Source organism: Pongo pygmaeus, chromosome 1, assembly GCF_028885625.2.
Source record: "Pongo pygmaeus isolate AG05252 chromosome 1, NHGRI_mPonPyg2-v2.0_pri, whole genome shotgun sequence".
Classification (NCBI taxonomy): domain Eukaryota; kingdom Metazoa; phylum Chordata; class Mammalia; order Primates; family Hominidae; genus Pongo; species Pongo pygmaeus.
Genome location: NC_072373.2, coordinates 45,935,528 through 46,006,258, shown reverse-complemented (window position 1 = coordinate 46,006,258; position 70,731 = coordinate 45,935,528). Strand labels below are relative to the sequence as shown.

At 49.1% G+C, this 70,731-nt stretch overlaps 2 protein-coding genes across 3 annotated transcripts; both read left to right on the top strand.

The window, feature by feature from the left end:
* The first annotated feature begins 31,769 nt into the window (after positions 1-31,769).
* PRELP (proline and arginine rich end leucine rich repeat protein) lies at positions 31,770-44,167 on the top strand. 2 transcript variants are annotated; one of them, XM_054449553.2, is made up of 3 exons: positions 31,770-31,925; positions 40,160-41,148; positions 43,708-44,167. In XM_054449553.2, exons 2-3 carry the CDS (start codon positions 40,176-40,178, stop codon positions 43,881-43,883), a joined length of 1,149 nt encoding a protein of 382 aa, XP_054305528.1. In that variant the 5' UTR covers positions 31,770-31,925; positions 40,160-40,175; the 3' UTR covers positions 43,884-44,167. The 2 variants fall into 2 exon arrangements, with proteins under 2 accessions (XP_054305528.1, XP_054305532.1); XM_054449557.2 differs by having other exon boundaries at positions 31,780-31,915.
* Positions 44,168-51,159: 6,992 nt separating this feature from the next.
* Positions 51,160-66,256, top strand: OPTC (opticin). Its single transcript, XM_054455407.2, has 8 exons — positions 51,160-51,233; positions 52,980-53,251; positions 54,006-54,144; positions 55,703-55,861; positions 56,660-56,862; positions 60,207-60,302; positions 60,844-61,039; positions 65,952-66,256. Exons 2-7 carry the CDS (start codon positions 53,021-53,023, stop codon positions 61,012-61,014), a joined length of 999 nt encoding a protein of 332 aa, XP_054311382.1. The 5' UTR covers positions 51,160-51,233; positions 52,980-53,020; the 3' UTR covers positions 61,015-61,039; positions 65,952-66,256.
* The last annotated feature ends 4,475 nt before the right edge of the window (positions 66,257-70,731 follow it).

The following is a 70,731-nucleotide window of genomic DNA, read 5'->3' as shown; positions in this document are numbered from 1 at the left end:
TCTGGCTTGGGCATTCTCACGAAGATGTAGTCAAAATGTCAGCCAAAACTGCAGTGTCTAAAAGTTTGACTGGGGCTGGAGGATCCACTTCCAAGGCTGCCTACTCACATGGCTGGCAAGTTGGCACTGGCTGTTGGGAGAAGGCTTTGGTTCCTCTTCAAGTGTATCTCTCCATGTGGCATGGGCCTCCTTGCAACATAGTGGCTGGGTTCCAAAGGTGAGCATCTGGAGACAGAGAGAGCCAGCCAGAAGCTGAGCCCTTTTTTTATGACCTAAGAGAATGTAAACCCTGCCTCTCAGTGGGAAGAGTATCAGTTACAAGAAGAGCAGATGGCTTGGGATAAATGTGTAGGTGTGACCATCTTTGGAAAATACAGAGTGCCACAAGGTCTCTGATGCTTTTGAGCCCATAACAAATGCTCTTTGGTCAACTTAGTGTTTACTGACACCTGGAGATGAAACTGCTGTATCACAGAGGGCCTGAGATAGGAAAATAATTCAGGGTTCCAATTCTTTGCTCTGTATTTATACCCTTTGCCATGAAATTTTATAATGCCTTCCTACCTGACACTGGCCAACAACTTGACTTGCCTTGACCGGTGGAACATCAACAGATGTGAGTCAGGCAGAGGCCTTAAAAAGTGCTTGCACATTCCTCCCTGGGCTCCTGCATATCTACCTGGCCATGCAAAATAAGTCCGGGATAGCTGATTTACCTATTATCCCAGCTGATCCACAAACATGTGAGCAAGGCCCGGGGAGATGAAAAGAACCACCCAGCAACCTGTAGGTTTGTGTCCAAATAAACACTTATGGTTTCGAGCCCCTGAGTTTGGGGGTTGGTCAGTTATGCTGTGCTTTGAGGTGATCACTACCTGATATAGCCCTTTCTTCATGCTAACAGGAGAAGCACCTTATGAGCTGGGAACCAGGGACCTGTGTTTTAGTTCTGGCTCAGTATCTGTGGTGGATGGAATAATGCACCCCCATCCCCACCCTGCCCCACAAAGATGCCTACATTCTAATCCCCCAACCCTGTAGACATGTTATCTAACACAGCAAAGGAGACATTATAGATGTGATGAAGGATCCTGAGATGGAGAGATTATCCTGGATTATCCAGGTGAGCCCAGTGTAATTGCAGTGGCGTTTACAAGAGGAAGGCAAGAGGGTCAAAGTCAGAGAGGAGGTGTGATGATGGAAGCAGAGGTTGGAGTGATGCACTGAAGATGGAGGATGGGGCCACAAGCCAAGGAATGCAGGTAGCCTCTAAAAGCTGGAAAAGACCTGGAAACAGCTTCTACCCTAGAGCCTCCAGAAGAAACTCAGCTCTTTATTTCCTCCTGTAAGGCACATTTTGGACTTCTGACCTCCAGAAGTATAAGAGAATACATATGTGTTGTTTTAAGCCACTAAGTTTGTGGTAATATGTTACAGGAGCCATCAGAAATGAATGTAGTATCTAAGGACTCTGACTGAGAAGCTGTCAGTGAGCACTATGGGCCCCACTTATTCCTTCTAGAAAATGGGGATATGTGGTAAATTCAAGAGGGCCCAAAATCTTTGCTATTCCTTCTTTTGAGATCTGCGTTGGCTTTAGTGGCTTGCTTAACCAATGGAATATGGCAGTTGTGATATTCTGGAACTTTCAAGGTGTGTAATAAGAAAGCTTGCAGCTTCCTTCCAGGTGGCTCTAAACACCCTCTGAGAGCCCTGGGCCTCTCTGTAAGAAGCCTGACTACCCTGAGACTGCCATGCTGGAGTGTGCACTCTGGTCAGCAGTCTCTGCTGAGCCCAGCCTCCCAGCCAGCCTGCCAAAGTGCCAGACATGTGGGCGAGGCTGTCTTGAACCCTCCTGATCAGCCCATCACCAGCTGAACACTGAAGTGACCTCAGGAAAAAACACATGGAACAGAAGAACCATCAAGCCAAGCCCTGCCAGAATTTCTGACCCACAAAATCTCAAGATGTAATAAAATGGTTTGTTGTTTTAAGCTACTAACTTTTGAGGTGGTTTCTTATGCAGCAACACTTAGCTGGCACAGTATGTTAACACATTCTTTTCCCCTCTTATAGGATAATTAGGAGTCTCTAGTGAACAGCTTGGGTAAAAGAACTCTGAAAGTGAAAAGTTAAATTATCTTCACACAAGAGTAAAACAACTGGTATGAAAGAGGACAGGCAATGCCCCTTAAGTAGGTGGTGTTGAGAACAAGACACTATGAAAATGAGAAAACTTAGGCTCAGAAGGAGCGTGCTATAGACTGAATTGTGCCCCTCCTCCCCCCAAATTCATATGTTGAATCCCTAACTCCCAATGTGACTGTATTTGGAAATGGGGCTTTTAGGAGGCAATGAAGGTTAAATGAGGTTGTAAGGGTAAGGTCCTAATCTGATGGTATCAGTGATCTTATAAGAAGAGGAAAAGAGAGAGAGAAGTGAGAAGGCAACTGTCTGCAAGCCAGGAAGAGAGTCCTCACCAGAACTCCACTATGCTGGATCCTGATCTTGGACTTCCAGTCTCCAGAACTGTGAGAAAATAAATGACTGTTGTTTAAGCCACCAGGGCTATGATATTCTGTTTCAATAACCCTAGCTAAGTTAGATTACCTAAGGTCCCACTGGCAGTAAGCAGGCCTGGGGCCTGGGGGCAGTTTGCTTTCCTGACTCCTACCATTGTTTTTTCTGCTGTCTCCACTGTCTCTGAGAAGATCCTCATTACCCCGTGTCCTCTGGGTATCCTGTTGGCAGGTTTCTTTAACTAAACTGCTGCACAAAGGACAGGACAATTGGAGAAGTCAGCCCTGTTTTAAGCCAGGTCTGTCTCCTAAGCAGCTAGTTATCCTTGCTCAATCTTTCACCAAAATTTCTACCCCATGGAGAGTCACTGAAACCCTCAGTCCCTTCAGACTCCTCAGGGAGATCTGAAGAGCAAAACTTTGAACAGGTGTCCACAGATGGACTGGACAGAAAGCCAGGCTATCACCCAGGTGGAATAGCTGGGTAATAGGTTGGCTCTCTTCCTTTCTGTATCATTCCTTCCACTGGCTTCTGGAAACAGAGTAGCCTTGGCATCTTCCCTTGGAACTGTGATTCAGGGCTCTGTCCACCCTGCTGTTTTCCTGAAAGCTGGTGGATTCAGTCTGAAGTTTGGTAGGGTTAGACAGGGTGGAGAGTATGGTTCATCAGAAGGTCTGTGAATTAGTCTAGAATTGGATTTGGGCTGGGACACGGAGAAGGAAGCAAGCTCCCTCTTTTAATTTAGAGGAAGTTGTTGGTGCAGTCCCAGCCTTCCAACTCACTTACTCCAACTTCCCTTTTCCACCAGCTTTTTGCAGCCATGACCTCCATGTACCTACTCCAACTTCCCTTTTCCACCAGCTTTTTGCAGCCATGACCTCCATGTCTGTATCTGCCAAACATAGGAACAGCATCTCCATTTTCAACAATGGAATTTTCTACCTTTTCCTAAAGATACCATCTACAATTTTAAAATATATTTTCTTCCTCCTCTCATTTCACACACTACTCCCGTTATCTCCCTAACTTTCTCTATGTTATGCATCTCTTTGCATTCTCTCTAGGAAATAGTGGAGTGAGTGTAGGAGTTAACATGTGGGCTCTGGAGTCAGATGCTCCTGGGTCTAAATCCCAGCCTACTTTTTAACAGCTATACAACCTTAGTTGAGTTACTTAGCCTCTGTGTGCCTTGGCTTTCTTTTCTGAAAAATGAAACTAATAATAGTCCCTACCTCATAAGGCTGTTAAGGGAATTATAGAAGACAGACTACACCACATCAAGGGCCTGGCATATAGTAATTGCTGGAAAATGTTACACATTGTTATTTAAACTCTCATTGCCTGGCTGGGTGCGGTGGCTCACAGCTATAATCCCAGCACTTTGGGAGGCTAAGGCAGGAGGATTGCTTAAGCCCAGGAGTTTGAGACCAGCCTGGGCAACATGGTAAGACCCTGTCTCTACAAAAAAAAAATAAAAGAAAAATTAGCCAGGTATGGTAGTGTGCACCTGTAGTCCCAGCTACTCAGGAGACTGAAGAGGGAGAATCACTTGAGCCCAGGGGGTTAAGGCTGCAATGAGCTGTGATCACACCACTGTACTCCAGCCTAGGTGACAGAGGGAGCCCCTCTCTTAAAAAAGAAAAATAAAATAAAATAAAATAAAAGGGCCTGTGTCATTGCTTGATTAGGTCTGATCATTACACAACTGGCTCTTTCTCTGTTTCTTTATCTAGAAGACAAAAATCTGGGGAGAAAGGGAGACAGGAATGAATGCCCGGACCCAAGGTGTTTCTATTCTCCACTCCCCCAAGGTCAGAGGTGATAGGCTAATGAGTTCAGAAATACTCCTGAATTTGACAAGAAACCCTGAGACTGGGGATGTGTGGTCATCCTCTCTGTTCTGTCCATTCTTTTGCACTAGCCTGTCTTCTGCTGGAAGAGGAGACCCTCTCCACTTGAGGATTAGGGAAGTCCCCAATTTCCCCTGGGGACGTGAGCCAGTGTTTTATGGTCCAGATGATCTGGTAATGTTCCCTCCTGCAGCCAAAGCCCTCTTCTCCTTTCTGAGTGTCGAGACAGTGAACAAACAGCCAGCGCCCCACTCTTCCCCAGCAAGCATATTTTCTAAATCTGTGCACAGCCTGTCCCAGTGGGAGGCCCCTGATGGCAGAAGGTTCCATGGCTCCACCTCACAAATTAGGGAGGGTGCAGGGGGTGGAGGGACAGGACTCGCTGGGGTGAGGCGGCTGTTCCAGACATCAAGGCGGCAGGGCACTAAATACACAAAGGTCAAGGGAGCCTGTGTCTGGAGTCTCTGCTGGGCTCCGCTTACCAGGAGGCACCAGAATGCGCTGCATTCATGACCCATTACACCAACAGAAGTAGCAACAACTACAGAATTGCAAAATATTTTCCATCCCCAGCCCCTGTTCTGGTAACTTCTTTCTTCATTGCTCATTCTGACAATTTTTCCATATTTGCCTGAGATGAATGAATGGCTAGATTCAAGGGATTTTTTTTTTCAGTGAAATGTTTAGAAAATGACTACTGGCACTACAATGACTTTCTTTCTCCTGGTTTGTTTGTTGGTTTGTTTGTCTTTTAAGGGAGTGGACTTGGATTTTTTTTCCCCTTCTTTTTAAAGACACCTAAAGACTCAGGTTTGTCGTACAATGACCACTTGTCTTATATATATTCCTGAAGTCCTAGTTTTTTTTAAGGCCAGTTCATCTATACATATATATTATATTAAATGTACGGATTTTTGTTCACAATTTATGTGTGCAAGAAATGTGGCTTTCCTTTATTTTCTTTAAGAAATTAAATTTTTATGAACATATTCAGATTGGAAAACTAACATAACACACAAAAAAGAAAAAAATCAAAGAAAAAGTAAAACACATAGAAATTAAATTTTTATTTTGACTTTTCAGTCTTTTAGGCTGGCAGAATCTTTGTCTTGGTCAATTCCGGAATCAACCCCCTTTTCCCCAGGGTTGTGTCTAATTTATAGGGTGGGATAGGTCCAGGTCCTGGAACTCAATGTCACCTATTACGGAGGCATCCTCTGAGACCTCCATCACTCTGCCTTGTCCTGGCTGATGGGCTTGTCAGATGGGAAAAGATGCCCCTTGTCCCTGCCCCATGGTCCCTTCAGGTTGGTGTCTCTCCCTGTTACTTCTCTGCTACTCAGCAAAGACTCTGGAGCTTCACCGCATGCCGGAACAAACAGATTATATATGGGGAAATAATCTATTTCCTCCCAATAGTGTATTACCTGCCTAGGAACTTCACGCAGCACTTCTCAGAGCTTGTTGCCCCATGGGTCTGTCCAGATATAGAAGGCACAGACCCCGCTGTTCTCGGATCCCTCTTATCTACTGGTATTTAGTCCCTCTCTGGGGCTCAGATTGGTCCATGAATGAAGAAATGAGTGCAGGGCCCACTTCTCTAAAACTCACCAATGTCTGTATTCTCTTGTTCTCCTTCATCCTGTACACCTGAGTTTTAGGAGATGTCAATCATGCATGGGGTAGGGGCCTTACGATATTCCTCTCCCAAATCTTTTACCTAATCTATGTCATCTAGTCAAGGGAATGAAAGCTGAGTGCAGTGATTTTTTTTCTGCTAATACAACCCTGTCGGGAGGCTTTGGGAAGCATGGGCAAAAGAGGAGGAGGGAATTCTGGGGAGGAATGTAAGTTAGCACGTCAGAAAAATTTCCTGCAGCTCCTAAAGACTCACAGCCTTTTAATATGGTGAACACATGTCCAGTATTTTCTATAACAGTCCCCAAAAGGAATAATTTTCTTCTTTAAAAGGAGGTCCTCTATTAAATCTCTAGCAAAACATGTTTTAGCTTGCATCCTCTGGCGAGGCTTTTCATAAAGAAACATGAAAAAGTGCGAGTGGGGAGAGGTGGGAGGGCTCTGAGCCCTGCCACTGTCACGCCCATGTGGGATGCATTATGGCAAATGGTATGTCACCGGGTCCCGTCATGCTGACCGGAACAGGGATTTCTCAGAAACCCCCTCCAGAGGAAGGAGGAGCGTGCCTGAACTTCCTTGAGGGACAATGGAAGTGTTCCTGGGCTCCCCCGTCCTGCCAGGGCAGCTGGCCCCTCAGCCAAAGAGCTGTGGAATCCTATCTGCTTCAAGGACTCTCAAATGATCGCACAAGCCGATTATACCTGAACTTGCAGCAGTGACAATGACGCCTTTCACTCCTCCCTCATTTTGTCCTTGCTCATGTCATCCCCTGCCCCCACGGGCAGCATCCCTGACTTTCCTACTCTGAAATAGTTTATTAATCAGGGTTTGCTTTACCTGGTGAGGTGTTCTTAAAGCAGTCAAGGTAAGTCCCATGTGTTTGAGTCCCAATCAAGCCTGACTCTCTTCTGCTCTTCTCACCCCACACACCGCCGCCACCTCTAGGTCGTCCCAGCAACTCCCATGACTTCAGCTACCACCAGCCTGCAGATGAGCCAGATCTCTGTCTCCAGCCTACCCTTTTCACCTAAACTCCACACCGGTACACCCACCTGCCTGCTAGACGTTTCCACTTGGATGTCAAATTTGAAACACCTCGGGCAGCCACGGTAGCTCACACCTGTAATCCCAGCACTTTGGGAGGCCAAGGCGGGCGGATCACCTGAGGTCAGGAGTTCAAAACCAGCCTGGCCAACATGGCAAAACCCTGTCTCTACTAATAATACAAAAAAATTAGCCAGGCATGGTGGTGCATGCCTGTAATCCCAGCTATTGGGAGACTGAGGCAGGAGAATCACTTGAACCTAGGAGGCAGAGGTTGCAGTGAGATGAGATAACACCATTGCACTCTAGCCTGGGTGACAAGGGCAAAACTCTGTCTCAAAAAAAAAAATTTTTTTTTGAAACACCTCAAATCCAACTTGTCCAAAAGTGAACTCTCTAATATCCCCCTTAACCAGGTTCTCCTTGTAGTCCATATCCCACTGTGTCACACTTGACAGTGGTTTCACTGTCAGTGGATGGGCTTGGAGTAGGGGCAGTGTCTATGAACCTCCTGAAATTGCATGTGAGATTTTGTGTGTATATTCATTTTCTTCCTGCAGACAGGAATGGTAGCTTTGTCAGATCCTATCTGAGAAAGAAAATGACCACTGAGCTAGAGTTAAGCCCCTGTATATTTCTCTGTTTTCTAACTTCTGGCAGTCTTTTCCCTGTCCTTCCACCCTTGCCCCTCATGAACCTATGCTCCATGGGCACTGACTGCCTCTTGCAGTTTCCAGAAAATGACACTGATTTAATGCACGCTGATCCTTCTACCTAAAAGGTGAGGCCCACCCGCTTTGCATGAAACCTTCAGGCATCACCTCCTCTGGGAAGCCTACCCTGGCCCCGGCTGACCCAGGTGGAGTAGATTAGCCTCTCCCTAGGGCTCTCACATTAATATGCCACCCATCATACTATAGGGCAGCCTCTTGTAGATTTTAATAAAATGCAGATGTTCCAGCTGCCTCCACCCTAGTTAATCAAAACTGTGAGGGAGTGAAGCCCCAGGGGACACTGAGGCACACCCTGCACAGAGAACTACAGTTGTAGAGATGTTCTTTGTGTTCATTTTTCTTTGATGCAATAGATGATGAACTCCTTGAGAGCAGGGATCTTGTCTCAGTCAACCCTCTAATCCTTACGGCACTCAGGACAATGCCAAGGAATAATACTATGAGTGAACCCTGATGCAGCATTTTCTATGTGCCAGGCTCTGTCCTGGGAGATTTACATGTATTTGTGCGTTCAGTATCCTCACAATTTCCCCAGGAGGTGTACTATCAGTCCCATTTATAGATGAGGAAATGTTTGGTGAATGGATGAATAAGGGAACCATACTTGCTAGAGAGCTGATTGTTTTAGGAAAATCTGAATTGGATTCATTTCATAACATGACTTTATCTTTTGAATATATTCAGATTTTTCAGTTAGTGAGTGTAACATAGGTTACTAGCTGTGTCCTAAAATATGCCTTCTCCTGCCTTCTCAGAATAAAAACTATATTTCCCAGCCTATCTTGGGGCTAGGTGTGGACATTGGAGTAAGTGGCCAACAGGATATATACAGTGGTGGTCTTTGCTACTTCTAACAACCCTTCCCTTCCTGCCAGCTGGAAAGTTGGTATGAGGATGTGCCCTCTTGGGCCATGCAAACGAAGAGTCAGCTAGAAAAGAGGGGAGGAAGAGGGAGAAAGCACCTTAGCACCTACTGACTGTATGGAGCCAACTGTCGTGCTCTCCCATGCTTTTTATACCAGCAACAAATAAACTTCTGCTTTGCTTAAAGTATTTGTATTTGTGGTTTCTGTCACAGCCCATGAACTTATATCCTAACTAATCCAGTAGGTTTGAGTGACAGTGTTTTATATGCCCAGGACCTTGCTGGCTCTTTGGGACATAAGAGAGAGACATGCATAGGACTCCCTCCCTACCTTAGGACCTTGCATGGTGAGTGTGAAGACAAACGAATGGAGGACAGACCAAGGCAGCAGCAGAGGCATTCAGCTCAGACTCTACGCCCCCAGAGCACAGGGCTGAGAAGTGTCTCATTCTGCTCTGTATCCAGGGAGACCTTCTCAAGCAGTGCCAGAACCAGATGGGCACTACGAGAAACCCACCCAGGAAGACCTGGGACAGTCTAGCCTGAGCTGGCTCCTTGCCCAAATTGGGGAAAGAATGGTATAGGACAGAAGTGGAGAGGGCCAGCAGGGAGGGAAGATGGCATTCTTGTTTCCTGCCTCCTCCTCCTCCTGGCCACCAGTCCCCAGGATGCAGCCTCCAGCTATTATCTGCTCTCTTGGGAGGAAAGGGATCAGGAGAGCACTTTAAATAACCAGGTTGTTGTTATGAAGCATAGAAGGCAGGTGATCATTCCCATTCACAATTACCCCTAAGCTGAAAGAGACCACTGCCCTTTACCTCTGTCCATTTAATGGAATTAATAGATTTAATGGAATTAATGGCGGGACCACTCCCAGCCAGATGTTCGCTGGAAGGACAAGTGGGGTTCAGGAAACAGTGATAAAGATCAGCAGGAAGGATTCCAAACCATACCACAACCACGGCCCCTGGGGGACTCCCACCCTCACTCTCTTTTTCAGGGACCACTTCCTCCAGAAGTCTTTCCAGAAATTGCCTGCTATGTCTTCTCTCTGAGCTTCCCGAGGCTCTCAGACATCCACACACAGCAGGCTTTCCCTTCCAGCCTCCTTCTCTCTTCCTAGTCTGTGAGTCCCAGCTTCCCCAAGGAGCTGTGAGCCTCATCTATCCCAGACTCCCCATAGGAGCAGGCATCCCACCGGGCTCAAGAGATTTAGGACATCCTGACTGTTCCACTTGATGGTGAGTTAACAAATCCTCCTTTCCCCAGTGAAATAATCTCCCACCATCTGTGTGAATACTTTGCCCTTACTGTTTTTTTTTTGGTTTGTTTTTTTGTTTTTTTTCTGAGATGGAGTCTCACTCTGTCGCCCAGGCTGGAGTGTAGTGACATGATCTTGGCACACTGCAACCTCCACCTCCCAGGTTCAAGCAATTCTCCTGCCTCAGCTTCCTAAGTAGCTGGGATTACAGGCGCCTGCCACCATGCCCGACTAATTTTCGTATTTTTAGTAGAGACAGGGTTTCCCCATTTTGGCTTGGCTGATCTCAAGCTCCTGACCTCAGGTGATCCACCCACCTCAGCCTCCCAAAGTGCTGGGATTACAGTTCTGAGCCACTGCGCGGCCTCTACCCTTACATTTTTATGTAGATGTTAGGGTTATCTCAGCAATGTTTTCCAGAGAAAACACATTGAAAGAGCTCGGCAGGGGCCCTGACCTCTGCACCTACACTTACTGGATTCAAACCCCAGCTCTGCCACTTACAAACTATAACTTCCTAGGCAAATTCCTTGACCTTTCTGTGCTTCAGTGTCCTCGTCTGTAAAATGGGGATAATAACAGCCTATACCTCAGAGGGCCTGTGTGAGGAGTGAATGAGTTCATGCCTATGTAGTGCTTGGAACAGTGCCTGCCACATAGCAGGCACTCTTATTAATTAAATTCATTTGAGTCTCACAGAATCTCATTGGATTCTCACGACACTGGGGAGTAGGTAAAAATAACTCAGGCCGGGTGCGGTGGCTCACGCCTGTAATCCCAGCACTTTGGGAGGCCCAGGCAGGTGGATCACAAGGTCAGGAATTCGAGACCAGCCTGGCCAACATGGTGAAACCCTGTCTCTACTAAAAATACAAAATTAGCTGGGTGTGGTGGCATGCGCCTGTAATCCCAGCTACTCAGGAGGCTGAGGCGGGAGAATAGCTGAACCCGGGAGATGGAGGTTGCAGTGAGCCGAGATCACACCATTGCACTCCAGCCTGGGTGACAGAGCGAGACTCTCAAATAAATAAATAAATGAGTCTTCACAGAAGAGAAAACCAGGCTCAGAGAAATGAAGTGACTTGCCTTAGGCAACACAGCTAATAAGTGACCACGTGGTTGCTCGAAGCTGAGATTCTGAGCCCCACAGACGTGGCATGTGGAAGCCCTGAACGCTGGCCTCCCTGCCATCCCTCCTTCTCCCCCTCCCCTGGCGTTCCTGGGGCCTCCCCATACATTCTTGAAGCCTCCTAATAACGGTCGGCGTTCCTGCCCCAAACCCACCGAGGGCGGGGAAGTGGTACCCACCTCACCACACCCCTGCTTGCCTGGTCTCAGGCAGCGAGCCCAGTGCCAGCCACACAGCTCCAGCGGCGGTGTGGGTGGGCACCATGAGCGGAGGGGCCACAGCCCTCCTCTGCCTCTCAGGGCCTGCCTGCACAGGATCCTGTAGATTATCTTCAGCCCTCGACCTGCAGGGCTTTGCTGGCATGCCTCCTGGCCCAGGACAGTGGAGCCTTGTTGGAGAGAACGCACAGACCCCATGGCTCTGCCACTAAGACAGCGTGGCAGAGCAGACGTGCCAGGAAGAGGGCTGGGTAGGGGTCCTTGGACAGGGGTCTTTGGACAGAGAGGGGTGAGCAGGTCACTGTCTGCATGGGAGCCAGATGTTATCTGAGAGGCAGAATGAGGCTGCATGGGATATTTCGGTGGGGTCCTCAGGCAGGGCTGGCCTGTATAGAGACACATCAGCAGCCCCTGATGTGTTGATGTGAATGGACGTGACGTGGAGCTTGATCCCTTCAGGGTGTTCTGGCCTTTGCAGCTCACACAGTCCCTTCACAGATGCCTCATCAGATCTCATAACCACCCTCTGGGTAGGTATTATCTCTATTTACAGATGAGGAACCAAACTCAGAGGTCCTGACTTCAATTCAGAGGTCTTGCTACTTGACCTCACCATTTAGGCAGACACAGGCCTAAGCCAGGGAGAGCAGGCAGGCCCCAGCCGCATGCAGGAAGGGAGCTGGTGGGGTGCAGGGTGGGGCCAGAGGGCAGGCGCTGCTCCGGGCTGCTGATTGTTGCCAGGTGGGAACAAAGCCTCTTGATTGTGAGAACTTTGGGTTTTTCCAGAGAAGCTGGAAATCTGGATTTTTGAAATAAGAAATCTCCCATCCTTGAATGTTGACAACTAGTTTAATTTATTTTAAAATGTCTAGTGGGCTAAACAAAACACATTTTTGGGCTGGTCTGGGCTCCAGGCTGCCAGTTTGCAGATTTGGGCCTTACGTTGCCTCCACGATGCCAATAAAGCCCAGATAAAACCTTCCCCACCCCAACTGAATTTAAAAATTCAAATGCCCCTGGGGTGGGTCAACACAATAAGATTATTTACTGAGCACCTATATGTCAGACTTGGTTTTGGTAATATGAGATATAACTCAACAGAAACAGACAAAGCCCCAGCCTCATGGAGCTGTCATTCTAATTAGAGGATATAACACAAAATTAATTTATAAAATTTATAATGTGTTAATAATCACTGCTAGGGAGAAAATAAAGCCGAAAGGGGGTTAAGAAGTTTTGCGTGAGTATTGCAATTTCAGGTAGGGTGGCCAGAGACAGCCTTGCTAAGAAGGTGAGATATGATAAAGCCCTGAAGGATCTTAGGAAGAACACCCAGAAAGAGGGAGTAGGGGGTACTAGGTTGGTGCGAAAGTAACTGTGGGGTTTTGCCATTACTTTCAAGGGCAAAAAACTGCAATTACTTTTGCAACCAACCTAATACAAAGACCCTGAGGCCCAAAGGGGAGTGCTGGATTGGTTGAGAAATAGGAAGGGAGCGAGAGGGTCTGGATGAATGAAGGGTGAGTAATAGGATTAACAGTCAGAGAAGTAAGGGGAGTGGGGACGGGGAAGCCAAAGGACCCAGAGCCTTGGGTTTTCCTCTGAGACTGGAAGCCACTGGAGTAACAGGATTGTTCTTGCTGCTGTGTTGAGACTGAAATGAAGAGAAGCAAGAGAGGAAGCGGGGAAACCCTTTGAGAGACTATTGCAACAATAGTGCTGGGACTAGGGTGGTGGTTGTGAAGGTAGTGAGAAGTGATCAGAATCCGGACATAGTTTGTAGGTAAACCCAGTGGTGTGCTGGCAAAGGTTTGACAACTGGCTCTTGGGAATGGGGATTGGCTGATTTCTGTGATGTGAATATTCCTATCATGGCTGATTTCAAGCTACCAACAGGATGTCAATCAGCTTATGAGATTTCTAAAACTTGTAACTGTTGGCTCTTGGGAGTCAATATAGGCCAGTTTCAGCACACCACTGAGTAGGTCTAACAGGATTTGCTGATGTGAGAGATGAGAGAAAGAGACCAAAGATGACTCCAAGATTTGGGCAATTGATAAAATGAAGTTGCCATTTATTTAGATGGGGAAGAATATAATGGGACTAGGTCTGGAGGAAAATATCAGAGATCTCAGTTTGGACATTACAAGTTTGAGAAATCCATTATATCTTTTAACTTTAGACTTCACAAGACATTGCTGTTACTGTTTTATACAGTGGATGGTCATTTGGATTACCCACACATTTGCCACTTTATTGTTTTTCATTCTTTCTTGCCTCTCAGACTTTCCATCCCACATCATTTCCCTTCTGCTCGAAGAATAGAATCTCCTTTAGAGGAAATCAGCTGGTAGCAAACACATCTTTTTTTGTTGTTTTTCTACTTTATTTTTATCATCTGAAAGCATCTGTATTTCACTCTCACTGTTGAAATGTATTTTCATTGAGAAAAGAATTTTAGGTGGGCAGTTATTTTCCTTCAACATATTAAAAATTTGTTTAGGGCGGGTGCAGTGGCTCACGCCTGTAAGCCCAGCACTTTGAGAGGCCGAGGCGGGCAGATCAGCTGAGGTTGGGAGTTCAAGACCAGCCTGGCCAACATGGTGAAACTCCGTCTCTACTAAAAATACAAAATTAACCAGGTGTGGTGGCACATGCCTGTAATCCCAGCTACTCGGGAGGCTGAGGCAGGAGACTCACTTGAACCTGGGAGGCGGAGGTTGCGGTGAGCTGAGATCGCACCATTGCACTCCAGGCTGGGCAATAAGAGAGAAACTCCATCTCAAACAAACAAACAAACAAAAAACAAACAAAAAAATTATGTTTAAGATAATCTATCTTTAATATTGTTTTTTGTGTTTGGATTTACGCAAGTTTCATAATAATGTGTCTGGATGGGGATATGTTTATTCTTTTGGAGATGAATTTGTCTCCTTAAATTTGAGATTTGTTTCATCAGTTCTGGAACATTTTCAGTTGTTATCTGTCTACACATTGTCTCTGACAATTACTCTCTCTTGTGTTTCTGGGACCCTAATTAAACATATGTTGGTTCTTCTCACTCTGTCCTCTGTGGCTCTTTACGTTTCTTTGATCATTTCCATTCTATTATCCCTCTGTGCTAAATTTTGGATAATTTCTTCTGTCTTCTAGTTTCGAATTCCCTCCAGCTGTATCTTTCGAGCTTTTATTTGTATTAATCAAATTTGTTATTTCTAGAAGTTTGATTTGGTCTTTTTCTAAATCTAAATCAAATGTTATAATTTCTTATTTACCATAAAATTTTCAAGCATGATTTTTATTTCTCTAAGCACAGTAATCATAATTGTTTTATATTGTGTCTGATAATTATAAAACCTGATGTTTTTACAGTTTAGTTTCTCTTGTCTGTTGTATCTGTGGGTTCTTATGCACGGTGTCTATTTCTGGTATGTTTGCTTATTTTTGTTTGTTTCCTGCTCATCATACTTGAAAAATAATTTGATGGAATAATTTTAAATCCAAGGAATGAGAGTGACTTTCTTCTAGAGAAGGTTTTTTTTTTTTTTTTTTTTTTGGCTTTGTTTTTTTTTGCTTTGCCAAACACTTGTGGCCAGTGCTGATCTAAAACCACCTTAAATCAAGTGTGAGGAACTGAGGTTCCTTGGACCACAGTGATGAGAATTCTGCCTTCCTGTTGCCAGCCTGGTATAATCTGGGTTCACCTTTACTCCAAGGGTGTTGTCCTTTGTGGTCCTTGCTTATGGAAGAGATGGATATCTCTCCACTTTCTTCAAACCCTGAGTTTTGATTTCTTTCTTTCTTTCTTTTTTGAGACAGAGTCTCCCTCTGTTGCCCAGCGGGAGTGCAATGGTGCGGTCTCAGCTCACTGCAGCCTCCACCCCCTGGATTCAAGCGATCCTCCCACCTCAGCCTCCTGAATAGCTGGGATTATAGGCACCTGCCACCACACCTGATTAATTTTATTTTTAGTAGAGATGGGGTTTCACCACATTGGCTGGGCTGGTCTTGAACTCCTGAACTCAAGTGATCTGCCCACTTCGGTCTTCCAAAGTGCCAGGATTACAGGTGAGAGCCACCACACCAGCTCAGCCTGAGCGTTGATTTCTATCTTCTTTCCCTTGTAGGCATCAAAACAATAGTTGAGATTTACTGGGATCAGCAAATACCCTCAGGGCAAACCTTTAGTTTCCATCTCTGAGGTTTCCATTTTTTCCCTTTAATTTTGTCTGGTTGGTTGTTTCTCTCTTGCTAAGTCTTGTTAGCTCTCGTTTTTAAACAAAAAATTTTTTAAAAAATTTATCTGTCAGTTTTACTTGTTTTCAGTGGCAGGCTTGGTCCAAATAACCTTGTCCACTATAACTAGAGATAGGGGAATCCCACTGAGAGGTTTTGGGTTGGTGCAAGTGACATGACATGAAATTTTTCATGGTGATGAAAATATTTTACATTTGACTGGCATATTTAAAAAGTGCTTAGCATCACTAATCATCGGGGAAATGCAAAGTAAAACCACAAGGAGATATCACCTCATACCTTTTACAATGGCTGTTATCAAACACAGACACACACACACACACACACACGCACACAAAGACAGGAGATAACCAAAGTTGCTGAGGATGCGGAAAAAAGGAACCCTTAGGAATGTAAATTAGTACAACCGTTACAGAAAGCAGCATGGAGATTCCTCAAAAAACTTAAAAATGGAACAAACACGTGACCCAGCAATCCACTACTGATATATATCCATAGGAAAGGAAATCAGTGTAGTGGCCCCTGCTTATCCATGGGGATACAAGTACTTAATTAAGTACTTGTCATGCACTGTGGCTGTCACTTCTGCAATTTGAGGTGTGACAACAAAACTAGCATGAATTTCTTTTTCCTTCTTCACAATTTCATAATAGAAACTTCCTTATCATAGCTCTTAGCAATTTCAGCCTACAATATTTTTTCTTTTCTTACTAAGTTGAAAACGTTCACCTTTTCACTTCAAGGAAGCACTCCGTGGTGTCTCTTTGGCATACTTGAATTGCCACCATCACTACTCTTGTGCTCTGGGGCCATCATTAAGTAAAATGAGGGTGACTTGGACACAGGCACTGCTGTACCGAGACAGTTGATCTCATTACTGAGATGGCTACTAAGTAACGTCTACAGTGTGGGTATGCTGGACAAAGGGAGGATTCATATCCCCAGCAGGATGAAGCGGGAGAGTGCAGGATTTCATCACATTACTCAGAACAGCACACAATTTAAAACTTATGAATTGTCAGCTGGGCACGGTGGCTCACACCTGTAATCCTAGCACTTTGGAATCCGAGACGGGCGGATCACAAGGTCAGGAGTTCGAGGCCAGCCTGGCCAATATGGTGAAACCCTGTCTCTACTAAAAATACAAAAATTAGCCAGGCGTGGTGGTGGGCACCTGTAGTCCCAGCTACACAGGAGGCTGAGGCAGGAGAATCGCTTAAACCCAGGAGGCAGAGGTTGCGGTGAGCCGAGATCACGCCACTGCACTCCAGCCTGGGGGATAGAGGGAGACTCTATCTCAACAACAACAACAAAAAAAAGAATTGTCTATTTCTGTAATTTTCCATTTAATATTTTCAGGCCATTGTTGGTGGTGTGTAACTGAAACCACAGAAAGCAGAACTTTGGATAAGAAGGGACTATTGTATATCGAAGAGATATCTGCATTCCCATGTACATTGCAGCACTTTTCACAATAGCCACTGTGGAATCAACCTAAGTATCTATCGATTGACGAACAGATAAAGCAAATGTGCTGTACATACACAGTGGAATATTATTTAGCATTAAAGAAGGAAACCTTGTCATTTGCATGAACATGGATGAACCTGGAAGACATTATGTTAAGTGAAACAAGACAGGCACATAAAAACAAACACCATATGGTCTCACTTATATGTGGAATCTAAAAAAGTTGAAATCATAGAGGCAGAGAGCAGAATGGCGGTGACTAGGGGCTGGATGGGGGTGGAAGTGTTGGGGAGATGTTGGTCGAAGGATACAAAATTTCAGTTAGAGAGGAAGAGTAAGTTCAAGAGATCTACTGTACATGACGGTGACTAGTTAACAGGAATATATTGTGTACTGAAAATTGCTAAGAGAATAGACTTTTTATTCTCACCACAAAAAATGAGAAGTACATGAGATAATTTATATGTTAATTAGCTCAATTTAGCCATTCTACAATGTGTATGTGTGTAATTGTATATATTTAGGTTATACAACATAATGTATGCTATGTATACACACACATTATGTTGTATAACCTAAATATATATAATTTTTCTCAATTTAAAACATTTTTCAATACATCTGATTGGGGTGGTGGTTGCATGGGTATATATATATATACATATGTGTCAAAGTTTGTCAAGCTGTATACTTCAAATGGGTACCTATTTGTAACCTATTACTCTATGCAAATTATAATTTTTAAAAATTGATTTAAAAAGTAAGAACTCTGGTTTCTGGTACAGAATGAATTATACTGTGGCAAGAGGCCCTGCAGTGGACCCCTGACGGGGAGTGTAAAGGCTAGGTGGTGTTCACCATCCCAGCCACTTGTGGAGCCCACAGTCTAATTATAGATGGTGGGAAAGCCCCTTTTTATAAATGCAGTGTTCATGAGCATGTATAGTTATTAAGATGGGTCAGTAGGTAGCACGTGGGGTAGAGTTGTTTATCAGAATAGATCCAGGGCTACATGGAAATGGGTCTGGAGGAACTGAGGAGCTCGAGTTGAAGATGGATAGGATAAACCCAAGGAAGCCTCTTAGAAAAGAAAGCCTTGTCTTACAAGAAGAGAAGGAGCCAGAATGCTTTGCTCCTGCTGCTTTTGTGGGCAGACCTTGATGCAAGGGAGGGAAGGCAGGGAAACATATAAGTGAAGGTGGTGGGGGCACAGGGAGGTGGGCGGCATGGCCCGGAGATCAGAGTTTTTTTTTTCCAGGTGCCAGAGTGTATATGAGGGCACCAGGGCAGAATCCTTGATGGAGCAGGGAGGGTGCCAACCTCACTCTTGCTGGACTAGCAGTGGCTGTGTCTCCAGGTCCCCCACTCCCCACCAGCCTGGTTCTCCAGCTTCTCTTGTGGGATCTTGGGGGCCCCTGGCCCCATGGAGCAGTGAAGAAGTATAAGACATGGATCTTCTCCTGGTGCTAGCTGTGTGGCTTTTGACAGGTTATTTAATCTGAGTTTCAGTTTCCTTTAAAGTAGAAATAAAAATCAAAATGAGGCCATACATTAAGATTCTTAACATATTGCCTGGCACATAATAGCCATTTAATGCATGAAAATGTATTAGTATTATCAATTGTGAGACAAAACTAATAATACAAGAGGAACAAATGAGAGAATAATTTAGGACAGGATATAATTAGAGATATTTTTAGGTGGCACAGACCAGACCAGCCTTCAGGCTTGGAAGCAAAGTAGGAAAGGAAATAGAAAAAAAAGAGTTGGCCGGGTATGGTGGTTCACGCTTGTAATCCCAGCATATTGGGAGGCCGAGGCAGGTGGATCACAAGATTCCAGGAGTTTGAGACCAGCCTGGCCAACATGGTGAAATCCCGTCTCTACTAAAATAAAAAAATTAGCCGGGTGTGGTGGTGTGTGCCTATAGTCCCAGACACTTGGGAGGCTGAAGCAGGAGAATCACTTGAAGTCAGTAGGCAGAGGTGGCAGTGAGCCGAGATTGCGCCACTTCACTCCAGCCTGGGTGACAGAGTGAGACTGTCTCAAAAAAAAAAAAAAAAAAAAAAAGTGGAGTTAATTCATGATTCATGCATTCCTTTAAGGACTTACTATGGGTCCTTTCCCTGCTTCATAGCACCACCAGTTGTGATATGCTGATGTTAATTTATGTGTTTGTTTATTCCTGTATTTTCCACTGGACTGAACACCTCAGAAGGACAGGGATGATGTCTGTTTTGTTCCTAGCTGTATCCTCGGAGCTTACTATAGGGCTACCCACATAACAGGTGCTCCATGAACGTTTGTCAAATGAATGCCAGGCCTGCAGGGTGCTGGGATATACTGTAAGCCCTCATGGAGCTTTTAGTCTAAAGGGGGAGCCAGAGTAATTTAGATCACTCCTCTGAGGGTGGCTTGGGGACTCTGAGAACGGAAGCTGTCAGGCAAAAGGCCTGAGTGACCAGGGAGGAAACAGACGGGCAGTGGAGGGACCTGGTAGGGCTGGCACAGAAGCCCCCACAGGAGGGCAGCAGGGCACCCGAAGATAGGCTCAGGGGCTAAGGGAGAAAAGAAGAAAAAGGGTGCTTTCCCTTGGTCAAATCAGCGCCCAATTCAGGGCTTAGAGCCTGGGAGGGAAACCCGTAGAGGAGAAGCTGGAGTGAGCAGGCTTTGAGCCACCTCCACGCCCACCCACCATGAGCTCCGGATGAGGGATGGGCCTGGCTCTGGGCAACAGGAACCAGGGTAGAGTCAAGGCAAGACCAGGGAGCAGGACTGAAGGGCTCCAGGAGGTGCCTGTAGCTCTGTGAGGGCCCTAATGGAGAGAAGTGTGATGTCGGAGAAGCTGCCAGAATGATTTAATCCCACTGCAATGTGGCAGCTAATGAATTTCATATCCCCTCCCTAAGCTCAGCCGCTAGAGTAGCCCAAAGACAGAGATGAGAAGAAGAAGGAGCAGAGAGCAAGGAGTGAGCTTAGAGTGCATGGCCGGAGGGGAGGAAAGGATTAGCAGACGGAGGAATGGGAGAAAAGCGGGAAGTGTGAAGACAGGAGGGAGAAAGAAAAGGCAGGGAGAGGAAAAGAAGAGAAAGAGCCAGAGAGAGAGGAAGGAGGAGGAGGAGAGAGGAAGGAGGAGAGAGGGAAAGGGTCTTGGGTCCACAGCAATCAGAGTGTAACAGCCTCAGGAACCAAAATCCCCTTGGCCACCCCTCCCCGGGAGCAGAGACAGCAACGGGAGCCCACCAGAAACGTGGATTTAGAGGTCTCTGGCTCCCCTTATCTCTCTGTGTCTTTCCCTTCCTCCTTCTGCCCACGCTTCCCCACACTTCCCCACCTCCCCTTTTTTTCTCTCTCTCCAGAAAAAACAGGAGGGAGGGTGGCTGCCCGCCCAGAGAGCTACTGCATACAGCAGGAGCCCGGCAGATGAGTAATGCTAATGGCATAATAGTGCTAAGGACAATACCTGCCCTTCACCCAGCACCTGTCTCCAAGGAACCCAAAGCTCTCCTCAAATCCAAGTTCCACTCAAGATGGAACTTCTTGTTCCACTCAAGATGGAGCTTCTCTGTCTTCCAATAAGGATCTAAATAGAAGGAAGCCTGAATTCCAGTATGAGAGAGGCAAGGTAGATGGAAGGAGGAACTTCCCAACAAGGTCATTTTAGCTTGAAGTGCTAAGCTGACCATGACTAGGGGAATGAGGCACAGTGGGGTAGACAGCCTTCATTTCTGAGGGTCTCTAAGAAAGCAGAGCCATCACTGTCCTGGGCTGCCTTTCCCCAGGCCCCGCACCACTTCAGTAACTCCACAGCCTTTCATGGAGCCCTGGCCCATGGAGCAGACAGTTGGGGCTGCCAGCCACCTTCCAAAACATGTTTTGCCTTTTTGCCTTCATTCTGTGGCTTGGCTCAACTGGGCCTGAAAATTCCCCACACCTGGGGTGGGCCAAGATGGGATGCTCCATTGCTCATATAACTGTTTCCATCCCCAGAGCCCTGCTCTGTCTTAGGAATGGCCTCCTGGAATGGGACAGCTGGCCCTGAGGCCCTGAGATTAGCAAGGGGCAGCTCCCAGGGACCGTGTGGGGAGGAGGCCATTGGCATGGAGGGTCTGGTCTTGCTGCTGCATGGACCCTAGTCCCACTCCAGAGTGCCTCCCAAGAAAGGGCACCTAGGATGGTCTCCGCAGGCATGGCTGGGGTGACTGCAATGCACTGCAGATAGGTGACTGGATGGAAGGGGCAGCATTTATACCCAATAAATTACTTCCCGAGCTTGCAGCCTCGGCCCGGAGCTCTCTTGGCTAAATCCACTGTTGATGACGCCAAAGCCAGCATAAACACTAGAAGGAAACACAATGTCTGTTGGCATGGACACCTCATGACAATACTCTGGATCCTCCATCGTGCTATTTCACGAGCCACAGCCACAAAAAGTCTTTATCCTTTACTATGTACCTTTGGGGTCAGACAGTCGTTATGGGTCCTGGTGCCCTCAGATCATCCTGTCTGCTTCTGTATTGCTCATTTGAGGCTGTGAGTAAGCTTTTAGAGCAGAAGCAAGCATGCCTTGCTCCATGGAGCACTTTGACTAGCCCCCAGGCCCCTGCTACCCTCTCTAGGCACCGGCCTGGGAGGGAGAACAAGGATAAAGCCAAGCGTGGCCCCACTTTCCCACACCATCAGCTGGGAGACTCCCTTCTCTTGGCACTCTTGGGAAATGCCAGGCTGACCAGGGATACACAACCCCTCTGCCTGGGGCGTATTCCACGGGTCTAAAGGCAGAGCCAGGCTTTGTGAAGCGTGGGCATAGGGGTTCAGGGAAAATCCATAAGTGAGTGTGTGCGAGTGGAAGGCAGAGTAAGCATAGGAACAGAGGGGTCTGCTCAGGTGGGCTGCCTGCCAGGGAGGAATGCCAGCCTAGGAGGGCTCAGGCAGTAGACAGGCAGGGAACATGGCTGGTGACATCCTGCAGTAGCAGTTCCAAGCCTGGGAGGCTGGGGAGGGAGTACATGGACTGAGCATGTTCTTGGTATTGGTCTTTGCCTCTGGCTGGGTCATTTGCTTGTGGTGGGACAGGAGTCGGGAGGCTCACAGGCTCAGAAGGCAGCGGGGTGGGCAGACACGTGGCTCAGCCCCTGAACCCTGTGATTTGGCTCTGAACAAGACCAGGGCTGTGCACGGGCGGTTAGAAGGAGGGGCCTGGAGAGGCCAAGAGGAAGACCAGGCACCACTCCCCGAGCGAGCTGCAGGCCAACCAGTCATTTTTCCAGACTGGCCAAGCAGAACAAAATAAAGGAGAAATAACAAAGAAAGGAGGCCGAGGCTTGTGGGAGAAATGAGGGGAGTGGGCGAGGGTGGGTAGCACCTGCTGGAAGAGATGACAATTCTGTTATTTCACTGAAAGCCACAGTCTGTACCAGGCCTCAGGAGAACACCCTTCCAACCCAGTCTGACACCAGAGCTAATGTGGGCAGGGACAGAGTCATAGCATGTCTTGTTAACACACACATACACACACACTCACTAGCTCAGAGCCTGCAGATTACCATTCACTCTAAGAGCATTTATCAAGACAGCATAGACAGCGTGAATCCCGGAGTCAGGCTGCCTGGGTTCAAATCCCAGCTTCAACACTTACTGTAAGACGTTAACACTTACTGACTGTATGATAACACTCTGCTTTAGCTTCCTCATCTGTAAAGTGGGGATGGTAATAATAGCTCCTACTCCTGAGGTTGTTATGAGGATGAAATGAGCTAATGCCCTGTAAAGCACATGCATGGCACATAGTAAGTACTCTGTAAGGGCTAGCTATCCTGACCATTGTTATTTAATTATTTGCCAGGAGCTGGATTTCTGTCTTGGAGATCCTTCAATCACACAGGAGGCAGACGTGGAAACACGAAGTAACAGTGCTGTGCAGAGCTGTGGCCCAGGGAGGCACAGTCAAGAATGAGCTCACTCTGCCTGTGGGAACCTAGGACAGCCTCACACAGGAGGTAACATTTGATTTGGGCCTTGCAGGATGAATAGGAATTCCCCCAAATGGAGAATAGGAGAAAGAAGGACAGCTGAACTCAGATTGGGCAAAGGCACAGAGGCATAAAAACCCAGGGAACCAGCCGGGTGCAGTGGCTCATGCCTGTAATCCCAGAATTTAGGAAGGCCGAGGAGGGTGGATCATCTGAGTTCAGGAGTTGGAGACCAGCCTGGCCAACATGGCGTAACCCCGTCTCTACTAAAAATACAAAAAATAGCCAGGCATGGTGGTGCGCACCTATAATCCCAGCTACTTGGGAGGCTGAGGCACGAGAATCGCTTGAACCTGGGAGGTGGAGGTTGCAGTGAGCCAAGATCATGCCACTGCAATCCAGCCTTGGCGACAGAACGAGACTCTGTCTCACAAACAAAACAAAATTAAAAACCCAGGGAACCAGGATCCCATGAGTCTGGTTCTCTGGTTCCACAGGAACTATGAAAGGAAATGAGAATGGCAAGAAAGTCAGGTCAGGCTGCAGGGTCTCAAATGTCATGCCAAGGCATTTGAATTTTATTCTATAAATACCTGAGAGACATTGCAAAATTTTAAGCAAGGGAATTACATGATCAGGTTTGTGTTTGGGGAAATAACACACTTGTTCGGTCATGGAAAACAGATTAGAAGATGAGAAGGCTTCAGGAAAAAAATCAAAACAGGAGGATTTTGCAATTACTCAGACAAACACACTAAGAGGAGAAAGTATTCTAGCGCTTCTCGGCTCACTGCCCGATTCCCGCTGGGGCCAGAGTGCAGGATCCTGAGCGCCTACTCTGTGTTAGAACGATGTAGGTCCTGGGACTCCAAGTAGGAATCCAGTTTGGCACAGGCCCACGGGAGCTTGTGGATAAGGCAGACAAGAGAGCAGAGAAGGGTGAGGAAGTGGCACGGTTCCTGGGAGGGCCATCCACTGGGGGACTGCTGCAGCAAACAGAGAGACCAGGGGTCAAAGAGGAGAGTGCTGTCGGGAGAGCATCCTAGAAGATGTAACACCTGGGGAGTGAAGGGCTTTCTTTTTTTCTTTTTTCTTTCTTTTTTTTTTTTTTTTTTTTTTTTTGAGATGGAGTCTTACTGTGTCACCCAGGCTGGAGTGCAATGGTGTGGTCTCAGCTCACTGCAATCTCCACCTCCCGGGTTCAAGCCATTCTCCTGTCTCAGCCTCCTGAGTAGCTGGGACTACAGGCACATGCCACCACACCCGGCTAATTTTTGTGTTTTTAGTAGAGACAGGGTTTCACTATGTTGATCAGGCTGGTCTTGAACTCCTGACCTCGTGATCCACCCGCCTCGGCCTCCCAAAGTTCTGGGATTACAGGCATAAGTGAAGAAGGGCTTTCTACACGGAAGGTGCAGTGGGCAAAGGCATGCAGAGGTGAAATAGCTTGGAGTACTCTGGCTGCTGTGAGACAGTTACATGCTTGAAGTCTAGACTTTGAGAAACAGGGCTGGAAAGGTAAGCAGGAGACAGACCATGGAGCTGGGACTGCATTCTACAGGTCTAATTATCAGCCAAGGGCACAGATCAGAATCACTCATGACGACAGCCTGGAAAATGCACATATATTTGAACCAGCATCTCTAGGGCTGGGGCCTCAGGCACTTTCAGGAACACTTAGGTGAATCTAACGTGTGCTGTGGGCCAAGAACAATGGTCACGGGGACAGGGAACCATGCAAGGTGACCTGAGGAAGAGCCAGGTGGAGAGTGGAGGGCAGGGAGACCCATGAGGACACTGTAGCAGTGGGCCAGGGTCTAGAGGAAAACAGTACCGTGACAGGAGAGAGGGGGCCAGCTGTCAGGCCATCGAGGAAATAGAACTGACTGGACTTGGAGAGTCCGGGGCGTGGGGAGCAGGGTGAAGGGAACAGTTGAAAGCAACTCCGTCTTTTAAGAAGGAGTAACTGAAACCTAGATCAGTGGTTCTTAACAGTTTTAAGTGCAAAGATTTCTTTTCAACTTAAAAAAGAAGTATGTGATGATAGTTGGACTTGTATGAATATGTAATGACACAAAGCTACATGAATTTAAAGATGATTTTAAATAATCTGCATTTTATTCATCACAACAGTATACATATACACAAACAAGAACGTCATAGGAAGACAATCTGGGTTCAAATCTTATCTCTGCAATTACTGGATTTGTGACCTTTGGAATGTAAACTGTCTGTGCCTCAGTCTCTCAGCCGTTAAATGAGTATTATAGCAGTCCCTGCCTCACTGAGCTATGTGAGGACCAAGGAGCTGGTACACGCAGTGGGCTAAGAAGGGTGTTTTGCCTATAATAATTCTCAAGAGGCTTTATTATTGTTACTGTTATTCAATTTAGAGACGTTGCTTGGTGCACAAATGGATGTGGGGACCCCCAAGGTCATGTGTGGGGGTCCCTGGCAGGGCTGCCTTGCTCCTGCCCTCCTAGACCTTGTGACATGCAGCATAACTGACCACACATGTCCACAGACTGGCCATCGTCACAGGATGCAATGGGACTGTGCCTGTATGAGGCAGTGTCATTACCCAATAATCTATTACATGGAGCAGGATGGCATTTGGAAGCTTGCTCAGGATGATACCTGGAACCTGGATATTTGATCCAGGTGCTTGTGACTTGCTGTGACTTGTGACTTTTACAACATAAAATTAAATTAGGCTGGGGTTTCAGGATGATGTGATTGGGAGATCCCAGAACCTAGGAGGACCTCACCTTGGAAGACAAAATGCCGTCACCACTCACGCGAGCCTGGCTTCTGGGAGACCTAGGGAAGCCCAGGGCAGTGCTTACTGAGCAGCCCCAGGCTAGTGCCATCTGCTAACACCAGCTGACGGTGTAGCCTTTTCACTTAGGCCTAAAAGCCATGTCTATAGCACTCGTGTATCAGCACCCTCATTCCCACCAGGTGTCAACAGCCCTCTCTCTGCAGGACTGCTCAGATGGTCCACAAGCTGACAACCCCTCAACAGGATCACGGACAATTCACACAGAGGGATTTAGGGGTTCTCCAGTCCAGCTGTGCTCACTGTGTGGTCGACAGATAAATTTTATTTCTTTCGCCGCTGCCTTTGCCCTGTCCCTTACTCTCATCGAAACAAGTAGATCAGATCTGTGGGGAGGCAGGAAGCAGAAGCCGCCCGCATGTGCCTTTGGCTTCATTTTCCATAAGCCTAGGTTCTTGGGGGCTTCTGGGAATAGACACAGTGTCTTGGCCAGAAGAAAGGGGAACATGGAAACTTCTTTCCCCAGAAAAGAAAAGGGCCCCTGGCTTTAATGTGCATGTAAAAGGAGTTGATCTGGAGGAGAATGAGAGCCCTGAGAGAGGGAATCAGAGAGCCTGCCCCTGGCAGAGTGCCAGGCAGCCAGCACGTTTCCAGAGAGGCAAGTTCCTGCAGAAAGTTCTTGTCCCCTACATGTAGCCTAGGAAGTGTCAGAGGGCTGCTCGGCCAGAAGGGGCCCGGTGGGATGGGGGGTGTGTCCCACAGCAGCATCAGCCAAGAGCCATGTACGTCCCCTCCCCACAGACACCCTCCATCCCCATTGGAGCTGCCACTGCATAAACCTGCCTCAAGCTGCTGGGTGGCCCCCCACGGGTACCAAGGACTGAGATGGAGTATTTCACCATCCCGGTGAAATGAGCACTTGGATCCAGAAATTAGAGAAGTGAAATGATAGGATAAAGGTGTATTTCTGTCACTACTGAGCCTTGAATACCTGACACATAAGAGGAGAAAACTGAGGCTCAGGAAGGGCTGCATAGCCCAAGGCCACCCCATTAGCATGGAGAGGAGGCAGAGCCAGGCCTGCAACCAAGTTTGTGAGACTCCAACTCCAGCACTGCCTACCTTAAAAATGAGGAGGTCTCCATCCTGGCTAACACAGTGAAACCCCGTCTCTACTAAAAAATACAAAAAATTAGCCGGGAGTGGTGGTGGGCATCTGTAGTCCCAGCTACTCGGGAGGCTGAGGCAGGAGAATGGTGTGAACCCAGGAGGCGGAGCTCACAGTGAGCCGAGATTGCGCCACTGCACTCCAGCCTGGGCGACAGAGCGAGACTCCATCTCAAAAAAAAAAAAAAAAAATGAGGATCCCAGGCCGGGTGAGGTGGCTCACTCCTGTAATCCCAGCACTTTGGGAGGCCAAGGCGGGAGGATTACCTGAGGTCAGGAGTTCGAGACCAAGACCAGCCTGACCAACATGGTGAAACCCCTTCTCTACTAAAAATACAAAAATTAGCCGGGTTTGGTGGCGGGTGCCTGTAATCCCAGCTACTCGGGAGGCTGAGACAGGAGAATCACTTGAACCCGGGAGGTGGAGATTGCAGTGAGCTGAGATTGCACCACTGCACACCAGCCTAGCGACAAGAGGGAGACTCTGTCACAAACAAAAAAAAAAAAAAAAAGAGGAGCCCAAATATTCACCAAGAGAGACTGCTCAAATAAATAAATATTGGGGGGTGGGGGCAGAGAAGGAATCACCAAAAGTACCAATATGATCATCTTCAAAATATACCTGTACCACTAAGTGAAAATAAAAGTGCATAGCTGCTTATTTGTTACTAGTATGTGCATTAAATAAATCTGTGAGGACACAAGAAACTGGCGCATGGTCTTCTGGGGGAAAGTGAGTGATGAGGGGACAGGCAAGGGAAAAGACTTTTTCCCTGTGTAAGCTCTTATATCTCTTAGATTTTCAATCAAGAGAATGTATTACCTATTCAAAAAATAATAACCTTTTTTTAAAAAAAGAGGGTGACAGAGAATCTCCTTGTTCAACCCTCTTAAATTCAATGAAACAGACCCCTACTGAGCACCCAGGGTGTGCCAAGCCGTTGGTGGGTGCTGTGGGTTATACCATGATGAACAGGATGCTGTCTCTGCCCAGCAGGGGCCCACTCACCCCAGGCAACCCAGGCTCCCCAGGCTGGAGGGTGGGACAGGCTGCCACAGGACTCACACAGCTTCTCCCCTGTTACGCATTTGCCCAGACCCCACCCACCCTGGACTGGGAGCCTCAATTAGTATAGGGTGAGGGTCCATCCAGGGCCAGCCTCTGTGGGTCCTGATGACCACTGAGCAGTTTGAGCCAAACTCTTCAGGCCCACACTGCTCCTTCCCGGCAAAGTCTCAGGACCACCACGGGGGAGGTGGCAAGCTTGAGTAGCTATCTCCTGTACTTCTATGGAAAGAGTATTACACAATTGTGTCCTTTCTTTTCTTGCTTCAAGCACTCACTGCTTGTAACCAAGGCAGCAATTACTGTGAGGGTCAAAGAAATGGTAAGACCCCCAGATGGATTTCAGTCTGGATGGGAAGTGTGGGCAGGTCCCGACTCTGCAAATACAGCTGAAACCCACCAACTTGGAGAGCCCCCTCCCTCTGCTGCCTGGCCCTCCCTGCATTCTGTCTCCTAACCATGCTGCCTCTAGCCCTCTCCTAGGAGCAGGCAGCAGTAGCAGCAGCAATGTGCACATCTGGACTTCTCACCATATGCCTCAGCATTCACATCATGTGCATTTGACTGTCCTCTGGCTACACCAGCAAGAGATAAATACCTCCCCTGGGTTGAAGACACACCACTGGTGTCCCCGAGACTCTAGGAGAGTAGAGGAGGCTCTTCCTGGAGGATCCATGTAGTCCCAGGGTGCATGAGGCCAGTGAATCACAAAATACTCCCCTGCCATTCCTGCCAATGATCCTCATCTGATCTTGGGTATACCCTGGGAGGGAGATGGGGCAGATGAGAAAACCAAGGCTCGTGTGCTGAGACCTGCTCACCAGGTAGCTAGAGAACAGCAGAGTTGACATCTTAATCCAGGTTTCCTAACCCCAAACCTTATACTCTCTCTTCACAGTATTGTTGGAAGAGCACTGAGAGGTCATTTGGTACAACCTCATGTTTTATAAATGGCAAACTGAGGTGAGAGAGGGAGAGGGACATCTTCAAGGTCACACAGCATGCAACGGGGCAAAGCCAGGTCCCAAGAACCTGAACCCCTGTCTCCCAGGATGGCGACTGTGTTGAACTGGGAAGTGCTTGTCCTGCCTAAAGGTGTTCAAATCCCTTTTTTTTTTTTAGCCAATGCTTCAAAATATACCCGTAGGGTTTGTGGGAGTGGGGAACACAGAAGAAACAAGATTGGCCATGAGTCGGTAATTGTTGAAGCTAGGTATTAGATAATGGGGATATTAATACCATCCTGTGTAAATATGTATATGTTTTAAAATTTCCACAAAACTTTTAAAAAATTAATGTGCTGTCAAAAAAAATTAGGTACTCAAGCCATATTAGGTCCACAAGCCACTGATTAGCAAACTCTATTCTGGACACTCCTGAATATCCTGCTGGCCATGTCTATACTTCTTTCCAATTCTCTCTGCATAGCATGGGATGCGAGAGATAGGAGAGGGAGGAAGGGAGATAACTGGCTTAGGCAGGGCTTGGAAGTTGGCCATCCATTCCCAAGAGCATAGACTCTTGGGATTTGGATGGCTGTCATACAAATGGATATAGGTGACACCCCTACCCCTGCCCATACTCTACACTCCTTCCAGTCTGTCTATCTCCACAGACACTCTACCCATCCTCCCTGCACCTCACTGTACTTTGCTCACCTTATTATCTTTTGAGACAGGGTCTTGCTCTGTGACCCAGGCTGGAGGGCATTGGCATAATCATAGCTCATTGCAGCCTTGGTCTCCTGGCCTCAAGTAATCCTCTCACCTCAGTCTCCTAAGTACTGGGACCTCAGGTGCACACCACCACACCCAGCTAATTTTTAAATTATTTGTACAAACGGGGTCCCCCCATATGGCCCAGGCTGGTCTCGAACTCCTGGGCTCAATTGATCTTCTGCCTTCATCTCCCATAGTGCTGGGATTACAGACATAAGTCTCCGTGCCCAGCCAGTATTTTTTGCCCTCTATCATATACCACCCACCATACCAAGGGAACAAGCAAATCTGGGGTCTGATGTTCCTGCCCTGCAGAAGACGCCATATCCCATCTGGATGAGAAATGAAGCACATGAGCAGCCTGGCAGAGCCACGGTTAATGTGAACCTGGAGAGGAGCCGTGCTGTCTTCCAGCAAGACCTCACCAGCAGGGTGTGAAGCCGTGAGATCTGGGGTGGAAGGGGGTTGGAGAAAGGTCTGGGTTTTATTTTTCCTTCTCCTTTTCTTAGGCTGATTACCATTCACCACAATCCCTTTCCTAAACCCTAATATCTTCCCAGTTTATAAAGTGCTCTCACATTTACAATATTTAATCTTCCCAACACTGTGAGGTCAATATTATCCACATTTTGTAAATGAGGAAACTGAGGGTCCTCACGATCAAGTGATTCACCTAAGACCACATAGCTTGTGAGTGGCTGAGCCCGGGGCTGCAGACCCTAATTTTAATGTTCTGTCCTCTATCCCATATTGAGGAGGGCAGGCAGGCAGTCCCCTGTCATGGGGCTCTGCAGCTCTCCATGGAACCAATGATAGAGAAGAAAATTCCATTGCATTTTCTAAGTAGTCAGCTGGGATGGCAGGATTTTTTTTTTTTTTTTTTTTTTTTTTTTGAGACAGAGTCACGCTCTTGTTGCCGAGGCTGGAGTGCAGTGGCATGATTTTGGCTCACTGCAAGCTTTGCCTCCCGGGTTCAAGCAATTATCCTGCCTCAGCCTCCCTAGTAGCTGGGACTACAGGTGCCCGCCACCACGCCCCGCTAATTTTTTTGTATTTTTAGTAGAGACAGGGTTTCACCATGTTGGCCAGGTTGGTCTCAAAAACTCCTGACCTCAGGTGATCCACCTGCCTCTGCCTCCCACAGTGCTGGGATTACAGGCGTGAGCCACCATGCCTGGCCATGGCAGGAAATTTTGATGGGCATCTACTTACCTGCAAGTATGTTGTGCTTTCTTAACTGAGGGGCATTGTTAGAGGATTGTTAGAGGTAATGGTGTTACTTGACTGGGTCTTCTGGGGTGTTGATGTGCACAGGGGAAATTTGGATTTCCCATCACTTTGTGTGATGACCACACAGCCCCTAAATCTCACCTAAGAGTGATATGGAGAAGCTGAAAGAAGCCACTACATTGTCCACATGAGCTAGGAACAGTAACTTTAGGTCTTACATTAAATGTTAATTCTGCCTTAACTTTGCTGTGCAACTCAAGCCAGGCTTCTCCCTCTCTGGTTCTCAGAACAGCTCTGGCAGCCAAACTGAAGTTATCTCCTATGCCAGCCTGAGACTCCACTCCCTTTGCAACCTCCTGGAGAAGATAACTTAGGGAAAGACTGTCCCTAAGTTTGGGATGCTCAGAGGAAGCATCCCAAACCCCTCACTGGTTTAGGAATTTAACACTACAGAGCAACGGCCCCAGAAGGCAAGGCGATTGTTAGGAGGAATTAAACAGGCTAGTGCTGGACCCAGCCATCCAGTCCTGGCTTACACAGAAGTTGCTTTTCATGCCTTTTCCCTCTGTTAATTTGGCTTGTTTTCCAAACATGGGTCAAACAACCCCTCTCCAGAAGCGGCAGCAGCAGAAGGAAATGTTATTAAAAATGAGTCTGTTAGTGGGAATGGTGTGTGGATGAAGTCTTTGGGAGTTTTGGCTGCCAAATAAAGACTTTATTGTCATTCCTCCTTTCCCAAGCTCCCTCCCTCTCTCCTCCCCTCCCCTCCCTCCCTCCTCCCTCCTCTCCTCCCCTCCCTCCCTATGATCTGCCCCTCCCTCCCCCTAAGCTAACCTCCCCACCCCAATAGGATCTGGTGGAAGAAAAGTCAGGCAAACACAAGCACGCACACACCACTGGGAGATCAGATCTTCTAGCTGGCTCTCTGCTGCCACAGCTCCGCCGAAGGGAGGGGGTGGAAGAGGAGGACTAAACTCAGAGCTGAGAGGAGAGGCAGGTGTGTTCAGGTAAGCCCAGTCGGGAGATGGGCAGGAGACTGGGAAGAATCTTTCATCCAGTAAGTTTCCTCCTGATCTGTCCATTTATTGATCTAGTCTCTATCTTCTCACTCCTTCCTTCCTCCCACCTCTTTCTCCTCTCAAATGAGTTCAAATTTAGTCTTCCTAATTTCTTTCCTATAGCCTCTTCCTCTTCTTTTTATCACTCTGTACCCTTATATTTGCTTGCTGCAAAAGTTAAGCTTTCCTGCTACAGATGTTTATTGTAGCACAGAGAGCCACGCTGCACAAAGTGTTTCTACAGATCAGGTGTTTCCATAGAAACTGGACTCCAGAACCCATTTCTTTGCACCTTTTGTGTATTGTCACACATTGTGGAAGTCAAACACATCACACGGAGGCTGCACTTTCACTACCACCACCCCACACGACCATACAAAATGAAGATATCCTGTCCATTCACCTCTGCCCTCTGCATCTGACATGCAGAGCTAGACCACATTGTCACCAGATACCAGCAGACACACACATACACATGCACACATGTTCCCTGCATCTTGTCTCTCGCCCTCTCACACACACCTCCCTAGCTGTAAGAGCAAAGACAAAGTACGTTTTCCCACTGAGATGGCAGAGCCAGAAGAAAATCTTGCATCCCAAGTCCAGGCCGAATAGGGAGGAGATAAGCAAGAGCAGGAGCTGGAAGGGTTTCTTCATTATTTAGGGCTTCACTGGGTAGGAGGGAGAGAAAAATGGCTTTTTCCAACCTGCACAGTGTCTTCTTAGCAGCTTTGAATTTCTGTCTCACTGGTCCAAACCACTTGGCTTTTGGAAAGAAAGAAAGAAAGCGACCCAGTTCCCAATCCTTGAAGGTCCTAATTCCCAGCTCTGGGAACAGTTCATTTTTTATTTTTTTTTTCCTGCAGGCAGCCAGAAAAATATTTTTCTTTAAAGCCGTTCTGAAATTATTCCAACCATTCAGGTTGGCAAAAGGTCCTGTGGCAGAGGAGAAAAAAAAAGGCAGCAGTTCCTTAAGCAGTTGGGGAGGGGAAAACTGAAGGGCAGCCCCTCTCCTGCTCCCCTGCTCATTCCTCTCTATTAATAGAGAGGGTCTGTCCCAAGGCAGGCGGGGTGTAGGGAGATCAAGGGTTCCACACAGCTGATCTTCACAGTCACCTAAGGGCAGGAGAGGGAGGAGTGTGGAGGGCTTACTGAAAATACAGATGTCGGCTCTCACTGCAGATCTACTGAATCAAGACCCAGGAATCTTGTTTTAATACTTCAGGAGATTCTGATGGTCCACCAGGACTTGAGAATCAGGGGCCCGAGAGAGAGCTTTGCTGTAATTTTTAAGCCCAAGACTCTGGCAGTGTTAGTTGGGCAGAAGGACTGTGTCCTGGAAAAGGAGCACCAGAGTGTCCCAAATAGGCCATCTCTTTTTTGGGGAGTGGGAGTAAACAGGGAAGAGCTGTCTCCCTCTCTCCTTGCAAGCACAAGCAGCCATGTATACCACAGAGGAACATTCCAGTAAGAAAGTTCCCCCAAGATGGCTCCATAGAGCTTCTGTTTCCCCTCACCTGCTAATCTGCCTGCCCCAGGACCCCAGGAGCATGTGCTGGGCCCTTCCCCTGACCCTTCTAGGTCCCTGCTCCTCCTTCCCAGCAGCCACCTGTCTGGGCTCTCACAGAGGGTGGGCTGAACACTTTCTTCATGCCCCCTCCACCTCCCTAGTGGGCAATCCCATTTATTGGGCATGTGAGTGAAGCATTTCAAGGCTGGAAGGGGCAAAAAGCTGGGTGCAAAAGGCTGGGAGAAGTCACAAATCGCAGTGGAACTCCATGGCCCGCTGAGGAGGGCGGACTTGCACCTTCTCTGGCCAGTGTCCCCTCACCTGTTGCAGAAAGCATCGGTGAGAAGTTGGTGAATTAGAAAGACAGAACAAGCTTTCCCTAGGTGCTGGGGACTTCCAGAGTCTCCTCAGTTAGTTGTTTCTGAGACCCAAGTGTGATCTCACAAGCCACAAAGGGGAGGAAGTTGCTCTGTGTGGAAGATCCCTGCCTTCGAGCAGAGCATGGGGGCTGCCCTCTAGCCAGGCTGGAGGGAAGGAGACCCCATTACTTTGAAATAATATCAACAAGAACTTAACATTTACAAAACACTCACTTCGCATGTATTAACTCATTTAACCCACAAAACAGAAAAGAAGGTGTTAGTATCCCCATTTTATAGAGCAGAAAAGCAATTGCTTTGCCTAAGCCTACCCAGCTAAGCATCTGAATGAAGAACTGCAGGGTTGGGTCTCGGATCTATAACCACTCAAGGCATCAGACACACTCTTCCAGACTTTCTTCAAGGCTTGGAGATGCTGGGGGAATGGGGCAGAGGATATGGTAGGTGGCAGGCTGTCAGAGAAGAGTCGTCTCACCCTGGTTTTTTCCCCACCTCTCAGAATGGAAAACTTTCTCTTCTAAACTAGTGGCCTGAGGCCAGAAAATCTTCATTCTGTTTACACTTTGCCTTGTGGTAGACACTGGGGAGACAGATGGTCTCTCCATAATAGTGTTATTTTTATTTTTAGCACTTTTTGATCTGTAGTGCATTTTAAAGCTGCTAACCACACTTGCTTCTGACAACTGGGTAAGGAATTCAGGTATAGGGAAGTTTTTTTATTCCCATTTTACAGATAAGAAAACTGAGGCCCAGAACAGGGTTCGCATCACTAGGTAGTGGTGGAGGGGCGAGAATCTTCTCTCCTAACTAGTGTGCACCACAGGCTCTCCTCCCACTGCCCCAGGCAAGCTCATCCTTGTATTGTTTCACCTTCCTAGAAAGGGGCATCTTGAAGTCATCATGCCCCCATAAGGCTCCTTTGTTATCTCAGGACCACATCAGCCCTAATGGGGGCCTTGAAAGGGCCTCAGGCTCACTCCTTTACTAACTCTGCTCATAAATTGGCCAAGACTGCTTGATTCTCCCTGCTTCCAACACCGTTCTGGACTACAGGAAGAGATAAAGAGAGCAGGATGGCTTTCGGACACCTAGGTTGAGAACAGAAAAAAGGGAAAAAAGAGAGAGGGGAGTTCCGATGTTCACAGGCACAGCGCTGGGTCAGAAGCAGCCCCATTCTCCACTGCAGGGTAGCTCTGGGTCAATGCATGGAGGCTTAGGGGTGACCAATTAGACAGGAGATCTGACAAGTAAGAAGAATGCCAGCTCAGAGTGTGGCGTAACCCTGCTGCTAACCCTGCCTAGCCCTGGGAGACAAACCCAACCTCAACCTCTCCATACAAAGCCAATTAGCCTTAAATAGCTGCTCCTAATGACTTGACCAACCCATCAGGACTTCCACCCATCCCTGTCCTGAGCAGAAACATTCCACCACTCCTGGGTTTTAACATTAAATTAATGAGAGAGATAGGGAAGGGGGCTATCTCACTTTAAAAATCAAGGAGTCCGTGGGGCGCTGTGGCTCATGCCTGTAATCCCAGCACTTTGGGAGACTGAGGTGGGCAGATCACTTGAGCTCAGGGGTTCGAGACCAGCCTGGGCAACATGGTAAAACCCCATCTCTACAAAAAAGACAAAAATTACCTGGGTGTGGTAGCGCATACCTGTAGTACCAGCTACTCAGGACGCTGAGATGGGAGGATCACCTGAGCCCAGGGAGGTTAAAGCTGCAGTGAGCTGTGATTGCACTACTGCACTGTAGCCTGATCAACAAAGGGAGACCCTGTATCACCAAAAAAAAAAAAAAAAAAAAAAAAAAAAAATCAAGGCGTCTCTCTAGAGAATCTGCTCTTTATAAACAAATAAATGAGTAAGTAAGCCTCTGCCCCTTGCAGAGATTTTGCACTTTATAACATGGCTTCAAATGCATGATCTCGTTTGATCCTCACACAGATGAGGAGCCCGGGTTGGAGAGTCAGAGCCAGGAGTCAAGCCCAGATCCACAATAGCTGGAATTGAAATTAGAATTTAAAACTCTCTTAGAGGCTGGGTGCAGTGGCTCACAACTGTAATCTCAGCAATTTGAAAGGCCGAGGTGGGAGGATCGCTTGAGCTTAGGAGTTCAAGACCAGCCTGAGCAATATAGTGAGACCCCCATCTCATTTTTGTTTAAAGTGAAAAAAGAAAAAGAAATAAGATTCTCTTAGGAAACGTTCTTTAATGTGGAGAGTGAATGTTGGGCTGGGCAAAGCAATTGCCTTTCTCTTCCGTGAAGCAGCAGCTTTTCCAGAACCGATGGTGGAGAGCAGAACTGCATGCAGTTGGCTGTTGTAGGTGGTCAACAAACCTTCACTGATTGAGCAATGAGCAGAGCCCAGTAGAAAGCTGTGGGTGGAGAGGTGCACTTGTGAAAGCATAAGAAAAATTTAAAAACACACACATGGACCCATCCTAAGGAATCTTATGATTGGACAGAAGTTTCTAGAAGGCAGGAGCATAGAGTGTGGGTCTGAGGCTTTGTAGGAGGGACTACGACTACCCATGGAGTCCAGATACCCTCAGTCTGTCACACAGATTCTGGTTTCAGAGACCTAGGACATCACGGAGCACTGCCAGAGAGAATGGCTGTGCTGTCAGCTGTCAGAACTTCTCATCCTGCCTCATGGCAAAGTTCCAGCAGGAAGGGGCATCACCCCATGAGAAAAGCCTTAGAAATGAATGCTATTTCCTTAAGAGAGAAGCATCCCTGCACTTGGAATGGTTCTGATTCAGCCCTGGGGCTGAGGGAAGGGGAGGAGAGCAGGCTCAGCTTCCCCACATAACTTGCTCCTGGGAACATTTCCTGGGGAACCTCCTGTTGGCTCTGGGAGAGCTTGGCTAGGCCCAGAGGTTTGGAATGTAAATGGGTCAGAAGACTAGTGAAAAGATAAGTTCCCAAAGGGTCTGGTGCTGCACATGGGGATGAGGAAGGCCTGTGTTTACTGTGGATGAGAAGGCGCACACAGCCAGCCTGCTGGGTGGAGCTGTGAGTAACCTGTCTGTTCCTCTCACCCCTGACGATGAAGACTAGGGCTGCCCTGGCACTGAGCCAAGGAAATCCATCCCCCCCCGCCCCCCAGCACAGGTCACAGCCACAGTGCCTCACTGCTTTTGCTGGAAGCCCTGGGCAAATTGGTGCCCAGTCCCTGGCATATGCTTTTGGTGACAAAGGCAATGAAGTGATATAGAAAAACTCCTGCCAGTGCTGGGAGCCTCCTTGGGACAGGGCTTCTCACAGTATGAAAGATTTCTAGCTCATTTCTAGGCTTCTGGGTGATTAGAAAATAATTTTTTTTTAAATCAGGGTCACAAAAATTGAGGCTTTTAGAAATGTTTGTTTTAGAATACTAATGCTTTAACCACCCCCTTAATTTATATGCAAGATGACTGTTCTGTTTTCCAGAAAATTACAGAACTTACACAATGTTAATTCATAGTTCACCAATTACAAGTGAAGTGGGGTTCAGCCAACAAGACTCAAGCTTAAAGTTTTGCAATTAATGCCTTCTCTTTTTAATCCTTGCAATGTATCTCTGACAATGTTATATCCTTAACAGGAGATCAAGCAAAAAACCTAACTGCAAGGTCCTTTGTGATAGGAGGCCAGGGAAAATGGCCTTCCAGACCTCTTGGAGAGGCCTGCCTTGGAAGAGACCACCTTAGAGGGAGGTGGAGAAGGACAGTCTCTGCCCTCCTTCCCTTCCGCCTTCCTTCTTTCCTTCCAATACTCAGTATACTGCATATGGGCTTATATATGCACACAGAGGATAAGTGAGTGAGTTTGCTTATGTGCATGGGACCTGAAGAGGTGTGTGTGTGTGAGAGTGTGCAGACTGGGGGGTCAAGGGCATGTGTGTGTGTGTCCATGCACATAAGCTGTGGTGAGACACCCTCTACCCATCCATGGCTAAGGGCTTCTCTTTCCAGTTTCTTGTCACATTCAGCTTCTCCTGAGCATCTGTCCTAGAATTTAGCAGCTGGTGAGTGGCTTCTGTTGTCTTTCTTTGATCAAAGCCAGCAAGGAGCCAGGCACTGGGTCAAGCAAGCAAAGTCTAAGCTGACATGGGTTCAAAGGGAAGGTGGGAGAGGCAGAGTGTCTGAATCAGCACAGTGATCACAGGGTCCAGACGCAAGCTGGGGACATACTCCAGCCCACCCTATCTCAGAGAAGCCTGCATCCCCAGTGTGTCCAGACCTCGAGGTAGTGGAAGGGGCACCCCAATTTTGAGGAAGAGGCGAAGAGGGCCAGTTGAAGCAATGTGGGAACAGGGATCCTGGCTGGGGGTGTCATAGGAATGATATCCTTGGAGAGGGGAAGGTACAGGGCATCCCCTCCGGGGACCCTTCCTAGCCTAGCCCAGGGGAATGCCTGTGGGAGCTGCCTCCTTCTGTTTGCAGCCATAAGTCTGTTGTTATTTCTCCAGTTTCAACTCAACTTAAACCACATGGCCCTATCTGGAGGGTCACTGGGGCCAATGGGAAGGAGGGCAACACCACAACATCCTTCAGCTCCATATTTCAATGTCACTGAGGCTAGCAGGAGGTTCTTCTTGATATCCCACCTCAATACCACCAGCTCCAAAGGATATGGGAGCAGCAATATGTGATCAAAAGAAAGGAAAGTGTTTTCTCCTCATCTTTCAATCTCTTCCCTGTTTATTTTCCTGGGAGCCTCCACATCTGGGGAGACGTTCTTGGCATATCTCCCAATGGCAAAGACCAGTGTTCTCTGAGCCAAGTGCCGGGAGTAGGGAGATGGGTGGGAAGGCCCAGAGCATCTGTGAGCCAGGGTGGATGCAAAGGTGTCGGCAGCACTTCCCTCCCTTCCCAAGATCCCACTAGCTCTCCTCTGGAAGGGAGGAGGCCTTGGTTCTTGTCCTGGGTCTGCTGTTAAACAGCATCTTGGCCTTGGCAAGCCACTTCTTCCCTCCAGTCCTCAGTTTTTGTAAACGGTGGGGTCTGGAGTTGATTGGTGGATTTCAAGCCATTTTTAGCAAAGAAACGTGTCTTCCCCCGCCCCCAACAAATGAATGCTTTGGCTAAACCTCAATATATATAATAGGTTTTTTTAAAGAGAGCTGCCGAGGTTGGCACAGGGATGGGTTCAGGGTACCCCAGGGCCATCTCCTTAGTCTCCTCCCCACAGGGGTGTTCCACAGAAATGAAGGCAGAGTTGGAAAACCACTATGTTATGGGATCTTTAAGGACCTTTCTGGATTTAACTAGGACTCTATGGTTCATACATCCTAACATCCCTCTCATGAAGACACTAATGATTTTCTGATGTTGTGAATGGGAGGACTGAGGGCCAGAGTGGTTAAGGGTCTTCTCTGACAAGTCCTGACTCAGAATCCAATGTGCTTTCTTTCTTTCCTTCTTTTTTTTTTTTTGAGACAGAGTTTTGCTCTTGTTGCCCAGGCTGGAGTGCATTGGTGCAATCTCAGCTCACTGCAACCTCCTCCTCCTGGGTTCAAGCGATTCTCCTGCCTCAGCCTCCCAAGTAGCTGAGATTACAGGTGTCCACCACCACACCCTGCTAATTTTTTGTATTTAGTAGAGATGGGGTTTCTCCATGTTGGTAAGGCTGATCTCAAACTCCTGACCTGAAGTGATCCACCCGCCTTGGCCTCCCAAAGTACTGGGATTACAGGCGTGTATGCCACCGTCCCACCAGCCCCAATGTGCCTTTTTTTTTTTTTTTTTTGAGACGGAGTCTCACTCTGTTGCCCAGGCTGGAGTGCAGTGGTGCGATCTCGGCTCACTGCAAACTCCGCCTCCCGGGTTCACGCCATTCTCCTGCCTCAGCCTCCCAAGTAGCTGGGACTACAGGCACCCACCACCACGCCTGGCCAATCTTTTGTATTTTTAGTAGAGACAGGGTTTCACCATGTTAGCCAGGATGGTCTCGATCTCCTGACCTCATGATCTACCCACCTCAGCCTCCCAAAGTGCTGGATTACAGGTGTGAGCCACTGTGCCCGGCCCCCAATGTGCTTTCTACCAGCATGCCCCCCGCCCTCTTCAGAGCAGGCTCAACACATCGAGTGGCTAAGCCAATGGCCAGGGAATCCAGACCCTCAAGCCCTTGTTATTCCCTTACCTGCTGGGTACAGGCAAACAAGGAGATGCTTCTACAGCTCCCTAAGCTCTGCCCATCTTCCCTAGAGCTCTAGTTCTGCCCAACTCTGGCTTCAAAAACATGACAACTAGTTACTGAGGGCCCAAGGATAATGACCTTATGTGTCTTCTCCCTGCAGGTGCATCACCTGGATCATGAGGTCACCCCTCTGCTGGCTCCTCCCACTTCTCATCTTGGCCTCAGTGGCCCAAGGCCAGCCAACAAGACGACCAAGACCTGGGACTGGGCCCGGGCGCAGACCCAGGCCCAGGCCCAGGCCCACACCCAGCTTTCCTCAGCCTCATGAACCAGCAGAGCCAACAGACCTGCCTCCTCCCCTCCCTCCAGGCCCTCCATCTATCTTCCCTGACTGTCCCCGCGAATGCTACTGCCCCCCTGATTTCCCATCTGCCCTCTACTGTGATAGCCGCAACCTGCGAAAGGTCCCTGTCATCCCGCCCCGGATCCATTACCTCTATCTCCAGAACAACTTCATCACTGAGCTCCCGGTGGAGTCCTTCCAGAATGCCACAGGACTGCGATGGATTAACCTGGACAACAACCGAATCCGCAAGATAGACCAGAGGGTGCTGGAGAAACTGCCCGGCCTGGTGTTCCTCTACATGGAGAAGAACCAGTTGGAAGAGGTCCCCTCGGCCCTGCCCCGGAACCTGGAGCAGCTGAGGCTGAGCCAGAACCACATCTCCAGAATCCCGCCTGGTGTCTTCAGCAAGCTGGAGAACCTGCTGCTCCTGGATCTCCAGCACAACAGGCTGAGTGATGGCGTCTTCAAGCCCGACACCTTCCAGGGCCTCAAGAATCTCATGCAGCTCAATCTGGCCCACAACATCCTGAGAAAGATGCCGCCCAGGGTCCCCACCGCCATTCACCAGCTCTACCTGGACAGTAACAAGATTGAGACCATCCCTAACGGATACTTCAAGAGCTTTCCCAATCTTGCCTTCATTCGGCTTAACTACAACAAGCTGACAGACAGGGGACTCCCCAAGAACTCCTTTAATATCTCCAACCTGCTCGTGCTCCACCTGTCTCACAACAGGATCAGCAGTGTGCCCGCCATCAACAACAGGCTGGAACACCTGTACCTCAACAACAATAGCATCGAGAGTGAGTGGGGTGGGCCAGGGCGGGGCCGAAGGCAAGGAGGTTGGCTTGTGTAGCACGTCCACCCTCTCTAGGGAGACTCAGGGTGGGGTAGTATAAAAAGCATCCACTTTGGCACTGGACTTCAATTCATGGCCTTGCCACTTGCTATCTGGGTGACCTTGAAACGATATTTGACCAGTCTGGGAAGTTTTCTCATCTGTAAGGTGAGAATGGTAATAATACCTTCTATCAAAAGGTGATATGAGGATGTAATAGTTTAACATGGAGAAAGTGCCCAGAATACCATACTTGGAGGGTCATAGGTTTTCTTCGTCTATTCTTCCTCAGCTCCAGTTCCTTGGCAACTGGATCTATAGGTAAGGTAGACATGGAATATACTCCTGGACATTCTGCTAAAAACAGAACAGAGACATTTAAATACTTATCCTGAAATGTCCTGGGCCTGCCCTCTGCAGAAACCTGCCCCTGTGGGAGGATGCTTCTTCCCAAGCCTGAGCCTGGGTTTTGATTCAGGGTATGCAACTGGTAAAAATGTGGCAGTCAGGAAAAGAAGGTCTGTATGCTGGTGCTTTCTGAATCTATCTGGAAGAGTGCGATGTTTAGGTGCACTTAAGGGAGAGTTTGTCTAAGTGACATGTACAGGGTTCTGGACTTGGAGTATCAATTGCAGCCCAGGAGAGGAGGTTGGAAGTTGCAGTTTTGCTTCAATCAAAAATTACAGCTCTGAGCAGAGCATTAGCAGAAAGGTTTAGAAGTGAAATAATATTTTCTGGTCCTTGAACAAAATCAGCCTACATTCACACAAGGGATGCAGCAGCAGAAGGGAAGACACGGATTGAGGGAAAAGAGAAGGACCCCTAGAACGATATTTGGGGATCCTTAGGTTCCAAACCAAAGAATGAGAGGGAGATTGTTGGTGACTCTACTGATACCAACAATGGGCGAATAGATCTGTTCACTCATTTGGGATAATTTCAAGAAGTAGGGGAGGATTTTTTTTTAATCTTACCAAAAAAAAAAAAAAAATGGGAAAAGGGGAAGACTGTCTAATTTTACCCTGGAGACAGCACACTAAAATAAAACACATTACCCCCAGGAAGCTATGAGGCCAAAATACAGACAGAAAGGATACCTTGATTAATAAATGGCTGATAGGTCTCTACCAGATTATGGAAGAACAGGTTGCTGGAGGATATCCCAGCCTTCTAAGGTTGAAGTCAGAGAACTCACACCTCACCCACATGAGCCCACCCCATCCAGCCTGTCTCCTGTGCCTTTCACAGAATGGGCTGAGTGGGGCCTAGGTCAGTGTGACGATTATGTTCTTCACAATGACCATAATGCTGCCACTGGTACTGTCCTTAAACAGCTTACAAAATGCCTTTGCCAACATTCTCTCCCCTGATTACAGGGCAGGCACCACTCTTACCATTTCACAGATTGAAGAACTCAGCATGAGGGTGGCTAGGCCACAGCCCCAAGCTCATAAGAGAAAACCCCTGTGTCAGGGCCCTTCTGCTACTCCAATGGCAAAGAAGAAAGAGGAGGAAAAGGAAGAGGGAGACAATTACAATGAAGATGATGCCTACTCTTCCTCTTCCTGCTCCTCCATAAATGATAAGTGAGGCAAGGCTTAGGGAGAATAAAACAGTTCATTTAAATGCTGGCATGCCTGGTGCCACAGGCATCTAACAAGATATGATGGAGGAAACGGAATCTCAGGCCATGGACCCTTCAGAATCAGTAGGCTCATCATGTCCCTGGGGTTCCGGAGCTCTCCCCAGACCCTCTTTCCTCTTCCTGTCATCCCTATTTCACTTACCATCTTTTGTCCATCCTCATGTCTCACGTCCAATTCAAAGGAAAACCTGCAGAGTAATTTTCACATCCACCTGCTGGCTTCAGATCTCACCTTACTCCATTGCTTCTCCACACTGTAGCCAGATTATCTTTGTACAGCATAAACCTGAACATAAGGATCTCTAAGGACCCTTCTAGATTTAACACTCCAGGATACCATGGTTCAAGTATCCTATTAATAACATCGCTCTCACAAAGACAGTCCTGTTCACTGCCGTTCCTCAGACCAGAGATTAAAAGCCTCTTAGTGAAAGACTGTTTGAAAGCCTAACTACCTTCCCAGCTTACTCTCCTTAGTACATCACATTGCACTATTACTATTCCCAGATTCGCCCACAAGCAGAATTTTGGCCTCCACAACTTCATTCAAACAGATTCCTCTATCAGAACACCATCCCCCAGGTCTCCACCTGTTGTAACTCTACCTATTCTTGAAGGCCCAGTTCAAAATTTACTTCCAATTCTCTAGAGTGAACTTGCAATAACAGTTGTTGATCAATTCCAACTTAATTCATTTTACAAATGAGTCAACTGAGCCTGGAGGTCAAGGCAGCTCATCTATGATCACACATTCCCAAAGCTAGCCAGTTTCAGAGAGAAGTCTACAGTCCTTGCTCTCGGGTGTCTTCCCCCTTCCCCTTCCTCATCTTGGCCGCCAGCTTCCACTCCCTGCTGATTTCTCGTCTTCTTTTTCCATAGAAATCAACGGAACCCAGATTTGCCCCAACGACCTAGTGGCGTTCCATGACTTCTCCTCGGACCTGGAGAACGTGCCACACCTGCGCTACCTGCGGCTGGATGGAAACTACCTGAAGCCGCCCATTCCGCTGGACCTCATGATGTGCTTCCGCCTCCTGCAGTCCGTGGTCATCTAGGCTCTACTCCGCCACGGGATCTGCTCGGACCGCACTTGAAGGCTGGGGCCCAGGCGCCTGTGCCCGCCATTCGTTTTCTCTCTCTCCCTTTCTTTCTCCCAGCTTTGCCTCTCTTATCCCACCCTCGAGGCAGGGAAAAGCCATCTATTGTTCTGCAGCCTCAGGAGCGAGACTTCCAAGGGCTCAGTTTGGTCCCACCCAGTTGAAAGACACCCAGTGCACACCCAAACTCCTGGCCTTCTGTGGTTTCCCTTTGCTCCAGAAACACAGATGTGTCTAAAGACTTGGTGTCCCCTTCTCTCTCCTCCCCCACCCGCCACTCCTGGGTACATCTGGGCCGTGGACTATCTGATCTTGGTCCTGGCCGAGCAAACAGCCCGGAGGTAAGGTTCAGAAAGTCCCCCTGGGGACTCCTCCATCTTCGGCAGCTCTGGCTCAAAGAGGCCAAGAAACCCAGTTCTCCTGGGCCAAGGATCCCTTCTGGCAAAGCTGCTGCTCCGCCGCACGGTTCCCCGGCACCAGACATCGCCCTGGCCCTGCTGGCCCGGGTCTCCGGGCAGGAGGAGCGAGGGAATGACGGAGGTAGGGTGCAGGGTCAGGGCTCCCGCAGGGGCCTGCATCTAGCCAGCAGGTCACAAGGATGCGCAGGGGGCCCCCTCCTGTTCCAGGGTGAACATAGCACACGCCCTCCTGGCTGGGCCTCAGGAGGAACAGCCAAGGAGAAGAATGGCCCAAGGAACTAGGAAGCAGTCATGGGAGAGGGGAAGGGTTCAAGCCCGGGATGGGCCCGCGTGGCGTCGATGGGTCCTGCGGCCCCCTTGCCCAACCTCGGGTTTAGGGAGGAGGATTCACAGTGTTTGTGTGGGGGCGGGGGAAGGAAGAGGCAGCAGCCCCGCCCCCGCCATCTGTTCTCCATCAGGGTGCGCGGCCCAGCCATTTCCACCCTCGGGAGGCGGCCCCTGAGAAACAGGGAGGAAGGGGCGGAGCACCTGGACATCTCCCAGAAGCCCCTCCACGTTTGAAAATGCACCTCCTCCTCAGAGACAGACGCATCGGTGCCACCTAGTGGCTGGTGGGAGTAACAGCTGGTCCCAGTCTTGCGCCTGGCCCTCTTCCTGGGGTGATTTTCCTCGGTGGAGGAGTCTCGTGGGGTCCCAACACGGAAGAGCCATGGGCCGTGTGCATGGTGTCGCTCTCTTCTAGGGTCTAACGGGCACAAACGTCCCCAGGCTGGGCTCATTCCCATCGTGAGTGAGCCCAGGTGAGGACATAGTCGGCTCCCGTTTGTTGTATGCCCTTTCCGGGTGCCTTCTCAGCTCCCTCATCTGTAAACCGAGGAGGTGGATAAGATGCTCCCGGCCGGGCGCGGTGGCTCACGCCTGTAATCCCAGTACTTTGGAAGGCCGAGGCAGGCGGATTATTGTCTGAGCTCAGGAGTTCGAAACCATCCTGGGTAACATGGTGAAACCCCCGTCTCTACTAAAATACAAAAAAATTAGCCAGGCATAGTGGCGCGCGCCTATAATCCCAGCTACTGGGAGGCTGAGGTGGGAGAATCGCTTGAGCCGGGGAGGCGGAGGTTGCAGTGAGGCGAGATTGTGCCACTGCACTCCAGCTTGGGCGACAGAGTGAGACTCCGTCTCAAAAAAGAAAAAAAAAAAAAAAAAATGCTCCTCTGAGGTCCCTCGGGCGCTCATGTTCCGAGTCTGCGGCTCCACACTTTAAATCATACTCGAATGCAGGACAAGTCCTAAATATTTGCCCCTTCCCTTGCAGTAATTTATTTTCTGTATGGACTGTCCCTCCCCCAGAGGCTTCCCCACCCTCCATGCCTGGCCCAGGTGAGCAGCTTGGCAGGTCTCCAAGTGGAACCCGGTCCAGACAGGGCTGCCTCGACTTCATCTTTCCCCCTAACTTCCTCCAAGGGATGCTGCCCCTTCTCAGCCCCCTGCGTGTGTATATTGGTGGGAGGCATAGAGGATGGATGTTCTAGAAATGAGTAAGACACAGTGCCCACCCCCAAGTTAGGATGAAAAAAGTTCCAGAGGTTTTTAAGAAATTGGATTAAGCTGGGTCCCTAACGTCAAGAAATTCCCATTATGCTCCTTCTCACCTTTCTCTTTTGCTAATTATGGAAAATAGGGCCCATTCATCATAGCCTCCTTCCTCCGTGCTCCACTACAATCGCCGCATTCTTTCTAGCTGCAGCTGGTTTCTTCAAGGCTCCTGCTTAAAGTCCATACGTTATTATGGCCGAAAGCAACCTGGTGCTTCGGCCTGGATAAGAGCCCCTTCTGCATCTTATTCACAGCTTGCAACCTCAGCCCCTTTGATGAGGCCCTCAGGGGAGAGGTCATTACCTTGATCCTGCAAACCCAGACTCGTTGAGCAGCAACGCAATCACCATCATCCCACTGCCCAATCTAGAATATGTCTGCTCTCCGTCTCTCTCTGCAGCTGTAAGCCAGAGGGGATTCAAGGTAAATAGGCTTTACAGGCTCCCCTCCTCCAAACACACACACAATGGGCTGGTTTCTTTCAAGTTTAAAAAAAGCCCCCTTCTCCATGCATAAGTTCATTCCCTCCATGCTGTCGTCATCGACATATACAGGTGTGTACATAGGTGTATGTGTGTACTCTGCACGTATATCTCTTCTCTCTTGAAGACCGTGTTAACTTTGTGAAATAACTTCCACATTTCAACACACTTCACAGTACAGGAAATAAAGTAATATGAAAAACACCCTGCGTGAACTCAACGGTGTAAACAGGTCAAGAATAACACTTCAAAGTCATCTTGCTGGCCAGGCATGGTGGATCACGCCTGTAATCCCAGCACTTTGGGAGGCCAAGGCGGGCAGATCACCTGAGGTCAGGAGTTCAAGACCAGCCTGGCCAACATAGTGAAACCCCTTCTCTACTCAAAATACAAAAATTGGCTGGGTGTGGTTGTACATGCCTGTAGTCCCAGCTACTTGGGAGGCTGAGGCAGGAGAATTGCTTGAACCCAGGAGTCAGAAGTTGCAGTGAGCCGAGACTGCACCACTGCACTCCAGCCTAGGAGACAAAACAAGACTTCATTTCAAAAAAATAAAAATAAAAATAAAGTCATCTTGCCATCCACCCCCTACCGTTGAGCCACCATGCCCAGCCCCAAAGCCTCTTACTTGCTCTAACAAGATGAGTGGAGAAAAGATTATATTCTTAAGAAATTCCTATGAAAGCTATCCAAAAGCCTTTTCTTTCGTCTTTTCTTCTTATTATTATTTTTTAATAGAGGCAGGGTCTCATTATGTTGCCCAGGCTGGTCTGGAACTCCTGGCCTCAAGTGATCCTCCCACCTTGGCCTCCCCAAAGTGCTGGCATTACAGGTGTGAGTCACCATGCCCAGCCCCAAAGCCTTTTGTTGAAGAATTTCTCCCAAACTCACAACCCTCATGAAAAATTAAACCTCAATTCCACAAGACTGCCCACCCACAGAAAAAAATATATATATATATTCCTAAAGTCAGACCAGAAATCTTACAGCTGCATTTGAAACCCAAAGCCTCGAGTTCTTTCAAGCTACATGTACTAAATTGTCGAAGGTCTCCCAGGAGCTTTGTACTGAGGCAGACACAGAAAGACACAAAACGGTCGTCTTTCCTGCCCAAGTAAAGCTTACAGACTAACTGGGGAGATGTATTGTGCAAACAAAACAGTAAAAGAGCCGTCTCAAGGGCAGAGAGCATAGACCAAGTCATCTGGAATGGTCTACATGCCATGTGGAAGTCCACAGAAGAGTTAGAACAGGGTGTCCCAGAATCTCTCTTCTGAGGGAAGGTTGGTTGCAAAAGTGGGATTCATGATCCTCCCAGGCTACACCATCTTCTTTAGAATGAGAACTGCCAGGTGACACCCTCGCTGCTCCTACCTGGCTACTAAACATCTACTTCAGCTCACTTCACGGATGTTCAGTGGATATCGGTCACATGCCAGGTCCCCAGCTAAGGGTTCAAGGATGGATAATACACACAGCAGCACACCCTTGAGGAACTCATACCTTGGTAAAGGGAAAGAAATCCATGAATGGATACCTCTGTGTCCTAAGTGTTTGTAATAATGCTGTGTGTCAGGCCTCTGAGCCCAAGCTAAGCCATCATATCCCCTGTGACCTGCACTTGCACATCCAAACGGCTGGTTCTTACCTTAACTGATGATATTCCACCACAAAAGAAGTGAAAATGGCTGGTCCCTGCCTTAACTGATGACATTACCTTGTGAAATTCCTTCTCCTGGCTCATCCTGGCTCAAAAGCTCCCCCACTGAGCACCTTGCGACCCCCACCCCTGCCCGCCAGAGAACAACCCCCTTTGACCGTTATTTTCCACTATCTACCCAAATCTTATAAAACGGCCCCACCCCTATTTCCCTTCGCTGACTCTCTTTTCGGACTCAGCCCGCTTGCACCCAGGTGAAATAAACAGCCTTGTTGCTCATACAAAGCCTGTTTGGTGGTCTCTTCACACAGACATGAGTGAAACTGTGTATGAACAGCATAGAGGAAAGGGCTTTTACCTCTAGACCTGAGGAAAACCAGAAAGACTCCTACCATGTGAGCTGGCTCTTAAGGGATAAATCAGATTTTGCCAGGTGGATGAAAGAAAAAAAGATGCCACCTGGACAGGAAACAGCGTGAGTACAAAGGTAGGAAGGTGTGGAGTCTACCTTGTGGGGCTTGTGTGTCTGAAAAAGAGGAGAGGGTCATGTTCCGGTCATGGAGTGGAGTTATGTGGCTACAAACCCTCAGCAGGGGATATACCCCTGTCCTCCAAAACACAGGAGGGTTCCTGAACTTCCCCGCCTCTCTCTCCCTATCCATGAAAAGGGCAACAACAGGGTTGGCTGGTCAAACTTCTGTCCATACCACCTGCCACCTCCGATTCATCAACACGCCTTGTGCCTCTCCTAATGAGAGATTAGGATTAGGACGCCTCCCCCGCCTCCTGCTTCCTTTGCCAGGCTCTTGGGGAGCTGGGCTGCCTGGAAGAGCAGTCTGCAGGGTTAGCCGTTTCCCCCACCAGGTCACATGTACACATCCATGGACAGCCCCTTATATTCATGAGAACAAGAGTGTGTGACCTGTGAGCTTGGGAAAGCAAGAGGAGAAGTTGGGAGAGGGTCTAGGATGCGAGCCTGAGTCTGGATGTGGCTCCTGCAGGGAGTGGGGGAATCAGGTGTGTATGCATTGGGAAGGAATGATGGTGGGGGTGCGGCAACCAAGCAGGGATGGCAGAACCATATCTCACTGGGAAAGCAGGGAGGGAGAGTGGGAGCAGGCGGCAGGGAGAGTGAATGAACACTCGCATCCGCATTTCTCCCAGGAATAAATGTGTGGGGTGAGAGGGGGGAGATTGCCTAGGCTGGCTGTGGGGGCGGAGGGCCTCTAGCTGCAAAGCCCAGGCTGTGGAGAGAAGATGGAGGCATACAGCCCGCCAAATGTGCCATCTGCCTCCTGGATGCCCTCCAGGATCCAGGGCTATCTTTCCTTCCACCCAGCAGAGCCTCTAATGGTGTCTTTTCCCAGGTGGGGGGTTGCCAGGGGTACAAGAACATGCTCTTCTCTGGTGACCAGGCTCTTGGGCTGAGGGAAGCCCCCTCTCACACCAGCTGGTGCCCAGGAACACAGCAAGCCAAATGCTGCCCTCGAGGGCCAGGCTATTAGATCTGCCTCTTCACCTGGTGTGCCAGGGCAGAGATGAGTTCTGCCAAGCCATCTGCTCTGAGGGCCTGGAAACACATGGATTCAGGACTCCTGGGGAAGAAGGTGGAAATGGGGAGGGTCATATGAACTAAAGAAAACTCTCTGACCCGAGAGTCAAAAAATCTAGGCATTGGCCCTGGCTCTGTGTGACCTAGGGCAAGTCACGTCACTTCTTTGGGCCTCACTCTCCTCATCTATACCACAAGGATTTGGACTAGATCTTTAGGGGGCTTCACAGCTGGAATTCAGTATCTGGTTGGTGGAAAGGAATAGGGAACAAGGAGAGTCACTGAGAAACCTGGGTGGATGCCGGGGCATAGGCTGGCAGAAGCTGGGGGAATACTCCTTAGCCACCCCACCTCTGCCTTCAGCAAGGACTTGCTCGGCAGCCTGCTCGAGGCACCAAGGAAAGGGGAGTGTTTCCAGATAAATGCCGTTGGCCCTCTGTATCTGTGGGTTCCACATCCATGGATTCAACCAACCACAGATTGAAAATATTCAGAAAAAAAAATTTCACAACGTTCCAAAAAGGAAAACTTGAATTTGCTGTGTGCCAGTACTATGTGGAATCCATGTGAATGGAGTGAGGTGTAAGCATTGTGTTTGGTGTTATAGGTAATCTAGAGATGATCTGAAGTACACAGGAGGATGTGCATAGTTTATATGCAAATTCACCATTTTATATAAAAGACCTCAGCATATGTGGATCTGGTATCCACGGGACGTGCAGAACCAATCCCCCGTGGTTACTGAGGGACGACTGTACATCTCTGAGGGTGGGGGAGAGGATACTTCCCAGGCCTCCGAGGACCCTACACAATGTCTACTGGTGTTTACGATCCTTTCTAGGGCCCATCTCCCAATTTCCATTTGGTTTCCTCCTAGCAGATTTAGAGAATTTCCTGTATCCTCATGATCATCATCTGTGAACTTGAAGTTGGCTTTCAAATCCTATCTCATCCCCCACACACCTTCTCTTTGAACCACCTAGGCCTGCAGCTCCTGCCTCTGGTGATTTTGTTCAATTATGGTCTCTCTGCTGGTGCTCCAGGTGAGGGTGAAGTGCCTCAGTTCCACCTCTTTTTATCTTTGGATTCTGGCTATGAAGCCGAAGCCTTGTCACTCTCTGGCTGGAGAAAGAAGCTGCAAAGACAAGCTCTATCTCTCCATATTCCCCCACTCCAGCCTTCTCTGAGGGCTCAGAATCTGAGGGATGGGGCCCCTTCCTTGCAGGGGATGGCACTGCCTGTTCCTCAAAGATGTGGCCTTATCAGGAGGGTGGACGAGGAAAAGAAAGAAGGAGCTGACAGAGTAAGAGGAGAGACAGAGCAGGAGCTGGAGGTGAGGGGTGAAGTGGAAGGTGGGGGGAGAATTCCCTTTTGTCAAACACAGGAATGGGGCAGGGGACCCCCTGAGGAAAGAGGAGGGGAAACAGCTGGACATCAGAAGGAATGAAAAGTCTGATTGGTCACAGGCCTGGCCAACTCCTTGCCCTCCCCCGGGCACCGCTGTCTAACCCAAGCCCCAGTTCAGACAGCCTCCACCAGAGTCCCCACCTTTCTGGAAGCTGCAGGGCTCTCCATCCAGGATCCAGAAGCATTGAAGGGGTAAGGTTCAAGGTTTGAGGCCTCTGGCCATCAGTGTGCAAATGAGGGCAAAGTGTTTGGCTGGGGCAGGGGATTGGGCAGGGAAAATGAAGAGAGTTTAGGCCTCTGGCCAAAGAAGTTGGACAAGACTTCTGGGTGGGCACTAAACTGTCTTAGAAAAATTTTTTTTGAGATTATGTAATTCGTTTGGGGTGAGGTATGTGAGGTAAGGTGAAGAAACACCTCTTGCTACTGCTAGGGGCTTGCCGCCTTGCCCAGCTGAAATTAAGAAAGGGGGGAGGTTAACGGGGCATGGTAACACATGCCTGTTGTTCCAGCTATGCGGGAGGCTGAGGCACTAGGACTGCCTGAGCCCTAAAGGTTAAGGCTTCAGTGAGCTGAGATCATGCCATAACACTCCAGCCTGGGCAACAGAGTGACACCCTGTCTTAAAAATAGAAAATAAAATAAAAATTAAAAGATAAAAAAAATTTTAAAAGAAAGAAAGGGGGAGAGTCCACTAGAAACTTGTGCAGCTAGCTTTGGGGAGGGCTGTGTTAAGCTTACACTGGGTATGACTGTTGTATACACTTATGCCTGGATACAACACCACACCACATGCATTTCCTGACCCATCTATACATATACAAACTACATGAACATTTGTACTCACATGCATATCACATACATACGCAGGCATCTGTGCGCACACGCACACAAATATACACAGGGATCTAAGGAACTTTCCAGGTGTGTACACACTCATGCAATCACACACAAAGAACTCTTGTATCTGTAATAATCTGTTTCTAAAAAGCTGCATTTACAAGTACATTTCATAAACTAACATTCTTTTTTACATTGTATGTTGCATTGTAAGTCCATGTCTCCTAAAGAGACTAGGTGCTCCTAGGAAGGGTTGTGCCTCATTCATTCTGTACCCACAGAGACAAGTCCTGTGCCTGGAACTCAATAGACACCCATAAATGTTTGTTGAGCAAATGCATGAATGGATGATCTTTATAAAAAACCACAAGAGTCAATTGGGCGCGGTGGCTCACACCTGTAATTCCAGCACTTTGGGAAGCCAGGGTGGGTGGATCACCTGAGGTCAGGAGTTCAAGATCAGCCTGGCCAACATGGTGAAACCCCTTCTCTACTAAAAATACAAAAATTAGCCAGGCATGGTGGGTGCCTGTAATCCCAGCTACTCAGGAGGCTGAGGCAGGAGATTCGCTTGAACCTGGAAGGCAGAGGTTGCAGTGAGCCAAGATCGCACCACTGCACTCCAGCCTGGGCAACAAGAACAAAACTCCATCTCAAACAAACAAACAAACAACAAGACCCCATAAGATTCTCTGATGTTGACATTCTCTAAATCGAGCTTAGTGACTAGCAGTCATGTTCCGAACATGGGGTTGTTTAAGAGAGGACATCTGGGTGCATGCACCAGTATGTGCCTCGTTTGTAGACAAGGGGACTCTTGTGAATGTGTCTGTGTTGAGATGTATCTGCACATGCCTCTGAGTGAATATCAGTGTTTGGGTGAGCGTGTAAAAACACTCAAGTGGGGCGGTGGAAGGAGGGGGCTGCTAGGAGGTACCCCCCAAGACATAGTCCCAGCTGGTAGGGAGTGTGTGCATGTGATGAGAGCACTGAGTCTGCAAGTGTGGGAGTGGGAAGTGGAGTAAATCTGCGAGCCATTCCCACAACCCTCTGGAGAGCCTGTCCCGCAGATTGCTGCCCTTCCTCCTGCCCACTTGCCAGGACCGGCCGCTGAAGGGATTCTCATTCCCATCTGACTCCTCATGAGGCTCCTGGCTTTCCTGAGTCTGCTGGCCTTGGTGCTGCAGGAGACAGGGACAGCTTCTCTCCCAAGGAAGGAGAGGAAGAGGAGAGAGGAGCAGATGCCCAGGGAAGGCGATTCCTTTGAAGTTCTGCCTCTGCGGAATGACGTCCTGAACCCAGACAACTATGGTGAAGTCATTGACCTGAGCAACTACGAGGAGCTCACAGATTATGGGGACCAACTCCCCGAGGTGAGGGACACAGCAGACCAACTGCATTCCCTGCATGACACTGGGAGTCAGAGGCCAGGGCCCTCCCACCTGCCCTGAAGTGCGGGTGTCTCCATCCTCCACCTCTTTCTCTATGAGGTGGAAATTCTTATCCTTCCATAGGGACTTGTCACTTAGATGATACTAAGAAACAGGACACAAACCTGGGACTTCTCCTTCTTCAAAAGTCATACATTGCTCCCCCTGCCGTCAAGTAGGACCCAAAGCTATGTCTCACTGGGGGAGGGGTTCGCAATGTCCTCATCATATTCTCTAGGAAATAAAAGTGCCACATCCCCCATCTCTTTTCTGAAACTATCCTCCAGTCTGAAGTTCTTTCCCAGGCCCTCTTGGCTTTCACTGCAGCAGCGTGGGGTGCAAGCCCAGAAGTCCCTACTCGATTGTACGTGAGCCTGGTCGGTGTGGAGCAGGGGAAGAGTGCCGGCCTGGGAAATCGGGAAAGCAGGTTCCATCTCTGCCTTGACCACCTGCTGGCTCTTTGATCCTCATCCCTCTCCTCTCTGGGCCCCAGTTTCTTCATCCATAGGATGGACATGCTGGACCTGATGCTCTCTCAGGTCCCCTTTTTGCACAGTCTTTCTGCTATCCCTCCCTCCTCCTCCTCCACAGTGACTCTTTGCTGGTTTGAAATCCATCACTGAGGTTCCCAGAGTCCAAAGTTAAGTCCCTTTTGTGCCAAAGCTGGGCTACCGTGTACTCTGTGCTACATCTCCAGGTTAAGGTGACTAGCCTCGCTCCTGCAACCAGCATCAATCCTGCCAAGAGCACTACGGCTCCAGGGACACCCTCGTCAAACCCCACGATGACCAGACCTACTACAGCAGGGCTGCTACTGAGTTCCCAGCCCAACCATGGTAAGTGCACAGTCACATGGTCACAATATCCCTAGGTCATAGGCCAAGCAGCTATGACCCAGCACCAGGGGGTACCAAAGTGGAACGTGGTTGGGGTTGGGGCATGGGGGGTCAGGGCTACCCTTACTAGCAGGGAAAGAAGGGGAAATAGCCACAGTAAGAACAGGAAAAAAATCGAAGACAGGCACTGGCTGTCCCTAATACTTTTGCCTGAATGTACAAGTTGAGTAAGAAGCAAAGAAATGCAAGAACTCCCTTATGCCCTAGCAAAGCCACCCTGCCTTAATTAATAGCATGACAGGGGAAGCAGGTTGAGTGGTAATTAGATTAGAGACAATTAAAAGCCTGTAGAGAAGAATAACTAACTGTGGCTGTCACTTGGCATGGGAGCAAATGAAGCAGTCACACTGCTTTTCAGCTTCAAAGTCCCTCCTCAGCAGCTCTCTTTCCTTCTCCGATGCCCTCCTGGAGGCTGGGGCTGGCATCCCTGGCAGTGAGGGCTCGGCGATCTGCTGGAAATCAGAAGTGGGCAGAGGAGGGGTGAAGTTCATTCTGGACCTGCTTGCCCGCAGCTTCCCTGTTCTCTTCTTGGGATGTTTGCCTTGGGTGGACCTGGGGTATTGGGGCATCAGCAGGAAAACCATTCAGTCAGGAATCCATGACCTCTCAGAGCTACAGTCTCAGGCTTAAAGAGGCCGTAAAGGGCCTCAGCTGAACCCACCATTCAAAGCCTCAGGATAAGAAAGATGCTGGGGCCCCTCTGCTCCACCCACTCCTCCTGGTCACTGCTGGCAGAGAAGAGCTCCTTAATCTTGGGGCTGTGTCACTGCTACTAGAGTTCTTCCTTGAGTTGAGCTAAACTGGTCTCTCAGTAATCTCTGTGCCTTGTGATAGCAAGTGACAGAAACCACCTGCGCTATTCAGTTGTATGATCCAATAAAGTCTCCCCAACTACTTGGGGTGGCTGACCTGGCCTAACCTCATGACCCGTGGGTACAGAGACTGGGTCATGGACAGAACAGGAGAGGGCTGCTTCCCAAAGAAAAATTGGCATGCTGATGCCATAAGAAGGGGAAGTGGTTGCTGGGTAGGCACTGTACTCCACCTTGGTTCTATTGTGCTTCTTGGAGCCACACAGAACATATCTAATTTCTCTTCCCCAAGGCAGATGGCAGAGCCAGCAACCACTGGCCATCCCACTTAATTCTGGCTTTACTTTCTGGGACCAGAGAGGAATCCTGTGGAAAAGAGACCAAGGGATTTCCTAGAAACACCCACATAGGCCCAGGAAAATGTACACAGAACCAGGGTCTGCTGAAAATATAAATGGGCTTAGGCTGGGTAGTAACTGAGGATGGACCTGCCTCTCTGGGGTGGAGGACAGAGACAGAGGAGCAGCCAACAGCACTGTGTACATGGTGCCCGTCAGTTCTGGGCAGCAACCCATAGGCTATCAAAAAGGCACAGATGGCCATGGTTCAGACACTCCCTGGGGCAAGGGCCATTGGCCCCAGAGGCTAAAGGGATCTCCCTTTGTTCTGTCTTCCACCTGGGCCAGGTCTGCCCACCTGCCTGGTCTGCGTGTGCCTCGGTTCCTCTGTGTATTGCGATGACATTGACCTAGAGGACATTCCTCCTCTTCCCCGGAGGACTGCCTACCTGTATGCACGCTTCAACCGCATCAGCCGTATCAGGGCCGAAGACTTCAAAGGGCTGAGTATGTAATGCCCTGGGAAAAGAGGAGTGGGGGCAGGCATATGCAGCCACCCTGCCACTAGGACAGTCACCAACACTGTGTTAGCGCCCTCCGTGTTAGCTCTTTCCTGTTGGCTCTCAGTCCCTCCAGCTGTCAAAGGGAAATAGCCCGAAGTCTTTAGAAGTCCCTTCCTTGAAGTATTTAGATGGTGGAAGGGACCTGTTTTTATTTGTTCTCCAAAAAGTTAAAGCTGGGAGGGGAAGGTATGATCTGCCAACATCTTCAGGATGTCCCAGCAGTGACAGCTGTGTGGTCAGCTGGGCAGGATTGTCTTAAATCTACTCTCCATGGCACTGATGCTGTTTACATGGTTGTTTGTGTGCTTTTAGCTTCTTTATGCCTTATGCCCTGCTTGAGACAGGAGACCTGGGCTCTGATCCAGATTCTACCACTAATTACCCAGAGCCTTTCCAGGCCTCAGTGCCCTTTTGTGTAGACTCACAAGTGGAGGTGAGGTGGATCCAGGGATTCCTGGGCCTGTTGGTTCTCGCTCTCAAGAGGCTTCTTCTAAAGGATGCAAGGTGGGCGGCCACTGCACCGGACAAAACTCCAGGGAGGGGCACTGAGGCATCCGAGGGCTTTTCCAAGGAGTCCTGGTTTATGTTATTTCCTCTGGTTTGGGCCTAGTGCAGGTGGAGAGCTGGTTAGAATCCCCTCATCTTGAGAGGGATGGAGCAAGGTGTAGAGACAGCTCCAACCTGGACAAGGAAAGACAATGTGTTCTGGTTTCTCTCTTTGTTCTCCCCTAACCTCTCTCAGCAAAGTTGAAGAGGATTGACCTCTCCAACAACCTCATTTCCTCCATCGATAATGATGCCTTCCGCCTGCTACATGCCCTCCAGGACCTCATCCTCCCAGAGAACAAGTTGGAAGCTCTGCCCGTGCTGCCCAGTGGCATTGAGATCCTGGACGTCCGCCTAAATCGGCTCCAGAGCTCGGGGATACAGCCTGCAGCCTTCAGGGTGAGTCAAGGCCTTAGGTCCACTATCTATCACCTCCACCACCCACCTCCACCACCACCCACCTCCACCACCCACCTCCACCACCTACCTCCACCACTCACCTCCACCACCACCACCCCCACCACCTCCACCACCACCACCCACCCCCACCACCCACCTCCACCTCCACCACCACCCATCTCCACCACCACCACACACCTCCACCACCACCACCCACCTCCACGCACCACCACCCACCTCCACCTCCTACCTCCACCACTCACCTCCACCACCACCCACCTCCACCACCACCCACCTCCACCTCTACCACCCACCTCCACCACTATCACCCACCTCTACCACCACCCACTTCCACATCTACCACCCACCTACCACCACCACCACCACCACCACCACCACCACCTCCACCACCACCACCCACCTCCACCTCTACCACCCACCTCCACCTCCAGCACCCACCTCCACCCCTACCACCATCCACCACCACCCACCTCCACCACCACCACCCACCTCCACCACCACCACCCACCTCCACCTCTACCACCCACCTCCACCACTATCACCCACCTCTACCACCACCCACCTCCACCACCACCACCCACCTCCACCACCTACCACCGCCACCACCACCACCTACCTCCACCACCACCACCTCCACCACCACCACCACCACCCACCTCCACCACCCACCTCCACCTCCATCACCCACCTCCACGCACCACCACCCACCTCCACCCCCACCACCACCTACCTCCACCTCTACCACCCACCTCTACCTCTATCACCACCCACCTCCACCTCTGCCACCTCTACCACCCACCTGCACCTCTACCTCCACCACCATCACCCACCTCCACCGCCACCCCCACCACCCACCTCCACTCCTACCACCCATATCCACCACCACCACCCACCTCCACCACCTACCTGCACCACCCACCTGCACCACCCACCTGCACTCCCACCACACACCTCCACCACCACCACCCACTGTTTCATCCTTTTAAATTTGCTATTTATTGATTCTTTCAGTTGCAAGAAACTGATTCTGACCCAAGAAAAGGCCATCCCAAGAACCTCCATGAATGGAAACAGTACTATCAGGCCTGATGGGCCTGTTACTGGCTGAGCATCCCTAACCTGAAATCCAGAATCCAAAAGGCTCCAATAAGCATTTCCTTTGAGCACTTTGTTGATGTTCAAAAAGTTTTGGGTTTTGGAGCATTTTGGATTTTGGATATTCATATTTGGGATGCTAAACCTGTACTGGGAATGATGGTTCAGAAGTCAAGGTGGACAACTCTCTCTCCCTCTTTGGGACACACGGCCTCTTGTCTTGACTTCTTTCTGTGCATCTGCTCAATTCACCTGTCTGTTCACTAGCATCCTCTGCACACTCACAGGTTCTGCTCCCTGAAAACATACACATGAGTTTGGCTTGGAATAGAGCTGATTCTGGCCCTAACTCTACGTATCCTTTTATTTCCAAAACCTGCCAGTAAGTGACTGATGAATCATTGTCTTTCGATGATCAAATGCTCAAGAGAGACTTTTGTTGTTGTTGTTTTGAGACAGATCTCGCTCTGTCGCCCAGGCTGGAGTGCAATGGCCTGATCTCGGCTCACTGCAACCTCTGCCTCCCGTGTTCAAGCAATTCTCCTGTCTTGGCATCCTGAGTAGCTGGGATTACAGGCATGCACCACCATGCCTGGCTAGTGAGATGGGGTTTCACCATGTTGGCCAGGCTGGTCTCGAACTCCTGACCTCAGGTGATCTGCCCACCTTGGCCTCCCGAAGAGCTGGGATGGCAGACGTGAGCCACTGTGCCTGTCCAAGAGAGACTATTTGATTGGTCATTGGCTGGCCAGTTTTGATGGGAAGGGCTGAGTTGTATGACACAAATATGCCCACTGGGGCAGCCCATTCAATAGGGCTGGGAAGAGCCCCAGGTGTGTTCGCCCATGTGCTCTCTCTCTTTCTCTCTCTGTCTCTCAAGTAGTAGAATCTTTTATGCAATCTAATTCCTATTTAGAAGCATCAAATAAACCAAATTAGACTTGCATTTTTGAAATAGGATGAGAGTACAGAGGCACACCTGCTTGCTCTCTTGCCCTGCCCTCCCCAGTACCTTCCACCCTCTCAGCCTTCTCCTGTCTGCAGTGGTCTTTGAGGGAGTTTTACAGAACAGTGTCACTACCACTGTTGTGGTGGAAGAGCACTAGACTGGGAATCAGAAGCCTGCCACGTGACCCCAGGCCTCAGTTTTTCGGTCTCTAAGAACGGGATTGCATGATCCCTGAAGTTCCCCGCTGCTCAGCCTCAGCAACATCCCAGCTGTCTCCATATTAGGAGGCGCTGCTTTTGCCTTGACTCAGAGCTGTTTTCTCAGCCCAGGATAAGGCCTGGGCTTTGGAGCCACAGAGACCTGGGTTTGTGCGAGAGTCACCTGACCTCTCTGACCTTGTTTTCTCATCTGCAAAATGAGGGTAATAATACCTGCTTGACACAGCTGCTGGAGGGTTAAAAAAGATAGCATTTTACAAAGAGAACAGGAGGGTTAGATATGCATAGATGCTCCATAAATGGTAACTATCATTTTTCTTTGCTCCCTGAGCCCTGCTGAAAACTTGTCTCTTCCCAAACCCTTCTCTGATTAACACTGTCTGATTCCGAGAGCACGGTCCCATGCACACACTGTGTACCTCTCTGTGCCTGTGGTTCTCATTCTGCTGGTCTGGCTGTCTCCTGAGCGTCCGCTCTGTACCTGCTCCTTACCCAGAGCATGGACGATAAACAGAGCATGGAGGATGGAAGTTAGATACCAGGGAGCAGGTCATGCCAGTGAGAGGCATGAGGCTTAGGCAGCTGTGGGGTCTCCTTTATTGGAGGGTTTATTGGAGACATTGATTGGGAGGTCTTGTATAGATAATTGTCCGTGGCCCCAGGTTTAGCATTTGGAGACTTGTCATTGGGGAAAGTCCCTTCTGATAGCAGAGAAGTTGAGGCAGAGCGGAAATATCCCCTGGTCCTCCCTTCTACCCTGTCCCTGACCCTCCCCTGCACCACCCAGTGTCATTATCAGCTGATTAGCTCTTTCCTACTTCAGTGGCTGGCACCTCAATGGTAGCAGCTTTCCTCCTGCATCCAGTTGGAGTTAGTGTCTGTAAGATCCTTAAAGACCTGGGCAATCCCTGTGGCACCCAGCACAGAGCCTGGCGCACGGCTGATGCTAAGTGAGCCCTGAGTGAACAAATGGGGCCACCTGTCTCTGGCCTCATAGCCCTCCTCACTGCCAGGGTCCAACAGGACCCACCAGCCTCCTACACTCTTTGGTTTCTCCACAGGCAATGGAGAAGCTGCAGTTCCTTTACCTGTCAGACAACCTGCTGGATTCTATCCCCGGGCCTTTGCCCCTGAGCCTGCGCTCTGTACACCTGCAGGTAAGGAGCCCCACCCAGAGCATGGGTGATAAACAGCATGGAGGATGGAAGTTAGATACCAGGAGCAGATCATGGCAGAGAGAAACATGAGGCTTAGGCAGCTGTGGGGTGTCCTTGATTGGAGGGTTTATTGGAGACAAGGATTGGGAGGTCTTGTCTAAATAGTTGTCCATGGCCCCAGTTTGATTTTCTCCATTTTTTCTTTTTAAAACACTTTCTCTCTCTCTCCACCGTTTTATTTTATCTCACCCAACTGCTTTTCCTTCTCTCTTTTTCCTACCCTCTGTCTCTTTCCTTCCCTTCAGTCCTTTCCTCCTTCTTCTCTCCCCTTCTCTTCCTCTTCATCTGTGCCTCTCTCTCCATCCATCCCCCCTGGGGCTCCTCTTCTCACCCTTGTTGTGTGGCTTTGGCCCTAGATGCTTCAGTTTCTCCAGTTGCACCTGAGCAGGCAGAGCTGGTAGGGACAGCTGATGTGAGCCTTTGGTGCTGCTTAAGGGGCAGAGCCTCTTGGTGAGGCTCAGCTGGTATGTGTTCTTCTCAGAATAACCTGATAGAGACCATGCAGAGAGACGTCTTCTGTGACCCTGAGGAGCACAAACACACCCGCAGGCAGCTGGAAGACATCCGCCTGGACGGCAACCCCATCAACCTCAGCCTCTTCCCCAGCGCCTACTTCTGCCTGCCTCGGCTCCCCATCGGCCGCTTCACCTAGCTCGGAGCCCTTCCACTCCTCCCAGGTAAGAGCCCTCCAAGGACCATGCAGGCATGGGCCTCCAGCCATAAAGCCCAATTCCTTATCTTTAAACAGTGATCTTTAGCCCAGGCATTAATCGACCTCTCGATCCCTTGCAAAAATCACACACACACACACACACATGCATGCACACACACTCATGTACTGAAATGTCTTTCAGTAGCCAAATTTGCATTTCTCCATCTTCTTTCCTTGACACTTAAGGCTCCTGGCTCAGAAAATAGCAATGTCTGCAGTGGAGCTCTTTTCCATATTCCCCATCTCTCGTACCCACACAGAATGCCAAGAAAGCTGTGGGAGAGGAAGAGGGGGAGGAGGAAGAGAAGGAAGAAGTGGGGAAGAGGAGAGCAGTGATGTGCTGGAGCCAGCTCTTACTACTTGCAGGAACCGATTATTAAATTTTCCAGAATTTTGCAAGTCAGTTGTTAAACACAGCCATTATGAAAAATTAAATTATATAAACTCACAATTAAATATATTATATTGAAAACAAATGTAATAATTATTCAAAAATCATCATTTTTCAATTAGTTTACTATATTTCACTATTAACCATGCCCTTGAAGTTATTTCTGTCCATGGTATCTGTATGGGGGAAACTCTAGATAATGGTGTGCTACTGGGCATCTCTTCCATCTCCTCATTCAGTGACATCATATTGGTGGTTTAAAATGGGCCATAGTAAGGGTATTTACACTACAGAAATTGGTAAACACTACAAATTGGGATTTCCTTTTTTGAGAGCTGACTATAAAATGTTTGCCTGCATACCACTGAGGAGAAAGAATAGCTACTTAAACCAGCTTCCCCTACCTGCACACCATCCTACTGGGGCTGAGGTAGGTAGGATTTCTATAGGGCATTCCTTCATTTCCTGTTCTTCTGAGGCCAGGGCCTCCTGTTAGATTTGGAGGGAGCCATTCATAAGGATGGAGAACTGACACGAATCTTCACCCAGATGCGCTTCTTGTAGCACTTACCTACTCCATGGCTCGCCGGCCAGTCTCTTGAGTGTGGTTGGCTCAGCCAGCTGGTTCCTGGCCACTGGGGTTTCCATCCTTCCCATTCGCTCCTGCATGTTCGACCACCAGAGGGCAGCCTTGTGCAAAGATAAATAAAAATAGCAATTACTCACCTTCTGCATTTTGGATCCTGGGCAGGGGCTGCTACGCTGGGAGGATGGGAAGAAGGGCAACTATCATGTAGCCAATGATTTGTTCCTTGAGTTAGAAGGGAGAGGAGGAGATGCCACCCTTCTCCTGACCCTTATAAGGAGGCTTTGGGCAAGGGGGATGTGATGGATGGGCTCTTGGCCTCAGGCCTCATGCTAAGGCATGAGAGAGGGATGAGGCAGGGAATTCACTTACTCATGCAGGAGGATCTTATGGAGCACTCACTGCTACGTGGTGATAAGATGGTGCGCAACAGAAACATATTCCTTTTCCTCACAGAGCTTAGAATTTAGTGCAAAAGACAGGTGTGAAACAAGCACACCAATAACCATGCTATTCAACTCATAAAAGTGCTATAAAGGGTATGTAGAGAATGCTATGAATGCTTACAAGAGGAGGACCAAACTTAGGGGTCCAGAAGATCTTGCGGAACTGACGTTTAAGCTGAAACCCAAAGGAGTGGGAGTTAGCCAGGCAATGAGTTGCCAAGGCAACTATTCAAGGTCCCTGGTGGTCCCTGAGTCTGGAGGGACAGGTGTTTCTTGTGGGCCACATGGAAAGGAATCCATGTATCTGCCTCCCCCCACCTCACTGTGCACTTGGATCCTCACGGCAGTCCTGTAAACAGCCAAGTCAGAAATTATTATTCACATTCTTCAGATGGAGAGATGGAGAACTAGAGACCAATCACTGACCCCAGTTCACACTGGTGACTCAGGGTTGGACCAGGACTCAACACACAGGCTACAGACTGGCAGTGGGAAGTCTTGAAGGTGGTGGGAGGTGCCTTCATGCCATCATAGTACCTACCCTCACTCCCAGGGAATCTAGGATTCCAGCGCACCTGGCCCCAGGGAAGGACGAGGAAGGCAGTGAGCCAAGGACCCCTTGCCCTTTAGAGCAGCAGAGTTGTCACTGGCCCTTGCTCTCCTTTGCCTCCTCTTTCTGTCTTCCAAGAGTTTGTTACAGCGGAATCTCTCTCTGTCTCTCTGTGTGTGTGTGTGTGTGTGTGTGTGTGTGTGTGTCTGTGTGTGTGTGTGTTTTCTGTCTCTCTCTCCCTTTATCTGTTTCATCCACAAATCCTGTCCCCTTCCATATGCAATATCCCTTTCCATATCCTGCTTTATTGGATTATGACCAGGCCTAGGCATGCAACAGCTGAAAGCCTAAAGTTCTCCAAATGCAAGAGATCCTAGATTGAGGAATCCAATTTTCTTTTTTTTTTTTTTTTTTTTTTCGGTGGGGGGGGATGGAGTTTCACTCTTGTTGCCCAGGCTAGAGTGAAATGGCATGATCTTGGCTCACCACAACCTCTGCCTCCCGGGTTCAAGCAATTATCCTGCCTCAGCCTCCTGAGTAGCTGGGATTACAGGCATGCGCCACCACACCTGGTTAATTTTGTATTTTAAGTAGAGACGGGGTTTCTCCATGTCGGTCAGACTGGTCTCGAACTCCTGACCTCGGGTGATCTACCCGCCTCGGCCTCCCAAAGTGCTGGAATTACAGGTGTGAGCCACCACTCCTGGCCGAGGAATCCAATTTTTTTAAAAATCTAATTTAAAAAAAGTGGTTTTCCAGAACTGGGGCTTTTGGGTACTGGAAGCCACATCATTCCCACATGCCTCTCGGTTACTCTTTGCTGAATACAGAAAGTCACCTGGCTCCTGCTTTATTGTGGGACAGGGGATCTAACAATCTCTGGACTCCCGGAGTTTGCCAGACCTATAATAGAAGCTTTTCTGTGCATCAACTCATTTAATTCCAGCAACAACCCTAGTGAGTAGGGATGCTCATCTTCAGACTGCAAATGAAGAAACAGGCTTCTGAAAGGGGAGAGGCCCAAACCCAAACATCGAGAGAGTGGCAGAGCTAGGATTCAATCCGGGGTCCATCCAGCCAGAGTCTGAAGTCCTGCTCTCTGCCACACTCCAATGCAGACACCACTTTCAAGTTCCAATTAAAGGAGGCCGGCTCCAGACAGTTTCTTTCCCGAGGCCATTGCTGCTCTGGGAGGGGTTCCCCAAGGGCTACTGCCTCTGCAGCTGTCTCTTGGCTAATCCCCCATTTTTGGCTAGGGAAGCCCAAAGAATAGAAAGAATGCCCTTGTTGTCTGTCTCCCTGAAGAAATTCTAAACAGAGCATCTGTCCCTCTGCACCAGAGAGGGAAGGAGGAAGAGAGAGATGGGGAGAGACAGAGAGAGAGAAACCCCACAGCTGTTGCTTCTCGATCTTGATGTGAACAGCTAGGCCTCCTGTTTCTCAGGGACCTAAAGGGGTTAGGGTTGGGCAACTGGCAGGGAAGGCAGAGAGCACCTCTTTAGCCAGAGTGAGGCCCTCCTGTCTTGCAGAATGGTCAAGATGGAGAGAATGACACAGGGCAGATGCAAGCCAGCCCTGAGAGAGTACAAAGGAAGGGAGTGAGAGGAGGGGCTGTGGGGTCCAGCCAGGCATGGCAGCCAGCTTGAAGGCCTCATGCCAGCCGGCAGTCTAGGTTTGCATCAAATCTACCTCCTCCAACACCAGACTTTCCTAACCTCACTCATCCAGGTCCTTTGTGGCCCAGCAGCAACTCATATTTGACCTTGGCAAGGGTACTTGCTCTGGGAGGCACCCTGGTGACTTTTCTGCCAGCTCTGTGTGAAAGGGAGTGCCTCCCACCTCTGGGGCACCCTGTGGCCTTCAGGAGGGTCCTGCCCTAACCTGTCCTATGAGTATCAGCAGGAGGAGGTCCAGGGGAAGAGGCCAGGGCCCCTCTTCTCTGTGAGAGAAAGGATGAGTTTGCAATGACCTCCCCCTCTGCCTGCCCCATTCTCAGCTCCAGGGTCCTGTTTTTCCAAAGGTTACCCAGCAAGGCCCAGGGCCAGAGGAGGCTGGTGGAGAAGGGAGGGTGGGAGGGGCTGCTGGAGAGGCTGGAGCTAAGTCTGTTTTAGGAGCCAAGGCCATTTCCCCACCCTGACCTTGCCTGGACTCCCTTCCTGCTTCCTTTTCTCTTTTGTCTCTTCCCTGGGAATAGTAATCTCTTACATTTCTGCTGTCAGTTTGCACTTCAGCAAGCTCTTTTACATATGGGACCTAATTTGACAGTCCTAACAACTCTGTGAGGAAGGAATTATTATCCCTGCTTTTACTGATAGAAAATGAGAGGCTAAGTACTTTGTCCCAGAGAAAGATGACTTAACATAAACAATCTATAACAGAAAAAGAAAGATGGGCATGGGGGTGGAGCTGCAGTGAAAGCCATCACTTCTTGGGAATTCTTGTCAGAGAAATGGGAAATCCCATCTCCAGCTGCTGGAGCAGAGGATGGGTGCCCCCACCACGTCCCCCCGAAATGCTTTGAAAAGCAAGGACTCGGGAGGGCATCGCCCAGGCTAGAAAAAAGGGGGGCGGCCTATGGAGCTTGAGTCCAGGGCCTGCCCCCAGCAGGATCAAGGCCTGTATCCTTAGGAAGCACATGAGGTAATGAAGGTCTCAGCTCAGGAGAACCTTGGGGCTCAAAGACACACGGCCCCCCATCTCTGCCGCACCCCTACATGCCTGTGTCTGTGTCCTCTTTCCTTCTGGCCAGGACAGAGTCAGACAGACCATACGAGGAGGTGGCCCTGGCTCGCCCCGCCCCCTCCCTGTCTAGCTCCCTCTCAGCTTTCTCCTCCCACCTCACCTGCCCCTCCCCTCTCCCCCACACTAGACACCAGCTCAATTTTGTCTCTCCTCTCTCTCAAGGTCATCTCTTGGACCAGCGGGCATCACATTCTCCAGCAGCCGCCATCTCGCACGCCTCCCTCCTGTGGCCGCCGGCAGCATGGACAAAGGTCTCCATGCAGGGGGAGGATGCCCGCTTCTTTTCCCACAGCTCTCACATCTCCCTTCTCCCTGCGGGTAACAAAGAAGCCCCAAGGACCACCTCCTTCCTGCCTCATTGTAATAAAATTCCCCACACTGAGGCCTTCTTGTCTTCAACCTGGCCTGTCCAGCCCTTCCAGACATGGCCAAACCCATGGCCTGGATGTGCTTGTGTACTTCCTTTCAAACGAGCCCACACAGAACGCCTGCTCTCCCCTTCCTCCCCTCTGCACTTCTTCTGCCTCCTTTTTCTCTATTCTCCTTCTGTGCTCAGGCACCAGAGCAAATAGCTTTTTGTTTCCTCCTGGCACTACCAGTCCCAGCCCTGCCTTCAGGAATTCTTTTTTCTCTCTCTCTCTCTCTCTTTTTTAAAAGACTGGGTCTCACTAGGTTGCCTAGGCTGGTTTTGAACTCTTGGGCTCAAACGTTCACCTGCCTCAGCCTCCTGAGTCGCTGGGAATACAGATGTGTGCCATTGTACCGACTCCAGAATTCTTTTCTTTTGTGTCTAACACACAGTTCAGACACAGGAGGGAGTGGAAGTGTTTCTTGTTACGGCATCTGTAAAGGAACTCTGATGCAAGGGAGTGAGCACTGGAATGAGAGTCTGAACACCTGAGTTTGACTAACCTATATCCTGATCACACCAGCACCTCACTCTGTCCTGGCCCCTTGGAGTTCCCTCACTCCAAATCTGTTGCTCAAAGCATATCCAAGCCCAAGGGGTGTGGTGCCTATCCCTATCTTATTACATTTCTAGCCTAAGAACAAAGACTCAACCCTCTCCTGCTGTTCCCAGTAGCACAGACTACCATTGACAAAGAGGTATCAAATGGTAAAGGAGAAAAGGAAGGAAGTACAGAAAATACAGACACACAATCAGTCTAGTCTCACAAGTTGAGCTTTCTGAGCCCAAATCAACTATACCATGGCTTTAAAGCTTGCTTAGCTGCAGGCCTTCCTGACCCTTCTCTAGTCCATGCAGAAGAGAGAATAATCCAAGCTTTTCATGCCCTTTCTGACCCATCCTGAAACCAAAGGTAACGACCTTTGAATTACATGTTGTCCATAATCAGTGCCCCCCAAGGATCACTGGGCAGTCTTAGGAGAGGTGCTTCCTCCCACAGAGAGGCCCCCTGCCTCCCAGGACAGGCTCCTGGAGCCCAATACCTGTGAGAGCTGCAGCACCTCTCTTGGAGATCTAAGAAATCCCTGAAGGAGACTGGGCACAGTGGTTCACATCTGTAATCCCAGCACTTTGGGAGGCCGAGCAGACAGATCACAAGGTCAAGAGTTCGAGACCAGCCTGACCAACATGGTGAAACCCCATCTCTACTAAAAATACAAAAAATAGCTGGGTGTGGTGGTGTGCGCTATAGTCCCAGCTACTCAGGAGGCTGAGGCAGGAGAATTGCTTGAACCCGGGAGGCGGAGGTTGCAGTGAGCCGAGATCGCACCACTGCACTCCAGCCTGGTGACAGAGCGAGACTGTGTCTCAAAAAAAAAACAAAAAAAAAAGAAAAAAGAAAGAAATCCCTGAAGGAACCGTGTCCTGGGAGACAGGCAAGATGGCAGGTTTTAACCCTGCGGACATACAGTGGAAGATGAGCCTCTGCCCTTGAGGGAGTGTTGGAGGTGGAAATGGGGGCATGAGAAATGGGGTGGGCAGAGAAGAGCAGGACCTCCCACAGTGCATGAGGTCCTTGGCTCTAAATAATCCTGAAAAATACTAGCCCAGAAAGATGCAAATGGCCCCCAGGCTGGGAATGTTCTGCAAAATAGGAAGGTGTTTCAAGCTAAAACATCCTGCAGAGGAGGGGGAAATAAAGTTGTCTTTTGGGACTCAAGTCTTCCAAATCAGCTGTGTGCTTGGGTTGTAATCACCTTGCCAATGTAGATGCTGCTCCTTTGAAGAAGTCAGTCTGAAAATAGGGTCCTTCTTAATGTCAGCAGATCAGTACATTATTCCTGCAGAGATGATAGGAAATAAAGACAGGAAGCTGTCAGAAAGTCAATATTTCAAAGGACCAAAGAGTCCTCAGGGTCCTTTGGTCCATGCACCTGTGTCTAGGCAGGGCTTTACCTAGTGCAGATGGTGATCTTCTCTGGTTTATGCCAGGGCCAGAGGTGCAGGCTGCAGAAAGCGCCTGCCACCATCTGTAGGACATCATGCTAGCCCTGCACATTACACACATCATCACGTTTCATCTACATCGTAGCCTGATGAGGTGGGCACTGCCCCAATTTTATAGAAGGCAGACTTTGGGAGGCTGAGGCAGGCAGATCACCTAAGCTCAGGAGTTTGAGACCAGCCTGGCCAGCATCATGAAACCCTGCCTCTACTAAAAATACAAAAATTAGGCAGGTGTAGTGGTGGGCATCTGTAATCCCAGCTACTTGGAAGGCTGAGGCAGGAGAATTGCTTGAACCCGGAAGGTGGAGCTTGCACTGAGTCCAGATCGCGCCACTGCACTCCAGCCTAGGCGACAGAGTGAGACTCCATCTCAAAAAAAAAAAGGCAGAGAGGTTAACTTTTGGTTCAAGGTCACACAGTGAGGAGTAAGAGGCAGACTAGATATTCAAATTTGACCTGAGTGCAAAGCCTGCTGGCCCTCTGGCCTTGGAACCACGTGTCTGACACACCTGCTGAATCCCATCTTGCCTCACTCCCACTTCCTTGCTCATAGAACATACCCAATAAACCTTGTGCCAAGCCAGCTCGCTCCACGGCATAGTGGGGAGGCAGACCTGCTACAGAAATCTGACCATGTAAATGGCTCCTTTTCTACCCAGCCTCTCCTGATGTTCCTAGTGGTGGCCCCTGCACACCTGGCTTTCTCCTTCTAAGCCTCACCAGTCTGGATCTCCCTTCCCACACCCCCTCCCTTCCTATCTATTGTCTCTGAGCCCAACTTCTTGGCTCCTGTGCTCCTTTTCATGGGATTTCTTTCCGCTTCTGTAACGCTGAGTACAATAGGCTCCTTCCTGCTTATTGGTAAACAGAGTCACAACAAGCCCGAGTGTGTTCTAGGCTAGGTTTGAGCTCTTGATCGAGCCTCTCTCTCAGACTTTTGTTCCAGTTTTTTGTTTTTGTTTTTTTTTCTAATGGGGACATGAACTCCTAGAGAGGTGGCCTGGCACACCCCTGCCTCTCTGCTGCTCCTCTCCATTCTAGAGCATTACAGTTTGAGTGGGTACAGCACCAAACTTACTGCCTCATTACTTCCATGAAGTCCAGGAACTGCCCACTTACCTCCTGCCTGGAATACCGGAAGAGAAGTGGGAAGGGGAAAGTGTTTGTTTGTTTGTTGCCATCACCAAGCAAGTTCCCACCACCCCACTCCCCAGGGGTGGGTGGTGTTGTCCAAGTAACTTCTATGACAGCCTGCAAAGAAGGAGAAAGAGACAAGGTGGGGACATCAACACCCCAGAAGCAAGAGCACACACCCCACCCAGAACACAGCAGGCAGCCACAGCTCCTACATCTCAGAGGCTGATGGAGATGTCCTAACTCTTAACCAAAGAGGTCCCCGGGCTCCCGTGAATCCTGAGTCTCAGTTTCCTGAGCAGGGTAGAGAAGGAACCCTTGAGTGTGCAAGGCCCCATGGACAAAGAGATTTACACAGATCCAGGCCCTGCCTCAATCTTACCCACCTTTAGTGTCCTTCATTCATTTTGTTTTAATGATTCTTTATTAAGTGCTGAGCACCAGGGTCAGCATAGTAATAAAGACAGAAAAGGTCCCTGGCCTCAGGGAGACAGGCAGGAACAGAATAAACAAATAGTAACAGATAAATGATACAATTCGGACAGGGACAGGTGCTAGATGACAACAAAAGGAAGTGAACGTGGCCGTGACTGGTAGTGGAGGCCAGTGACAGGAGATAGGGCAGTCAAGGAAGGCCTCCTGGGGGTGGTGATGGTTGACCCGAGACCTCTGTGATGAGAAGGCAGCAGCCATGCAAAATGTGAGCGGAACATTTTCCAGGCAGTGGGAACAGAAGGTGAAAAGCACAAAGGAGAGAGGAGGCCCATGTGAGCAGCAGAGAAGGCTTGGGGTGCGGTCAGAGGCAGCAGGGCCCTGGATAGGAAAGCCTCCGAGGATTCTATTGTGAGTGCATGGGATCCTTCTCTGAGAAACACACACCCCTTGCCGCCTTCTCTGCCTGTTAGTCATGCTGAAAACACGAGGCAGGAGGGAAAGGCAGCATGATTCACAGACTGGAGGGTGACAGTGACCAGAGCAAGTTTAACCTTTTAAAGAGGAAATATCTGTTGCTTGGCTACCAGGCAGCAAGGTAATGAGTGGAAATAGGGAACAGAAGTGGAGAAAGAAGAGGGACCTACAAGACGGGTGGTGGGGAAAGGGCAGGAACCCCTCGTGGGCTGGAGCCTACAGAGGGAGGGAGAATGTGAGCAGCTTCCAGGAGGTGTGGGGCTTTGAGGAAAGGGGACAGAGAGCATTTGAAGGAAGCGTGGGTGTAATGCAGGCCACGGTCTCCAGAAGACTCAGGCAGGTGCTTCACTGTGTCTTAAAGCTTTTAGAGTCAGAAACTGGGTTCTTTAGGGTGTGTCTCCAGCTTGAAGTGTGCCTCACAGTAGACGCAGGAAGGCCTTGTTTGATTTGGGTTACAGGAGAAGCAGAGGCCCCTGTTTGGGG

What these genes read in the sequence shown, in the direction of transcription:
- PRELP (XM_054449553.2), top strand. Translation starts at nt 40,176, where the DNA reads ATGAGGTCACCCCTCTGCTGGCTCCTCCCACTTCTCATCTTGGCCTCA. An exon ending in CAACAACAATAGCATCGAGA is followed by an intron (nt 41,149 to 43,707) that starts GTGAGTGGGGTG and finishes CTTTTTCCATAG; the next exon opens with AAATCAACGGAACCCAGATT.
- OPTC (XM_054455407.2), top strand. Translation starts at nt 53,021, where the DNA reads ATGAGGCTCCTGGCTTTCCTGAGTCTGCTGGCCTTGGTGCTGCAGGAG. An exon ending in ATGGGGACCAACTCCCCGAG is followed by an intron (nt 53,252 to 54,005) that starts GTGAGGGACACA and finishes CTACATCTCCAG; the next exon opens with GTTAAGGTGACTAGCCTCGC. An exon ending in GAGTTCCCAGCCCAACCATG is followed by an intron (nt 54,145 to 55,702) that starts GTAAGTGCACAG and finishes CACCTGGGCCAG; the next exon opens with GTCTGCCCACCTGCCTGGTC.